The sequence below is a fragment of the Malania oleifera genome, chromosome 2 (assembly GCF_029873635.1).
Source record: "Malania oleifera isolate guangnan ecotype guangnan chromosome 2, ASM2987363v1, whole genome shotgun sequence".
NCBI lineage: Eukaryota > Viridiplantae > Streptophyta > Magnoliopsida > Santalales > Ximeniaceae > Malania > Malania oleifera.
The window spans coordinates 67,316,529-67,388,617 of NC_080418.1; the positions used below are offsets into that span (position 1 = coordinate 67,316,529).

The following is a 72,089-nucleotide window of genomic DNA, read 5'->3' on the forward strand; positions in this document are numbered from 1 at the left end:
ATCTTAGCCATAACTTGCTGAGTCACACTACGTAGCACAGCATCTGAATCCCCATCCGCAGTGCCAGAAGGACCAGCACTATCATTCCCACTAGCATAAGCGCTATTGCCTCCTGGGTCCATCCTGCAAACATATAAAACACCGTTTTCAGAATCCTATTTCCCTACAGACCCAACTTATTCAATTCAAACTCCAAATTCTCTATTAACCATCTCTCCTTATCCTAATCCCAAAATCCACTCCTGCAACCCAAACACATGATTCGTCGACAGTTTACTATGGTTTTCTTGAAATCGTCACCCTAGGAAAAACACAGAAACTACCATGAAATCCTGTATCAAGATCACAGAACAAAACCTCAAATCTTTTTCCTATATTCTAGTAATTTTTTCCACTGCACTCTAGAGTCTACAGAACCTAGCAACCTAGGCTCTGATACAAAAATGTAACGACCTCAAAATTCTTACCATTTATATATATATATATATATATATATATATATATATGTATATCTACATCCATACCTAAACATCGGGAACACATATCATACAACCATTCACATATATACTATACAATACCAGAATCCAGTATATACAGACCATAGCCATACAAAAATAACCCCTCCAGCATCATCTACCCAAAAATATACACAACTAAGGTAATCAAACTACTCTTTATCCGTGAGCCTGATCTGCTCGCCTAGCTGGCTCACCTGAAAAATGTTAAAATAATGGGGTGAGTCGACGCTCAGTAAGTGGAAATATGCTATTACTAGAGTATGGCAACTAAGTTAAGAATACTTTTAAATAGAAAATGAATAGTAGTACAATAATAAATCTGTGAAACATATCTTTCCTTTCACAATTTAAAATATAACTGTATCATCTGTATTTTCTACTTTTCATACTGCTATTATCATACTATACTCATCATATACTGTAAAACTATATACATATACATAACTGTGCTTTATCCCTGGGACTCTGTATGTCATGATTTGACCCCTCATGACAGGGTTGTGCGGCCCTGTAGGTCGAATTTCATCTGGTCGGCCCTCTAGATAAGTCAATATACTCTACACTACCTCAGTCTGGCCAAACTGCATCCGCTCCTAGGCTCGGGACTGACTACTACCTCGTCAAACCGGCCCCCTCCACCCAGTGAACTGGGGAGCTACATACTCTCCGAGAACGACTGATGGTACCCATACACTATCTGAGATATGTGGTTGCACTTTATCTGTATATAGCAACGGTTCCGTGCTCTATAATCTACATCTGTACTGTATCTATCTGTAATCTTTCCACAGGGATCTGATACTATATACATATATACATATATATATATATATATATTCTTTTACTGTTTTCATCATGTTTCCAAAATTACCATAACGCTATCTTTCTGTACTGTAAATACTGTAATCTCTGTATACTGTATCTGTAGCATCTTGACGCTACCTCTGTATATTTGTCTGTTTATTCTGTCTATATACTCTGTCTGTATACTTTGTATGTTATGGTAATAGGAAACATGGCATGCTATAACTTTGTATATATTGTTCTATATAAAGTTGTAATATATATATATACTGATCTGAATAAAACTGTATACATGTATATGTATATACATATCTGCTTCATGAAACTATTCGTATAAAAGTTGTATATACATGTAAATTTCTCTGTATAATCTCTGTGAATATATAGCTATATCTGTATACTCTATATAACTCCATATACTGGAAAAACTATATAAATTGTATATACTACTATATATGTGCATTCAGTATAGTATAATACATTATAAAAGCTGTATAAATTTCTTCATCACATGAAAATCTACTCAGGTCACACAAGCATTTAAACTCATATTCTGTAAATACTGTATAATAAACTGGTATAAATATGTGTCTATGAAATCTCTAATAGCATTATGAAAACTCCTAGCATAGCATATTTCCCTTACCTTAACTTTGGAAAGCCCCTATAAAATTCTGGTTCTATACCCACAGGATTCCTAGCTCAACATCCTGAAAACAAAATCCCCCAGAACAAAATATCAGTATTTCCTTACCTATAACATTTCTCATAACTGAGGGAAAGGCAAATACTGAATAAAATGTCTTACCCTGAGATTGGGACGAAATCCAAACCAACTTTTCCAACGATCAGCTCTAGCAAACTTGCAAAGAACTTCGCCAGGAGCGTTGTGGTAGCCTCAGATCTTCGATCCGATGAGAAACAGGCTCGGAAACGAAGAGAGAAGTGAGAGAGGGACGTAGAGAGAGAAAGGAGAGAGAGAAGGGCGCTAGAAAGGGATAAAAATCCAAGTTTTAGCTATTTATAGGACTGGATTCGTCAATGAGACACGTCACCTCGTTGACGAGTCCTTCAATAATTTCATCGACGAACTTCCTCCCTCGTCAATGAATTTCAGGTTGACCCAAAAACCCCTATCGATATTTTCTCGTCGACGAAATTCGTCTTCGTCGACAAAGTCCCTTATGCATTCATCGACAAATCCCTTGTATTCGTCGACGAACTTTGTGCAAAAAAAATTTGTGCTGTTACATACACCACACACAATTATTTATAAGAGAAAGTTCCCAAGGATAGGGGAGATTACACGCTCATACATGTAACTCCCCTCTGCTCTAATACGTTATGCAACCTGGTATGGCGACAACTGATACCTATCAGGGTACTCACCTTTCTCAGCAAGCCCTCAGGCGGAAAGTTTACTTCGCCATAAACATTCATGCATTTTAATTCATATACGAGTAATCACACCTTTACAGTTGAAAATTATGCATCTACTTCCTCAGTATAAACCAGTTCAATAAATAATAACACCATTTACATAAATTAGCATATATGCATACAAGACACTCCTTGGGACTAACGACATGCTTAAACCCTATGATGGGTTGTGCGGCCCGAAGGCTGGACTAAGCCCTGGGGGATCAACCCAGACAAAGTCAAAGTAACCATCTTCTAAATACGTCTGCAGGCATCCACAACCCAGTTGCATGTCCGATTGCCTTACCACTTCCTGATCCAGACCTCAATGAAGGTACAACCTCTACGTAGGCCAATCGGCTAAAACCACCTTATACCTCTCAGTACAGTGTGGGCGCACATGGCCAAATAGTAATTCCCTACCAATGGTACCGTGCTCACAATACAACTGCCTCAGGGTTTTTAAACCATATCATGCAATTTAAGTAATAAATACTGTAGTATTAACTCATTTCGTATAAAACCTGTCATTTAATAAAACCTGACTCCCGACCATCAAATAAAACTTGGCTCTCGGTCGTCAAATAAAAACCCGGCCCTCAACCGTCAAATCAAATCTCAGTATTTTGCAAAGGCAGTTCCAATATGTTTCACAAACAATTCAGTATTTTCACAACCATACCCAAATTCTATTACACAATAACCATACCGATTATTTACCTACTTCACGATTTTCAGTATTTTGAACATAGTCATTTAAACAACCAAGAAAACATAGTATATGAAGTTTGTACGATAAAACTAAACTTTCCACTGTTCATTTTATTCAAAATATCATATCATATATCCTATGTTTGTAAAGTTCATTTTTAACGGTTGGTTTTCAAAATAACCTTTGAAATCATAATTATACATATATATATATATATATATATATATATATATATATATATAAAGCAGTTTAATCAGTTCAAATTTAATCCTCTTACCTGTTCCTAAAAAAGAAACTGATTCCGTTTGAAAAACGGAAAACCCTAGCTTTTGGATCCTGTCGTCGAAAGCAAACCGACAAGCCGAGAGAGAAAGGAATGATGATCAAAGACTGAGCATGAGCTTTAGGTGAGCCTACAGGAGAGAGAGAGAGAGAGAGAGAGAGAGAGAGAGAGAGAGAGAGAGAGAGAGATGTTTGTTATGTTTTAAAAATACCTTGCTTACTACTTAAGTAAGCTTACTCGCAGGAAAACCGTCGATGGTTTTCCCTACCCTCACAAAACCGTCGACAGTTTGCCAGTTAACCCTCCCCTGTTGACTAAAATCGATGACAGTTTTTCCCAATCTCTATAAACCGTCAACGGTTTGGATCCTGTCAAACCAATTTCCTTCTTTTTCCTTTCTTTTCCTTTTTTTCTCTCTTCCTTATTTATTTTTTTTTTTTTCCGAGTTCGAATTTCTACAAGAGATGCAAACTTACATGAATATATAGAAGCAGATAAGATAACAATCAAGTATAGGAAAATATGAAATATATGGCTTGATTCTTAAAGTCCCCAATGAAGTCGCCAAGTTGTCACTACGTGTGCGATGCCCAACGACATTACATTGAAAAAATGAAAAAAAAAAAAAAAATATGAGTTGTCACCCTACTTTATTAAAGGAAAAATAAAGAAAAAATATTTTTTTCTAAAAATAAATTAGTTTTGAACCAAAAAAATACGTTTGAGAGTCATTTGTGTGCAAGGAAGGTAATTAATAATCAGCACCCTTGTCACCACTTGTTCAAAAGAACAATTACCACTAAATCATATTCACTTAAAATATTCTGAAATGAATGTCTGGTTGCTAACTTGAAAATTTTTTTTAAAAAAATAGAAAAAACATTTCACAAACATGTCCCTTTAGATCCAGACAATAACAATTAATAGAAATGAACTATCACATAAACAGTTAATTAGGAACACATAATAATTTCATTAAAAAAACTTGAAATATTATTACTACTTTATTTTATTTTATTTTTGTAGAGAAGAGAGAAAGAATAATAACAATAAAGGAGGACAATAACAATAAATGATTGAATGAATGATTAAATCTCAATGATGCTAACAACAATAATAATAAACATATAACAATGCATGAGAATAATAACCATAAATAAATATTTTAAATAAAATATTAAATCTCAATGATAATATAAAGAGAATAATAATGATAGTACATTTTAAGGATAAATTTCATTTACCGCATAACCTAGATGAGTTTTTTCTCAATATATCTTTTTGTAAAATATATATATATATTAAATAATACCTTTTTTGGGAAAATAATTCTCAGAATAATTCTCATGTAACTGTTCATAAATAAGGCAATTTTGGACAAGTGGCAAATCTTGCTGGTTCATCCAGCGAGATTTGCTTTGAAATGTGAAGGTTATATATATATATATATATATATTACTCTTTTGAGATATTAAAAAAAATGATAAATCAAAAAATAAATTCTTCTGTGTAATAAATTCTTCTGCGTAATAAATCGGGAAATCAATTTTTTTAATATATATATTTTTAAAATGATAAATCGGGAAATAAATTTTTCTGCGTAATAAATTGGGAAATAAATTTTTTTATGGTAGCGAGATTTGCCATGTGTCATTCCGGAAATTATTTTCTCAAAAAAATATTATTTAATATATATTTTTAAAAATAATAATAAATCAGGAAATAAATTTAATAAATATATACTATACAATATAATTTTTCTCTACAAGAATCATAGAATTAATTTTAATTAATTTTTAAAGTATTTGAAATAATAATTGCTTGTGTGGCTCGAATCAATTGAATCAGTTAGTCTAGCCAACCTAAAAATTGAGTGTTTGATTCACTTATAAATTCAATTTTCAAAATATACTGTACTTAACAGACCAATTTGTTCATCATAATATGTTAAATTAATATTATTTTCTTAGTTTATCTTATTACAATTAAATAAAAAAGATAAAATTATCATTTATCAAGGGCATTTCTTTAATTTTTTGACGTAAATTTAACTATTAACTAATTCTAATTTTGGAATAACAGAAGGGTTCTTTTTGTCCATAAAATTAAATCTCAGATGATTTTTTTAGATAATTTTCAAAAGTTTAACATATGTAGAGTCATATTTAATAAACTTAAAAGGTGCTATGAACTTTATCAAAAAATAATATTATCTACAAATGGCACATATTACCAAAGCTATTTTAATTTTATACAAATATTAATTTTTTTAAAAATATCATTCTATATTTTTTTAATTAAAATTTTAAAAATATTTATTATACTTAACTTAAATTTGTACATATTTAAATGTATAAAGTCAAACTATCAAGCTCCTAAACATGGTAAGAAACTAAGAATTCTGAAAGTTGTTCAATTAATAAATTTAGCATATATTTGAGTGTCTAATGTTTAAATTTTAGACTTTAATTTAAAAGTATATTTAGATAAATAATTTACAAAATTAGACTAAATTTTTTCAGTTGAAATAATATCTCAAAAGGGCAATATGTATATATATATATATATATATATATATATATATATATATATATATATTAATAGTTGCCAAAAAAAAAATCTTTTGATAGTAAACTCCAATTGAAAAAAAAAAATTAAATGGCATTCCTAAAATGTCCCACATGCAAACCCCTATGCATTTATTAATTCATAATCATTTTCGAAAAAGGTAATGTAAAATTATTTAATCATTTATAATCTTCATATTTCAAAGCAAATCTGGATGAACCGGGCGAGATTTACCACTGTCCAAAATTGTCATATTTATGCACAGTAAATCTTGAGGGTTATTTTGGGGATTATATTTTTTAAAAAGATATTATTTAATATTTTTTTTTTTTTTTGTAAAAAAAAGATATATAAGGAAAAAACTCTAAACCAGATGCTTTCAAAAAGTCACCCACTTTTAACACCCGCAGAAGCCCCACGGGCTTTGCATCTCTCCCTCTCTGCGCCGTCCCTGAGGGATTTGGCCCGACGGCAACATGTCGGCGAAGACCCGTGGTAGCAATTGCACGATAGTCAATCCTAGCGAGGGCAATTGCTATACGGCCAGGTTTGATTTCTGCTTCTTACCTTGGAATTTTGGTTCCTAAATCTACAGTAGAAGCAAAATATGCGAGAAGAAAAGTGAGAAAGGACAGAAGAAATTAGCTAACGCTGCTCTTCTTCTTCTTGTCTATATTTTGTTTTGGTATGTTGCACTTTTGTTTTGCTGGCAGTGGGCGGCGTGGATTACTTACTGTTACCGGAACCTGAATCGCTGGTGAGGACGCGCTCATTCACTCCTTCGCAGATCCAAGTTAATCAACTTGCAAAGAAATTAATTCCGGCATTAATTAAGCTTTTTATTTTTGAAAAATATTTTGCGTAAAAAAAATTTAGATGGTTGAAGGTGGAATCAACCCCTACACCGTATTCCAGCTGGGTCTCGGGTTTGAGTTCGGATTTGGAATTTGGATGGGTCCAAATTTGGATTTGGGAATGGGTATGGGTTCTGCAAAATTGGGTCTTAGCTGAAAATAAAATAATAAAGAAAGAAATTAAAATGAAAAGGACTAAAATATACGGATGAAGAAAGAACAAAATTATTTTCAAAATATCTTAAATTGTCGGGACAAAATGAGGTATCAACAACATGCATGCATATTAATTAGTTTAAAAAATTGAACTGAATAAAATGTATACGCAATTAATTATGTAAGTATATAAATATTTGAACTATGAATAAGTATGTTATCTGCAAGGAGATTTAAAGTATAAATATGAATTACTTAATCATAGTATTGTTTTAAATGTGATGTGCTAAATAGACCACTATTACAATTAGTGAGATTGAAAATTTAATTCCATTAATGGGTTAAGCGGCTACACCCATTTTATTTATTTCATTCATGACCTATGTACTTATATGTGTGTACTCTTATTTATTTATTCATTTATGGTAGGCTAATGGGTATGAGTTGTAATTGTCATCACTAAAAGTAAAGTAGGTGGCGATGAGTTTTTTCTTTTTTTAAAGAAAAAAAAAGAAACATAAAAGAGAGTAAGTGAGAGAAGAAAGTGATGATGAAAGAGTGAAAAAATGTAGCACTGCCAAAAATCAGAAAACATTTCATTTAAATTGATGGCTGTGGTTCAACTTCAAGTGTAACCATTGTCTTAAATGTTCACCAAATTATTCAAAATTTTTGCTTTTCTACATGACAATCAGTTTCCATCTTACAAACTTTTTGACAAAACTTCTGTGAATCTTCCAAATTTATCAAAATTTTTAACTAAAACTTGACAATAGATCAAAATTTCCTTGAAATTTGCATAATGGTTATTATATTCCAGTAATTGTGTTTTAGATACCACACAGCAGTCATTAGATATATTTTGTTCATAATATTTAAATTCCAAATCTTGCATTGATGCGTTTATCAAGAATTTCTGCAGTTCTACTAAAAATTCCAACAACGATGGAACTCCCCTTGTTTGAAAATGGCATCTGTTCTGATAAATTTTTAAAAAAAGAAATATCAAATAAGGAGAACAGCAAATTATTTGATTTTGTTTACTACCATCTCTTCTTTCCTCCCCTCTGTAAAAATCTTCAGAACCCTGATCTTGTGGACTTTCATCTTCAAGGGCATCAGTTTCATCAAAGCCATTGCTTTCAAAACCTCATAGCCATCCGCTGTTTAGCAGTTTTATCAACATCAAATGATAGGGAAAACATGAAATACAGACGAGAAGAGAGTGCCTTGAAGATGATACGTATTTAAGATATACAAACTGACATATACATATGGAAATGTGCATACACACTAATTTTGTGAGTTAAAGCCCCCATAGACAGGCATGAACTCACCTGTTTTTAGTTGGTTAAACCCTAGGATCCACCCCTACACTCCAGATACACTCAATGGAATTAAATAATCTTCAATATAAGAAGAAAATTGCCACATCCCAATAAACATTGAAGTTGTTCCATGGCTGCCTTTGAAATGCACATGCTGCTCCTCACCCAGGAAAGAACAAGAGGCCGCATTTCCCATGGACTGCAAATCCTAAGCCCATCATGAACTCGTCAATGTCTCCTTCAGCCGATATGCTAAAATCTGAAACAGCAAAAAATTGGTAGACATATGTAAAATTGGACCCATGATCATTGGTTGCTTGAACTACAAATGAAAATGCAATGATTTCCTTTTGTGTCTTGCAGCATTCTCAAGGCTTTTTCTTTTTACTTTTGGTGTGCACGCATGAGAAGATCATAAAATTACTACCAAGTCAGTAAGTCCTACTCTAATTTGTTCACTTGAACTTTAACTTGACATCAGCTAGGAAGTAGAGCTCATTGGGGCAGACATCAGTTTAACATGGGTCATCAGTGAGGCTGCTAATAGTACGACCCACTGAACTTCCCCAAGAAGTAAATAGTACTCCCCATCTAAGCCACTCAATGCACTTTCCAAGGGGATTGTGTCAACACCACGCATAGTGTGACGAAAAACGACTGCTAGGTCTTTTGGCAAAGCATTTACCATCTTCAAATAGGGGAATGATTCACCGCAAATCGCTGAGGGGTAAAAAGGCAGAAGGTTCTAACTTCTAAGGCCATGTTATGGTGGATGGAATAACTGAATGTCCATGCACTGTCTCAATTTCCAGCCACTTAAAAAGTCAGTCTGCATAAAGCCATTGATATGAGGGGTCACTCACCAAGTAATCCCTACTGGGAATACAACTAGCTTTAAGCCCAGCAAGAGTTTCTTGCCCATCCAAAATTCGCACCTCACTTTTGCATGGATCAACCACCTCTGGCATGGCATCCAAATAATTTAATGAGGTTGAAGGATTTGGTATTGGGCTGATGAGCTGGTTCTCGTTGATACATCCATTCACCACCAGTATCTCAACTTCTTCAGCTTGCAAAGGTGTATGAAGAGCTACATACTGTGTACACAATGAGTGTCACATCATATTAGAAGGGAATAAAAGAAAAAATAAATATTTGCAAAAACAAGGTTTCATTTGCTTTAACCAAAAAAATAAATAAATAAATAAAGGAAAAGATAAGAAATACAGGTAAATTGCATTAATGCCATCATTAGAGAAGCAGCACAAAACAAGAAAACGAAATGCAACAATACAGGCGCATAAAATGCATCTAATTCAGGTCAGATCGAAACTGGGGCGGAATTCAAATTCAACACGGCAACCCAGTTTTATTAAAAATAAATAACATTATATTCCACCAAGTAATAACACATTTAGAAATAAAACCAAAAAATATGTCATCAAATACTTCAAACTGTCACATATTCATGGCTAAGCAGGGATTCAGGCAACATGGAATAAAATGCCAAATCCGCCAAATCCATACCCGCATCGACAGAAAAGGGTGGCAAGATGAAATTCAATTTTGCCAACTCTATATTTTTCAAAATGCATGATTTAAGATATAGAAGGATTGTATAGTTTTGCCAAGAAAAAACATTTTAAAATAAAAGTAGGCCAGATTTCCTTTTTTAAAAAATTATTTTCTCATGGTTGATTACTTTTTTTAATAACAATTTTCTCATGGTGAGAAAAGTGTAAACCTTATCACATATTTACTTCCAAACTACAGGTTTGTTAACAGAGTCCATAGGAGAGAAATCTCACTTCACGTAAGCGTCTAACCGACAAACTTGGCCGGCAGCAAAGGTAAGGCTGCTGCAAACTGGGAGTACTTTGTTTATCCAAAGAAAGAAGCATGAGATGAACATCCAGCTGCAAACAAAGAATTACGAAACATTACAAAACAGATCTACAGAAAACATTACAAAACAAATCAGAGCACTTCAGTTTCAAGGAAATCAAAGTAGGAATTTGATAAATCACCTCTTCTTTTTTCAGTTAGAGATACATCAATCTCCCCTTGCCAAAGGTTACATATTTATAGGATGGAAATATAGTCAAAAAGCATTTTTTTTCATACCTCATCATCATTTCCATCCATGCTCCGAAGATAATCAATCAACTTGGATAATCGAGCGTTCCGGGCATTCCTATTATTGCAACCACTGCCACTGCCATGACGTGTGTGACTCCGAGTACCACCCCCACCCCAAGCAAGCATTTCTGCACTCCACACGAGCCCAGGAGAAATACCCCTGCTTTCTCTACTTACTTCCAAATCATTTTCAATGCATCCACCATCTGAACTAGCAGCTGACAAAGGAGTCTGATAATGCCGAATTCCTGCTCGTCTCCTACCCCTCCTCTGTTTTACCTCTGTATAACGGTCATCTGTAGAAGATGAATCTTTGCCTCCATCATTATCATTTTCATCATCATTGTCATCAGATCCTTGCAGTTCAGAGCTTCGGCCACTTCGCCGCCTCCTTGAACGAGCATTCCGATAATTGCGTTGTGATCTTGTTATGAATGAGTTAGTTGGATCCTTCACCATCGAACGTCTCTTAACCAGTGCTTCTTGTCTTTGAAAAACTTGGGCAATTGATGCTTGAATCTGCCCACCAAAACAACACCAGTACCGAAACCCCATGAGGAGAAAAGAAAAAATAAATTATTTTTTGCACCATTGAAGATGAAAAAATGGGGTCAATCAACTAGATGGGATCACTAAAATGTGAAAAATGCTAAATCAAGAACAATAACAAACAATAAATTATAAAATCTAAAAATTGCAGAAAAAATGGTGCAATCAACAGAATTTTTTTAAGCAAATTTGCTTCTTTGTTCCTAGAATCCTAATATGAAGTGTCAAAACTTCAAATTTCACTATAGACGCACATCTGAATTTATGATGGAGGGAAAATAGAATAGAGAGAAGGAACTGGCAGACCTTATACTGGTTTGTCCCACTTTAGTTATAACATGCCTAAAAAAAAATTGTCAAAATGCGCCTCAACACATGATAATACTGTAGCACTCCCCCTCAAGCTGGAGCACATATATTAGATGCTCCTAGCTTGATATAAATGAACATAACCCATGGAACCCCCACAAGAAATTAGCAAACAAATCAGCTCATTGATACTCAAATTTCACATGAATGACTTCGATAAATTTCTAAAAAAAAATTCCCCAATAAAATTTTACAATTATTGTGTTATTCCTCTAATGAAATTTGGGTTTGAAGCAATATGAAGAGCAGCTTGATTATCACATATCAACTCCATACACATTAAATGTTCAAATCCAAGTTCTTTCAACATATTCTTTAACCAATCAATTCATAGGTAGTACAAGCCATCACCCTATAGTCAAACTGACCTTTGGACTACAGTTTCTTTCTTACTCTTCCAAGAGACCTATCGACACAGTACAAACATAGTACCCAATCGTGAATCTTGTCAAAAAGAGAAGCATCAAGGTATCATTGAACAAGTGTGTAACCATGATCTGATATAGAAGTGATGCAATATGAACTTGAAGCCCTGCAATGCAAATTCATCACATTTGAAATTTTTAAGATTTTTGAACAACCTTGAAATTTATTATTTCAATTTTTCCTATTTCTACAGCATTATCATAGTAATGTTTACTAGTAATAAACCACTAAAATCTAAGGTTTTATTTATTAGGAAAGTATCCTAGTATTATTTAAGCTGCCTTACTTAATTTGCTCAATTCCTAAGTATATTCAGCATAGAAACATATGGCTGCGACTCGTGAGAACTTATTTGGAGTTGAATATTACAAATTATTTGGAGTATTAGGGTTTATCATTTGTGTGAGGGCGAAAGGCCCTACATCAAGACCTCTTTAAAGTGCACCTTATCTCAAAACGTAGATAACAGTACCCCAATGACTAGTTCAAGAAGAGTCCAGGAGCTGACTAACAACTCCAGTCGAAAAAGAAATATCTAGCCTGGAGGGGCAGTTCAACTTTTCATCTAATCTTTGCTATCATCTTAGTTCAGCCAAAAATTCATCCCCATCCAGAATTTATTTACAAATAGGATCATAAGCGTGTGAATAAGTTTCAATCCGAACTAACATGTCTTATCTAACAAATCAAGGACATATTTCCTCTATGAAAGAACAATCCCAAAAAAAAAAATCTAGTTACCTCAATCCCCAATAAGTACTTTAATGGTCCAAAATACTTAGTTTGGAACAACAGTACTTTAATGGTCCAAATACTTGGTTTGGAATAACAATCATTGCCTATGTTCAATTCCAAGTACTTGAATGGTCCCAAATCCTCCATTTGGAACTTTGGTCTGCAAGGATTGCTTTAGATGTTTTATGCCTTGAAAATCATCACTAGTGATTACAAATCTACACAAGCAATCAGAAAATTTTTTAAGCGTCAATATGAAGGTAGAATACAGAATGATCTATCTGACACTGTTAAAAGACCAAAATCAATCACAACTTCACTAAATCTCCTAAACCATGATCTGGGGAGCCTGCTTCAAGCCATTTAAAGACTTTTTGATACAAGACACCAACTCTAACTCTCTGTGTGCAACAAACTTTAAAAGGTTATTCCATATCAACTTCCTCCAAAACGTCACCACATAAGAAGGCACTATAACATCTAACTAGTTTAAGAGCCAACTGAAAAATAGCAGTAAGAGAGATAAACATATGCACATACGCAATTAGCCATTGGTGAGAATGTGTCAGAATAAATTGACCTTTAGACACTAATATAACCTTCAACTTGTTAACAGAACCATCCAGGTGTCACAGTATATACCCAACAAGAACCCAATAGAGTTATCATCAGGCGATGAGTTCCAAGTATCATTTGCTGGCAAAGCTGACATCGCTTCTTCATAGCAGCTCTCCACTCAAGTAAAACTTCAGATACAGAACAATAATAGAGAAGGATGATAATGAGGTAAAGAACAATAGAAGGCAGGAGAAAAACAATCGTAAGACACAAAGTTAGAGAGAGGATGCCGAGTATAAGTGCACTTATCGTGCACTTACCTTTCAAAGGTCAATAAGAAGGTCTGCATTGGGAAAGACAAGATTTGTAAACTAGGGAATTGGAGGTGAAGCACCAAATCTGGTGGATTTTACTACTTTATCTCGCTAACATGCATATTCCTACAAAATAGGATGATCCACAAGACCAAAAGGACTAAGCTGAGGCAGAGACTTGCAAGAACAAGGACCAGGTAAAGACAGCAAAACCTCAAATCAGGAAGTGGAACAGGATTAGGCAACGGAAATGAGTCATCAAGGCTGTGTGCGTTCAAAGATTTCCTAGTAGTGTGAAGTGGATTTGATGTGTTCAAAGAAGTCACAACTGCAGAGGCAAAGAAAAGATTCAAAAACAAGACAGCAACATCTACACCCTGTTCTAAGAATAAGAATATCCCAGAAAAGTACACTTGAGAGCTCAAAGAACCAACTTATCAGCACTAAGAATTAACTGATGAACAAAAGACACCCAAGAAAATATGTGAGAGTAAAGAAAATAGAAATTATGAGAAAAAATGACTCAATATGGTTTTTACCTTCAAGAACAGACGATGGAATTCTATTGATAAGATGGAAAGCTGTAAGGATAGCATCAAACCAAAACACTTTAGGCATACTCATTTGAAATAATGGGTAGGAGTGCATCCAAAATATGTTCGTCCAGCAGCTCCATATTGGTGGGAGTGGAAGCACAAGATTACTTATGGAGTATGCCTGAGTTAGCCATATAAGTAGTAAATTGGATACTAAAACAGAGGCACAAAGAGATACAACAGGAAGCAATACCTCTTAGAATATTCATATTGCAGAAATTTAGAATATCCATCCTCTTTTACAGGCAGAGTTGGTTGTTCTCCAACTGTTGAAGCAATGCAACCAGACTCAGTAGTTACAGCATTAGCCACACTGGGGGATTTACCATGCAGATCCCAACCTAATCAACAGTGTGGCCTAAACGTCCCCAATGAGTGCACTTTTGTGCTATACTTTACCACGCCCTTCTTTGCCACCACAATGTCCCTAACCAGCTTAAGAACCTCTACTATCATTGTAGACTGTATACTTGTATTGCTTTCTGTGAAAAAGGCAAATGCTCGATGCAAGGAGTGGCTAACGAAATAGTGCTAGAATAAGCCCAAAGTAGACAAAAAATAACTTCAGTAATGGAAGATGGTTCTGTACTAGCTAGAATGTGTTATCAAACTAGTTTAATTTCAGGCATCAAACTGGCCACAACTCAAAGAACTTTGCTTCTGCATCTCACAAACATCAGCATTTACAGGATCTACAACATTTAACCCGTGAATCTGCAAAATACTGAGTAACACTTGTATCTCCCCATTGCAATTGAAAATACTTAAAAATAAAGATCATACATGCAAAATTCATATTACTAGAAAACAGGGGTTTGAGATAATTCAATACCCTCCTTACAAGCATTAAGATGCATGCACATCCAAGCATTTTGAGGGTCCATGAAATTCCATAGCAATTAAACAATTAAGGCATCCTTCTGAACCCACATCTCCTTTCTCTTGTCATCACTAGGACCTAACCAAGTGAGATGTTCAAACATACCCAGGCCCATAATATGAATCTTGATCGCCTCAGACCACTGTAGACAGTTCTTACTATTCATTTTCTCAGCATTTACTTATGGTAAAGTTGAAAGAACTAAATTATTCAGATTCATGGATGGACTCCATTACGGAAAACTTAAATGTCAGAAAAATATTATAGAATTAAACTTCAACAATTAAGAACAACAACACGGCACCAACAGTCAAGAATCACCAAACAAATAAAATGAAGGCAAAAACTTATTTGTCAAAACTATACCTTTTGTTCACTGAACCCGAAGTTAAAGAAGCAAAACTTGTGAAACCTAACCCACAGACATGATGATATGAGAACTAACTTGATAACATCATGTATGGAGTGAATCAAAGTAGATTGGCAAGAAACAGGATGAAAACAGAGCTTAACAGAGCTCACATGGCAGCATATGGTATTGGCCTCACTGGTCGGTGATCAATGTGTTAGGGCGCAAGGATCAGCAGATGTTTATGAGCTTCTGGAGTCTGGATAGTTAGCAAGATCTGAGGTGGCCTACAGTGTTGATTCTTTGTAAAAGAAACTGGAGAGGTTCAAATCAGGATCACTGTGGTGTTAATGATTTTTAGGCAAGCAATGTAGCGAGGCTAGAGGCTCACTGTTGGGCATCGGGTTTGGTAATAGTGACAGGAAATCATAAGGGTGAGACCATTTAGGGTTTGGTTAGGCAGCATCTTGATGGTGACAACACTATAGGGTTTTAGGTCTCGAACCAATGTTCTGATGCCAAGTTAGAAAATAGAATAGAGCGAAGGAACTGGAGAACCTACAAATGATCAGGGCCCCACACAGAATGGAAAACAGGGTGCAGATAGAATGGAATAAAAATTGAATGAAGAGCATGCAGAAAAGTGACGAATTCGATTCCAGTCCATTCCTATGTATCAAATAAATAGTTAATTTAATGCAGGATTCAATGGGACAAGAAGTTATAATACTGGTTGCAGAAGCGTGTAGCATCTTATGGCTTCAATGAATTAATCAACACAGTCAGCATAGGTGCTACCAGGTAGAAGCCACATGACATGTCCTTAATCTTAGGCATAGTAAAGAAGCATCACAACAGTAGTGAGACATCATCACATCAGCCTGTGATTGAAGGCTTTCTGAAATTAAGCCCCACTGGCAGGCAAAATGGATGCATGCAAGCAAGAAGAGCACAAAAAAAAATGTGCACACATCCATAAACATGCAAACACAGTATCTGACCTGTTTATTGCGATTCTTCTCCTCTTCATGGAAAGCTAGTTCCTGATGCCACATTATTGAGCAAATCAGCACTTGATTTGAAAAGCACATTCATAAAAACAATTCAACCAGTCAACTTATACCTCTTCCTCGTACTTCTCAATATCTGGATACAAAGCTGCAATTAGAGCATCATAGTTTGGATCATCTCTCAAAGAACGTCGACTTGCACAGTGTGTACGGCAAGCAGGACACTCATTGTTCCTGTAATAAAGGTCCATAATCAAAGTGAGGAAATCAGAGCAGGATACAGTCTAAGAGATAACTTTAAGCCATTAAGAAGAAGATTAGCCTGAACCAGGTCAAAATGATGAAAAGAGGATGCCAGTATATTGCCAAAAATAAAAAAATAAAAAAAAAAAGAAGCTACTCAGTTCCATTACATACCCCAGCCGCATTGATTTGTCAATACATTCCCTGCAAAAGCGGTGCAGGCATTCCATCACAGTTCTTGTTTTCTTAATGATCCCTGTCATTTGAGCCATGTGTTAGCATCTTAATTTTTTTCTTTTTTTTTTTCTTTTTTTATTTTACCAAATTGATAAGAAATTATGAATGTGATGAAAAGGGAAAGAAGGCACAACTTGGAATGAAAAAGGGAACCAAGTATCACAGTTTCTATCTCAATTAAAGCCAACAAGGCCACAACCAAGTAGTCAACTGAAAAATACTATAGATTCAACACAAAATATAATAGTTGTTGTTGTCCAATTGGAGCATAATCATATATTTATGTCTTGTCGTGTTCCCCATTATATGACCGTCAAGCTGAGAAATACGACATTGATAACACTCTCACAAACCACTTATATAAGCCAAATTATGTTGAAAAGAGCCCCTGAACAAGTACAGACATTCTCTATGCCTTTGCCAGTGGAGCGACCGCAGGGAGTTGGTCCTTAAAACTTTTAAATATGAGCAAATGACATCAGCACTAACTGTTAAACATGAGCAAATGACAAAATTGGTGCTAGGCTTCCCAAAAAGGCTGTAGACTCGCAACCTTACGAGAAATTATTATTTCTATTTTTTTTTCTTTTTCTTGGTAGGGGGAGTAACCTAAAGAGCTTAGATTTAACAAGGATGAAAGCTCATAAAAAGTTGGACTGCATCAGGTTGTCACTTTGCAGCCAGCATTATAGGACATTCTGTTCCTACTGTTTAGGGGATTTTAACGAAAGAAGAAAAGGATTAACAAGGATGATCAGAATAATCCACAAAACTATAATTTTGCAATATCAGCATGCTCAGCAAGGGCAAGCTATTAAAATATCCACTCAGATTAAGATATGCTTCTAATTGAGTTTAAGATTGGTTTCTATTTCAAATGAAAGAACAACATTTGCAGCTGTTTCAAAATCAGTAAAAAGGGCATCATGCAAATGAGCCTTGTACACTTGACTTCCTTTGACTCAAGGGTTTATTTAGACACTGTTAGAATATCACTTTGCCTAAAGCTTAAGCTGTTAGGTTGTGGGCCAACAATGTATATCAAGCTTTAACACTCACCCGCACATGCAGCCTGACAGCTCATGGAGAGATAAACACATAAAAAATAACATCTATTATATGGAAAAAACAAATTTTAATACACCACACAATAATCGCAGGCAACAAGACAAGAATCCAGGACCTCCTGGTAACCAGCTCTGATACCACAGTAGATCACCACTTTTCCTAAAAGGTTAAGCTGTTAGGTTATGGGCCAACAAAGTATCACAAGCTTTAATAGCCACAAATTCTTAGAATATAAACCAGCATAGGACAACATGTCCTTTTTTTTTTTTTTTTTTTGTGGCAAAAGAAACTTCAATAATATGTAAATAATTTACAAGAAAGGAGGATGAGATATCTCCCTATAATACTCAGGGACAAACCAAACAAAATAATAATAAAGAACAACAAAAATAAAGAAACATCAAACAAGCAGGTTCCTCCAATCCCTTTGTAGATCCAGATAACGAACTCCCCTAAATATTCCAAACCACCATAAAGAAGCCATATACTGAATCTTTTCCCACACCAGTGCCCAAATTAACTTCTTCCCAGAAAATATCCATGCATAGTGCTCCATCCAAAGTCCCCATAAGACTGCAAAAATGCCACGCTTCCACAACACTGCCTATCCTTCCTTCTTTCAAAACCCACAAAGGATATAGCTAACAAATCTTCCACCGAAGAAGGACAAACCCAACTCTCTTCCAATACACCGAACAGTCTGTTTCAAAATTCTCCAAGCAAAATCATAATGTAAAAAAATATGGGATGCTGTCTCAGAATTCCTATAACAGAGCAGATAAAGTGCAGAGGCAGAGCCTTCATAGGTCTCCTGATCTGCAGCAAGTTATTGATACTAATTTTGTCAAGCACAACCAACCAGATAAAAACTTTGATTTTTGGGGAACCTTTGGCCTTCCAAATACTAGGATTGAGAGGGGAAGAAGAGTTGGACAAAGTCAAGAATTCAAAGAGTGATTGCAAGTAAACACCCCTGACTAATCCAAAGACCAACAACGAACATCCCTACCCAGAGACAGGTTGCAGTTATTCAATAAGGACAACAAGGATGACAACAACACCATCTCCCTATCGTTAAGAGGTCTCCTGATGTGAGATCCCAACAAATCAAAGAGCTACTCAAATTGTCAACAAAGAAAGAAATAGTTCTACTGGCTCAGAGCACAATCTAAAGAGACGAAGAAAAGAAATGGAAAATGAAGCATTCCCAAACCATGAGTCTTCCCAAAAGTGAATTCAGGAACTCCTCCCCACTTCAAATTTAGAGTGAAGAGTGAATAGAGAACAAATATGAGAAATAAACCTCCACGGACTCTCCAAAGAACATCTCAAACTAGCATTGGTATCCCCACTGTTCTCATCCAACCCAAACTTACTTCATATGACTCTATGCCACAAGGAAGTATCTTCTAAGGGGAAATTCCATAACCATTTAGCTAAAAGTGCAGAGTTTTTAGATACCAAATTACCAATACCCAGCACACCTGCCCCCCTCTTTTTTCAACCTACAAACCTCCACCCAGTTCACAAGGGGTGTAATTAGTTTTATTTGGTTCGGTTCTGGGCAAAAAAAAAAGATAACAAACTGATCTAATAGGTTTTAAAATTTTCAAACTGAAACCGAACTGCAAACCGATGGTTCAATTAAACCATAGACCAAAAATTTCCAGTTGGTTTTGGTTATATTCAGTTAATAAAACATAATCTTAAAAATACTTAGTCCAGCCCAAGTGATAAAGGCCAACTAAAAACTTTTAGAGCCCAACAAAAATATTAGACCAGCTTGGCCCACCATTGAGGCAAGATGTGAGAAGTGATACTTTGAATTGGAGGTGAGATGCATATTTATAGGAGGGGAAAGGGTCTTCCCTTCTTACTTTGGCCAATGTGGGACAATTTGTTCCCATTGGCAACGCCCAGAGCCCAGTGGCAACTCTTCACTCCTCTCTCAATCTCTTGTCCCACATTGAAAGGAAGGACTTGGGAGTGGCTCTGTTTCTGTATGAAAGCCCTCCCTTTCTTGTCCCTTTCCATCGAGTTTCTATATGCTCCACCAAGAAACCAAAACTAGTATAAAAATTAATTTAAAATAGTAATATAATGCACGTATATGTGTACATATATACTTTAAAAAAAATGTTTTTATATTAATTTGGTTTTTGTGGTTAGGTTCTTTTGTGAAACCCAAATCGAAACCAAAAATTGGTTTTTATAAAATTCAAAACCGAAATCAAAAATCAAACTGAAACAACAAAACAAAATGTCAAATGGTTCAGTTTTGTACACCCCTACAGTTCACTAAATGGTCCCTACGACTCCCCACACTAGACCACAAGAAATTACTTATGATTCTCTCAAGCTTACTAGCAATCCCCATTGGAATCTTAAAAACAGACAAAAGTTACAAGGGAATGCTAGAAAGGAAAGCCTGAATAAGCATTATCCTACCCCCCATGAGAGAACAAGGGTCCCTTCCAGCCATCTAATCTCTTCATCACCCTTCCACTACCAGATTCCAAAAAACCAAAGCTCTAGGATTCCCACCCAAAGGAAATCCTAAGTTAAGAACTAACCCAAGAGACCACACCCCACATCTGTCAATCAATCAATAGTTCACTCAACAGTTAAGGCAGCTAAACCACTTTTCCCAAATTAATTTTGAGCCTAGATACCCTATCAAAAACTTGAAGAGTACCCAAAATTCTAGAAAGACAAGCCTGAATAAGCATTATTCTACCCCCCAAGAGAGAACAAGGGTCCCTTCCAGCCATCTAATCTCTGTCACCCTTCCACTACTGGATTCCAAAAATCCACAGCTCTAGGATTCCCACCCAAAGAAACCCCTAAGTTAAGGGCTAACCCAAGAAACCACACCCCACATCTGTCAATCAATCACTAGTTCACCCAACAGTTAAGGTAGCTAGACCACTTTTCCCCAAATTGATTTTGAGCCAAGATACCCTATCAAAAACTTGAAGAATACCCAAAATTTTTCTATATGAAGGCCAATGATCATCGAGAAAGATAATGAAATCGTCAAATTGAAGATGAGAGACCACCACTCCCTCTCTCCATACACCTAACCCTCTCACCAGACCCCTCTCTACTGCCCTATCCATCATCCTACTCAAAACATCAGCTAGAAGGCAAACAAAAAGGGAGGTAATGGGTCAGCTGGTCTAATGCCCCTCAAAGCAGTAAACTAAGTTCTCCATTCACAATCAACAAAAACCACACATTAGACAAAACGACCCCTAATCCATCTATGCCAACACTCACCAAAGCCCTTTCTCACAAAAACATTATCTAGGAAGCTCTAACTCACTCTATCATAAGATATCTCAAAATCTAAAATGAAAATGAATCCCCTCTTTTTATTCCTACAAACATACTCCACTACCTCATTGGCCACCAAAACAGCATCCACTACTACCCTATCAAAAACTTGAAGAATACCCAAAATTCTTCTATATGAAGGCCAATGATCATCGAGAAGGAAAATGACATCGTCAAAGTGAAGATGAGAGACACCACTCCCTCTCTCCCTATACCTAAGCCTCTCACCAGACCCCTCTCTACTGCCCTATCCATCATCCTACTCAAAACATCAGCTAGAAGGCAAACAAAAAGGGAGGTAATGGATCAACTGGTCTAATGCCCCTCCAAGCAGTAAACTACGATTTGGGTTCACCATTCACAATCACCAAAAACCACACACTAGACTGAACAACCCCTAATCCACCTACACCAACACTCACCAAAGCCCTTTCTCACAAAAACCTTATCTAGGAAGCTCCAACTCACTATCATAAGATATCTCAAAATCTAAAATGAAAACGAACCCCCTCTTCTTATGCCTACGAACAAACTCCACTACCTCATGCCCACTGTAAAATTATAATTTAAATGTTTTTTCCTCACACAACTCATTTCAAATGCTTGCCACTTTACCCTGATCATTGTGTAGTCTGAAGCATATTATTTCTTCCTCAAATATGCTGTAGTTTCCCATTTACTCCTAAGTATCTCAGTTGCATTAGAGGCTTTCCAGCCATAACTTTTAGCCCGCCATACCTGATCTGTTAGAGACCAATTCAATACAACAAATGGCTTGACCATAGGCCCCACCAGTATGATATACATATATATATATATATGGGAAGCACCACATACTTTCTGAAGGGTACTTTATGCACAAATTGCTTGCCTTAGTGTTTTCCCATACAGCCCCAAGCTAAGGATATTCAAACATGTGCAAGCAGACCTAGTATAAACATTTTCACTTAAAAAAATAAATATCCACCCAAGCCAAAAAATTTAATCAATTTTATTTTTCCTCAAAAAAATAAGCCAAATAACATTTCACAAGTTGTTCAGTACATTGCAGTAGCCCTTTAGTTTATACATACACTAGCTTTCAAAATACGGAAAGCAAACTACTCTATACATATATATATTAATTACAAATTTACAAAACCTACGTATACCTTGTTGCAAAAATTCACTCAAATATTCTGACCAATAAACTTTTTTAAAAATTGTTTATTGAAGTACAACTTCTTGGTTCAAACTTATGTAATTAGTAAACAATATTGCACAAAGACCAACTTTTTTTGGCTGTGGATCACATAAGATCAATTAACAATCCTAAGCAGCAGCATAAAACTGTCATCTGATACCTTGATCTACTGCTAAACAATATGTAAAAAAATATGCAGCGCTAGGCTTTTGCTTCTTCAGTTTTTCCAAATTTCCTAAAGACAACTTCATATAAGTAATACAATTGTCTGATTTATAAACCATGTATAGTAAATGCATAAGCTTAATATGTGTTTAAAATTGTATTATCCCATCAAAAGATTCAGAGAAATGTACCTAGGCATATTGGACATTGTACATCTTTACGGATGTTTGGCAATTCCACATAAACAAATCTGCATAAGGTATCAAAATGTGTCGTGTTAGTGCATTGTTGCATCATCAGTAAAAATAACTGCAGTATGAATTTCAAAACAGATTAACTAGAAAATACACAAGCTCTAGGAAAAAAAAAAAAAACTCATACCTCTTACTTATGACCAATAAATACGGAAGAAACCATCTATTTTTTGAACAATTCAACTTTCATGGTACAACTAAAGATGTAAGCATCAGGCAGGGGTTGTGAGCACATTTTTAAGTCTCAAAACACAAAGATTTAAAGAATGATACCCAGAGTTTGCTTAACAATGGAGTATTGGAAGCTGTCTATGCTTACCAACTCCTTATCCCTTCCTAAACAGTCATTATTTTCACCTCATTGATAATCCCACATTTTTACAGGAAGCAACGAGCTACCTTCCTTTCTTGACTATGAAATTGTGGAACTTTAATGCCTTCTCCAACATCCTTTGGTTTTACCAAGTACCATAGCATTTAATATTTCAACCTCCAATGGTGGTAAACTGAAAAAGTTTCTCCAGTCTAGAGCTTAAAGCTGTGCTCCATGCAGCCATTCCTGATCCAAGTAATGTACTTATATGGTTACATTTTGAGGAAGATTGTCAACAGTTGTGGTCTAAGAAACTAAGTAACTGTGCAAAATGAAAGACAAAGATCACCAATGACTCCATGAGATTTGTGAAATTTATTTCCAAGTTCAGTAAATTTAGGTGGAGTGGAATCGTAAACACCAGCACAAGTTTTCTAACTTCTGCTTCAAATTCATTTTTGTGCAGCACACTTGCCTTCCTCAAGACTCAGATTATTAGAAAAACGAAGTTATACAGACAGAATTACCCATAGCGCCCTTGTCTAGACCAAAGGTTTTTCTTCATGCTTGGCTACCTAGAATCCAGACCATTTCACATTTTACTTATTTAGTAACACATAGTTCTTCAAGGTTTCAGACTAAAGTGAAAAGTAAATAAATAAATGTCTACAAGAATCCATAAAAATGCAACCAGCGGCAAAGGATCTAGACAAATGGCATTATACCCCCCAATCGAGATCAATCTAAAATAATATGGAGGTCAGAACTACTGCAGACTTTTGAAGTCAGCTGACCAAGCAATTCAGCGAATTCTTTCTAATTACTTTGGCTAGTAGAATGAAAATCATAATCAAACTAATAATGAAAATGAATGAAACTGTACAATAGGGGAGAAAGCATCATTTTTTTTATATAATGTTGGTTCATGAAAGTTTAATGAACATCCCGTCATCCAACTGGCCATGAGATTCAATGCAACCATACCAGATGTTTTACCTACAAAAGATTGTAACAATGGTGTTTTGGCTTAACAAAATTTTCAGTGGATGACCCATCTAAAAAAATATATATGAATAGTCCAAGTAAATTGTTTGCTAAACAAGGAGTTGTAAATTAATAATAGAACTAGCACTACTGTAAGGCATTCTTGAATTTCTTGTGCATGACCTATCAAAGCATAAAAGGTCAGTTACATGCATGGGTAAACTATATAATCTATTTGCACCTAATCCATGGCTGATTGATCGAAGAATTGTGAATATAAAGAAAGAGTCCAATAGAATATAGGGTGAGACACTATTTTCGGAAAGAATACCCATGCTTTTAGGAAACACGAGGCTAAATTCTTTCAATACGTGAAGATGGAGAATCAGGTAACAAGCATCAGCCAGACCCAGATCACAACATGCAATGACTTGGGCATTAAAGCAAACAGAACCAAGCATGTCTAATGCCAAAATCAACATAAAAAAAATAAAATAAAAAATATAACGACGATCATGTTTATCGAATCACAGTTTTCCCTATCCAGAACAGAGCAGCCAACCCAGAAGCAAATATTGTCAGAAGTGTTCTGGCACTTCGTAAACACTTAAAATAGCAGAATTAAACAGTAGAAAGTGAAGCACGAATCCCGGAGATATTAACATTACAGGGAACATGTTAATGAATAAGCTTTAAAGAAAACGAGAGAGAGAGAGAGAGAGAGAGAGGGAGGGAGAGAGAGAGATGAAGAGAAATGCGGGAGAAGAGAGAAAGGGAGAGAGTACTCTGGCTGTTCTTCACTGCTAGACGAGGGGCTTCCATCAGAATCTGAGAAAACAACAAAAACGCCGATCCATCGTCAACGAAAACGCAAGCCAAACAACAAAAAAATCAATCGCAGAAAACCAGCTGCAAGAGAGAGAGAGAGAGAGAGAGAGAGAGAGAGAGAGAGAAAATAGAATAAAAGACGCAACCCTCTTCTTTCTGTGCATCACAATCGCCATAATCCTCACCATCATCATCCTGTTCTTCTTCTTCTGCTTCTTCTTCCTTAGCTTCAGCTTCTTCCTCTCCTTCCTCCTCTTCTTGCTCTTCTTCTTCTTCTTCTTCTCCTTCTTCTTCTTCTTCTTCTTCTTCGTCTTCTCCTTCTTCTTCTTCCTCATCGGTTAATTCTCGTTCATGGCGAGGTTGCTTGCGATGGAACTGGTGGTGGCGCGAGGGAGAATCCTCCTCGTCGTCAGCGTGGAGATTCTCCGACCAAGCACGCTTCTGCGCAGGCATTGCCCAACTGCTCTCCGCTTCCTCCTCTGCTTTCCTTCCTGCGTTCTGGGCTTCAACAATTGTCAGCTAAATCAAACACAAAAACAAGAAGAAAGAACCATTGGCTTTCTGGTGCTTCTCGCTTCTGATCGATGCGAAGCGGTAGAGAGAAAAGCACGAATAAGCAGTGACCGGAGATTTTAGCTGCCCTCTATAATTTATATATATAAGAATATATGTATAATTTACGTATTTTGTATATGTAATTATGTATGTATTGATAATGTAGAAAATATGGAAGTGTATTTACAAATGGGTATTTTTCAAAAAAAGTTGTGATTTTGATTTTCGGATTGTTGCAGGAATCGGATGTTGCGGGGAGGAGCACATGTTGGCTTGGTGGGCGGCCTTCTGTCCCTCGAGGGTGTTTTCGTCCTCTTCCCCAAATTCTAATAAACATTAATTGCTATATACTAATAGCAACTCTCTTTTAGGTTACTATTTATCTTTACAATTTAGAAAGTTGACACATGACTTACTTCATATACTCATTCAAACTTAAATTATATATTCAAATATTAACAATGATTTTTTTATGAAAAATGTTATACCGGTTACCTATTAGTCTTTTAAATTTCATTCAATTTATAAAGTATTTTTCATATACAAAACGAGTTTTTTTTTTTTTTGTTATGATGTGTTAAAACTATGTTGAAGATATAGTGTGATATTAATAAAGAAAATGAGACAAAAAAAAAACGTGATGTTTCAACACCATATGCCATAAAATGAATAAAAGCACCTAGAACATGCCTACATAATGGTGATGAGGAGCCTAAAAATATCTCTAACTCTATTTTTTCATTGACTAAAAGTGAGAAAGATTGAAAGAATATAGAGGAGTAGGGAGGATTAGGGTACTATACAGCTAAGTGTAAATTGATACGTGTAAGTCAAAATTGACTTATGTGAAACTATTACTTTCTCGTCTCCAAGTTCAAAATCTTAAATATAAATAGAACACGACTTAGGAAAAAATGATAAAGAGAACGTAAAGAAAACATGAAATTTATAATATAAAAAATAAAGTTACATAGACATCAATACATCACACTAGCATATCTCTACAATTAGAAAGGAGATTCCTCTTTCTTAGTCTAATTTTTAACTTTTCCAAATGTTGTGATATGTAGTTCATATACTTAATGAGATGCATGTACAAGGAGAAGACATAGTGAAAATCATAGTGCTGAGGAGTAGCAAGTAAACCGTCAACAGTTTAGCTAGGATCGTCGACGATTTGGAACCAGAATTCAGATAATTTACATTCTATCTAAAACTGTTGAAATCGTCAATGGTTTAGCCCAATTCGTCGACGATTTGACTCGGGAACCTAGTGCAAATTTTTGAATTTTGAACAATAAACATTAAGTTGGTTGGAGTTGGGTAGGACACCTTCTAGGAACTTTATATATACACTATGATGGGTGTATTTGTAATGTAAGAAGATCATTGTAAGTGTCTTTTGATACCAGATAGTAAATTTTTTTGTCGATTGCTCCCGTGGATGTAGGCATTATCGAACCACATAATTTCCTGTTTTGTTTCCATTGCTTTCAGATATACTATGTGGCTATGTTTTGTATGTGTTCTTTCATTGATTGCTGCATTGATATTCCGCTGTGCAAATATAATTAATACAACAAATTGGTATCAAAGCATTGTTGTAATGGCTTCGGGTACTTCATCTGCTAAATTTGACATTGTCAAGTTTGATGGAATTAGGAACTTCGGTTTATGGCAGAGAAGGGTGAAATATTTACTTGTGCAGTAAGGGATGGTGAAAGCCTTGTATGGTATTCAAACAGAAGGCATGGATGAGGCAAATTGGAAGGAATTGGAGGCAAAGACGATGGCTACTATCAGATTGTGTCTAGCGGATGATGTATCGTATCATGTCATAGAAGAGGATTCTCCTGCGGCTACATAATAAAAGCTTGAAAATCGGTACATGTCTAAGTCTCTTATGAATAAACTCTTTCTTAAGAAAAGGTTATAATGGCTTAAGATGGTTCGGATTTAAACCAACACATCAACACATTCCATCAAATCATAAGTGATTTAACGCGGGTTGATGTGAAATTCGAGAAAGATGACAGGGCGTTGATGCTACTGAATTCCCTGCCAGCGTCTCACATGTATGAAAACTTGGTTATGAATCTTACATGAGGTAAAGAGACCCTGAATTTGGAAGAGATAACAAGCGTGTTGTTGGACTTCATCAAAGAAAGAAAGTAAGTAACGAAATTTCACACGATGAAGAGCTTATGGTGACGGTAACCATGAATGTGGGAGAGGAAAATTCAGAAATGGATTGAGTCAAAACAAATCCCAATCTCAGCTCAAGAAGAAAATGGATATCCGGTGTTTTAAGTACGATAAAAAAGGGGCACATAAAGTCGAAGTGTCTGGATTGGAAGAAAGGGAATGTTGAAAAGTAAAAAGGCACTTAAAAATCAGTGAATATAGTTGAAGAAGGAAATCCAGAATGTAATGATGGTGACATACTTTCATTTTCATCGGGGTCGTATCGCCTCACGGACTCTTGGATCCTAGATTCAGCATGTTCTTACCACATGACTCCAAATAAGGAGTGGTTCAACACTTACAAGTTTATTAATTCAGGTTCAATCTTTATGGGCAATGATGTTTCATGTAAAATCAGTGGAATAGGAAATGTAAAAATTAAAATGTTTGATGGTGCTGTAAGAACTCTATGTGATGTAAGACATATTCCATAAATTCGGAAGAGTCTAATTTCATTAAGCACTTTGGATTGTGATGGATTTAGTTACAAGTCCAAAAGTGGAGCTATGAAGGTGTGCAAAGGAAATCTAACAATGATGAAAGGGTAAAAGTTAGATGGAAAATTTACCCATTGTTGGGCACTGCAATTGTAGGTGGAGCTGCAGCCGTGGATTTTGAATTTGATGACACTATCTTATGGCATATGCGGCTTGGGCATATGGGTGAAAATGGTATGAAAGAACTTCACAAAAGGAAACTCTTGAAGGGTATGAAAACATGTAAGCTGAACTTCTGCAAAATTTGTGTTCTTATAAAGCAGAATAGGACAAGATGAAAGGTATTCTTGATTACATACATTCTAATATTTGGGGGCCGATGAGAGTAGCATCATGGGGAAGACATATGTATTTTGTGAGTTTTATTAACGATTACTCACGTAAGGTCTAAGTATACTTCATGCGGCACAAGTCAGGTACGTTTGCCAAGTATAAGTTGTGGAAAGTTGAAGTGGAAAATCATACCAGAAGGAGAATTAAATGCCTCAAATCAGACAATGGGACCAAGTACGCTAATTTTAGGTTCATGGAGTTTTGTGAGTAGTAGGGCATTAGGAGATATTTCACTGTTCATCGGACACCTCAACAAAATGGTGTGGCTGCAAGGATGAACCCGACTCTGGTTGAGAGAGCTCGATGTCTCAAGCTTAATGCATGGCTATTGAAGAACTTCTAGGGTGAGGTAGTTAGTATGACTTGTTTCTTGGTAAACTGATGGCCAAGGGCATCACTAGAGGGGAAAGTGGTAGAGGAGGTATGGACAGGAAATGCGGTAGACTACTTCGTGTTAGCTTTGGTGTATTCCCAAGAGGGGGGTGAATTGGGTATTTAGAAACTTTTGCCTAGGTTAAACCAAATCAACAATAGTATTTCACAACTTAGGGTCTTTCTATATACACAAACCCATATGCACAGATAATATGCGAAAATTAAATCATACGCTATAACATTCACATGCAGAAATGTAAAGTGTTGAGAATATAAAGTACACGCATGATATGTTATTGGGGTTCGCCCAACTGTGTCTACATCCCCACCTCTAGTTCGTAAGCCCGAGGATTCCACTAATAGCTCACTTAATGAGTGGAGCGACACCTAATACAACTAGGTCAATTAGCACAGGGTTGACCTCAACCTTTACAAATTCTCCTCGCGGGACGGTGAAGGCCCTAGGTCAAATTCATAGGGCTAACCCCAACCTAATCCTTCCGGGCTAGATCAAACCCCCTCAGACCACGTTTGGAAATACAACAGCATTTTTCTCAATTAAACTGGTATAGTGATTATGCTTTCATGTAAAGCAAATATGTACCCCAATACGCGCAGTATATTTAATCAATCACATACACATCAACAATGTAGGTAAATGTAAGTTTAGTGATGTGTATTTTTGTGCAAGCTCCACTCAACAAGATATGATCACTAATATGCTCAAGAGTGTTTTAATCAAGCTATTTCTTTGAAACAAGTCATATCAAATCTCAATAGCAGATCAGGATTTCAAAGATATTACTCAAATATTCAAACTTAACTCAAAAGATTTGCCTTCAATGTAATCAGCACAAAAGTAGTTTGAAAATATTTTAGCTTGTAGAAAATTATTTTGCACACCAAAATCAAGCTATAGGAATCTTTGCAATAACAATGCAAAGATCCTTAAGATACTAGGTTTTTCCCAACATAAGATTTATTAAATAAAATCGGTGGAAAAACCTTACTTAACTCCCCAAAATCAATACCAATCAACCAAGAAAAGTAATGGGAGTATGAGCAATAATACTAAGCAATAACCCAAGCAAGAACTCTCACAAAGCTAAGATTAATCAATGGAATGAAGGTATGAGAGTGTTTGGAAGTATTACAAGAAAAAAGGGATTTTGGGTTTGAGAGAATTTTGGCTAATGATTTTTCTTAATCCCTACTTAATCCTCACAAATGAACTCATATTTATAGACCAAGGCAAATGTATAACCGTTTAGGACCTATTGGGTATTTTTAGAAAAGTCTAGAATGCTTAGGAAATATTAACCCAAATTAACTCAATTTACAGCAATTAAATTATTTTTAACCCAGAGAGGTTCGAGTGGTTGAATCATGGTTCGGTTGCCCGAGCAAACATAGTTATAAATGTCCTTTAAATTAATTCAATAGCCTGAGTGTAGGTTTGGTAGCCCAAACAAAAGTCAGAAACATTTGTTCTTAGGTTCGGGTGCCCGATTCTAGGTTTGGTTAACCGAACCAGCTAATTTGGTCGCCCGAGCCCTATTTTGAATGTGATCGTTCAGGCACCCGGGTAGTTGAAAAGGAACCTAACACAGGTTCGGGTGCCCGAGGGAGATACGCTCAAAATATATTCAGTTGCTCGAGGCATGGTCAAACTGTGGACTTCTCAATAGTTCGGGCGCCCGAGGTTATTTGTTCACTTAGGATTCGGTCGCCTGAGCTCTCTCATACTTTCCCTATTTTGTCCAATTTTATTTCAATTCTTTCTCCTGATAATGTAAGTGATTATGGGGACTTTGTGCACAATGTGTAGGAACCTAGGGTCTTTTCAAGTACACCCAAAAACCTGGCATCGGTCGACCTTAGGTCGACTGAAGGGTGGCCTAAAGTCATTCGATCCCTATAGTCAAACTACGATCTTTTTGAGCTTACAAAAACTACATGCATGACATGCAGAGATTATTACAGACCTTTGAAATGAAATTATTACAGACCCTTATTGAATTAAAATGAATTGCAACATGAAAGAAGTCTTCAGGGTCTTTAAACTTTGAGTCTTCATGTGCCATTAGTTGATCTGCTAATTATATACATGCACACAAACTTGAAAGTCATCAAATACAAAGAATATTTATCATTATCAAAATTGGGTGTGACCTATCAGGTCAACACTTCAGATTGAAGGTATTCGGTTGTCCAGCCTATGTACACGTATCTAGTGAGGAGAGATCAAAGCTTGATGCAAAGTCTAAACGCTGCATTTTTTTTAGGTATCAGAAAGGTGTGAAGGGGATCTGTTGACCTAATTGGTCACACCCAGTTTTGATCATGACAAATACTCTTGGTACTGATGGTTGTACTAAGACTTGCATGCAGGTTCACCTTATGTACGCTTACGAACTAAAATACATACCATAATAGTGTACGGTGTTCGTGTCAAAGAATGAAGAAACTTTGTGTTGTACTTGTATTTAATCTTTCATTTCTTCATTATAGGATGTAATTATTATGGACTGTGCACCTTGCGGCTTGTAATAATTTGCATCATGCATGATAGGTAGGTATGCTCATAACAGACCCTAGTTGGACTTTAGGTACCTACATTTAGTACACAAGTCCCCAACATCACTTATCATATCAAGGGAATCAATTCAGGCTAAAAATGAACTTAATAGAAAACATTGAGAGGGTTCGAGTGACCAAACCTATGCTTTGTAAAATGGCTCGGGCAACCGAACAAGTCAATATGTTGACTTGGTGTTCGGGCACCCGAACCACTTTTAAGCATATCTCCCTCGAGCACCCAATCCTATGTAAGTTTCCTTTTCAACAACCTGGGCGCCCAAACGATCACGTTCAAAATGGGCTCGGGTGACCAAATTGGTCAGTTCGGTTAACTGAACTTGGAACCGGGCACCCGAACTAACGAACAAATGCTAATGACTTTTGTTCAGCCGACAGACTCACTCTTCGGGCACCGGAACCATTAAAAATTGAATTTTTGACTGAGTCTATTCGAATACCCGAACCTCAGGCTGGCCACCCAAACCTCGCGGGTTAAAATATTTTTTTACCAATTTTTTAATAGGGTAAATTGGATTAATTTTCTTAATGGCTTTTGAAACAAATTTAATTATTCTCATTATGTCCTTAACGTTCAAAAAATCCTTCGTGCCTATTGTGATACCCCATGGATGAAAGACTTAAAAAGATTAGATATTACTACCGATATCAACAAGGTGCACCTTTCTTTTCAGAAGCTTTCCCATAAGAACTTCATAGTTAAGTGTGCTTGGCTTGGAGCAATCTTGGAATGGGCGACCACCTAGGAAGTTTTCTCAGGAAGTGTGTAAGTGAGGACAAAACACACTGAAAAGGACACGTGTTGGTTTGTGGAGCCAGTCATTAGTCCGATAAGGCCCGCCCCCCCTGTTGTCTGGTCCAGGTGGACGAGGAGAGACGCAGTACTCTTTGGCAGACCCAGGTTGGGGCATTACACCTATAAATACCTGTTCATTTGTCATAATTAGCAAGGATTAGCATTTTGATTAACGCAAAAATTATCTCAACTTCCAAAACCCTATTTTAGCCTATACTACTCCAAAACCCTCAAACACTCCATATTTCTTGATCTTTCAAGTGTTGTGAGTATTTTTAAACTGATTGTGCTTAATTTTACTAACTAGAACTCTTATTTGGTATATTGTTTGATTGATTTTATTTGAGAGTATAGACTTAAGTTCTTCCACCAATTTTACTTGATAAATCTTATGTGGGAAGACTTAGAAGGTTGTGGTTCTTGCATTGTCATTGCAAGACACCTAAACCTATATTTTTGTGTGCAAAATCCTTTTCAAAAGCTAGTTTTTTAAACACTCCATTATGCTTTGTATATTGAAATATCTTGTTGAGTTTGTTTGAATCAACTTGCTTAAGCATATTTGAAACCTTGATATGATCTTGTGTTATTCACATATTATGTTTCAAAATTTTCTTTGATATACACTCTAAATCTAGACTGATAATTTATACTTGATTGAGTGTTTAGCACACGTTAGAGCACTAAGCATATTTACATATATTTCATACTTACAATATTGATTGAGTTGTACTGGTACACATATTTGCTTGTGTAGAAGCGTATTTTCGTGTACAAATTTTATACACATTGGTTGTATTCCAGGCACGGGTCTGAAGAAGGAGACTAACCCTGTTGAATAATCCCAGACTAGCTTTGACTCGGTTAGGAAAGCTAGGTGCGCTATCTTGGTAAGGCGTGTTAGTTGAGGTCAGCTCCTTGAATTGACCTGGTTGTAATGGGTGCTGCTCCACCCGTTAAGTGAGCTTTAGTGGAATCCTTATGCTGGTGTAGCCAAGGTGGGGACGTAGGCAATTTGGTTGAACCTCGATAACATATTGTGTGTATTGTTTATTTCTCACACCTTACTTTTACTGCACGTGTATGTTTATTTGTTGATTGCGTAAACTGACCCAAGGCTATATTACACTGTTGATAAAACCAGTTAACCTTGGCGATAAATTTTAAATACCCAATTCACCCCCCCTCTTGGGGTTGCACCAAAGCTAACAATTGGTATCAGAGCCTCGTAACTTAGACTTAGACATTATTTAGGCAAAGATCATGATGGCTCGTGTTAGTGTATCCCTTTCATGTGAGGGAAGATTGGTCACACACCCACTAGTATTCTGTGGTGATAACTATGTTGTATGGAAATTCAAAATGACTATGTATGTGAAAGCCTTAAATTGAAAATTTTGGAAAGTCATTGATTAGGATGATTGTGTGCCTATGAAATCTACTGGATGTACTAATGTTCCTAAACTTGAGTGTGGATTGAATGATCATAATAGGAACTTAGTGTAGGTAAATTTTGATTACATGAATACCTTACTGTATGCTTTAGATTCTAATGTTTTATGTGAGGTTATGACTTATAGTAATGCTAAGCTGATCTGGGATGAACTTGAGAGGAGATATGGTGCATCCACACAAAAGGAAGTCATCTCTCTATGCGACTTAAGCTCCACTGATCTTGAGGGAGGTAACTAGTGTTTTGTTACTTTAACTGATGATGAGGTTATCTCTATTCCTTCTACTTTAGTAGACAAATCTGAAAACGATTCATATGCTGATTTGAATGATGTATCTAATTGTGAATCATATGATAGTAGTGATAGTGAGAGTATGCCTACTTATGAAGAACTGCAAATTGAATATATTAGGACTCATAAGTTACTTGTTAAATCAAATAAGAAATATTCTATGCTGAAAAACAAGTATGATGCATGCATTAAAGAATGTGACTCAAAGGTTATTGCTGAAAGAGAAAACAATTTGAAAATTAAAAGACTAGAAAGCATGAATGAGTCATTAGAAAAGGAATTGACTGTTTTGAAATCTCAAGTTTCTAATGATAATAAAAAGGACCACTTGATTGCCAAACTTGAACGCAAAGCAAACAATATGACTAAAAAATTTATGAAACTTCAGAATGTTTGCAAAGGTCTAGAGAACTTGAAAATTCAAGATCTAGAAAAGAAAATAGAAGACCAGTCTAAAATCATCTATACATTCACTAGAGGTAAAGAAAATTTTGACAAACTCTTAGGTTCACAAAAGATGACCTTAGACAAAGAAGGTGTAGGTTATGATGTGATTGAAAATAAGAAAAGAAAGAACCTATACATGGAGTACTTTGTAAGAACATCAAAACACTATACTAGTACCTCCTCTGATCCATATACTCACACCACATGCATCTTATGTAAAAAGAAGGGGCACATAAAATTTGATTGCCTCTTTAAAAAAAAAGGTGTGAAACCCAAACGAGTATGAAAAGTCAAAGTACCACCTAGTCCTAACCCATCAAGAATCAAAGATAGAAAAATGGTGTGGTTATTAAGAAAGAAAACCCATTGAAATTCAAGGAAGAATTTACTCAAACAGGAATTACATGATCACATAATTCTTCCTTAGCATTTAGGATTAGCTATAGGGGGTAGTGTTGACTAAAGGCCTAGGAAGTGGTTCGGGTTGAAAATGTAAAATCTTAGCATCTGTCCACTATTTAAAATTTTACATACTAAGTATTTTGAAAAATCAAGTCAATCTACAAATCCAAGTATATAACCAATCTGAACTTAATACATATATTCATTGGTTAAAATATGTGTTGGCCTTACAAGGCTTAACATCCTGTTTTGATGCTAACAAACAAGTAGAACTTAACATGCTTTGTTTAGTGATGTATTTTCAGGACTCAATGATGAATGCAAAGTTAAAGGATTCATGAAAACTTGTACTTCAAATAAGGATGATTATATCAAGCTTGAGGCATGAATTCGAACTTGAAGATCATGAGAGCATTGATATAAAAGAAAAAGCTGCAAGAATAAAAGCTCAAGTGATCAATATGGAAAGCTCAAAGATCAATGAAGCTCAAAGCTTGAATTAGTGATGAAAGATCAAGAGAGATAAAGAATTGAAAGCTCACATCAAATTCAGTATCATTGAAGCTCAGCAAAGAAGATCATGAAAACTGAAAGTAAAGAGAAGTCACCTCAGTTTTTAGAACAAGCTTTGTAAGTACTTCAAGTTGATTCAAGTATGAATTTTCATTTTGAAGCTCAATTAGGAAAAGAGACTAAGAGATCTTAGTTTTAAGACTTGAAACTTATTTTTCAAAGGAAAACCAAATTGAGATAAGTCAAAATAAACAAAAGAGAGAGAAATCAAAAATATCTTGAAATAAGAAAATCTGGTTGACAAACAACTATCTGTCTATGGATAGACGACATTTTAAAAGATATTAAACAAAGAGACAAAAGCATGACAAACGACTATTAAGCACTTGACAGACATCTGTCAGTGCAAAATGAGACGTCTGCGTGGGTTTTGTCAGCCAACTGCCACTCTTCTATATGTTTTAAAAATTGAGTTGTTCAGTGACAGATGACTGCCACCCTGAGGACAGGCCACTACCACCTTTCTGTTTGTGAAAATTGTATATGAAATACATGGACAAACGATTGCCAGAGAGCACACAATCGTCTGGCTCGCGGCAGATTTCAAAATACTCAACGAACATATTTTTGAAATTTAAATTACTTGAGGCCCAAATTAATATAAAACTTGGACCCTACTCCAAGTAAACTTAGGAAACAAGTTAGAAACCTTTCTACATCTATAAATACCCTCAAGTAACATTGATTTGTACACCAAGAATTCAATTCGGCAATCAAATTTCTCTCAAGTATTCTGAAATTCTAAAGGCTCTCTATTGCTCACATCTTGCATGAAATATACTGAAGTCTTGCTAGTTTTCTCACTGAGATTGTGCTTCAAATACTAAATTCTTTCATCTATTGAAAGAATCCTACGGTGAAAAATTTCTAGTGCTTCAATCTGAATTTTGTATTGTGAATTTACTTTGAAGTATATGAGTTTCTGAATTATTGTACTAATCAGCTCTTTGAGGAGAAAATTCTTTGTACACAAATATTTGATTTGTATCTTGTAGATTGAGGATTCCAAGGATTGTTTGGATCGTTGTCTAAGCAAGGGGATATTGTTTAGAGAAGCGGACTCTAGCCTAATTGAAGGACTGACCGAACGAGGGTACATCGTTTGGAGAGGCGGGTTCTAGCCTATTGAAGGAGTGTTTAAAGGTTTGTCCCACTCGGTAAAGGAACAAGTTTAGTGAATCCTTTGGATGTTTGCCAAAGGCGAGGACGTAGGCTGGGTATAAGCCGAACCTCGTAAAAATCCTTGTCTCATTCTTTCTTCCCTACTCTACATTTTTTAGCAAAGTTTATAAATTGCGTGGATGCTGTATTAAATTATGAATTCTAAGTGTTTGGTTGTTAAATAGATCGAAAGATAATTTGTTTTGGTTTGATCAACATTGATTTCGGAAACCGAAAAGGACTACGTTGGTTGATCATCCTTAACTTATTAAACTGAAAGTTTATTTTAAAAGCTGAACATTAGGAAGAAGTGTGTTTGTGAATGGTTTGTTGAAAATCATATTGAAGAATCAAATCCATATCAGCAAGCATAAATTATCATTCACTACAGGGCTTGGTTCAAATTTATAGTCACAGGGCTTATATAAACAAACAACCATCTTAAGTTTTTACATTACATAAGTGATGTATATTTTCATCTTGGTTTGGTTGTTTGCTTTCAAATTGTGGATGATTGGTTTGGTTACTTGGATGTTTACATAGTTGTGTTGTTGATTGTATAAAAGAAATTAAGTTCTTGTGTGATTGACAAACTAAAACAAATAAGTCAAGAATTGGTTAAAAGAAATAAAAGATGTTTAAGGGTTCTCAAGAGGAATTAAAAGAAATTTTTATAATCCAATTCACCCCCCCCCTCTTGGGACTACACCTTGCTTTTCAATTGGTATCAGAGTGGGGTTATAAAAAAATCCTAATAAGTAGTTATAAAAAGATCTAATGACACACATAGGAGTAGCTCCCTTCAGAGAGGGTCAATCCTCAACCTGGTCACTCATCTTTTGTGGTTTGAACTATACTTTTTGGAAACAGAAAATGCATATCTATCTTCAAACTATGAATTGGAAAACTTGGGAGGTTGTCACAGATGGTGACCTAATTCCCCTTAAGCTAATAGATGGAAAACAAGTTCCTAAAGGGAAAAATGATATGACAGGCTTAGATCATAAGATGCTGCAAGTTAATTCTAGTGCTATGAATGCTTTGTATTGTGCTTTAGATGCCAATGAATTTAATAGAGTAATGACTTACAAATCAGCTAAGGAAATATGGGACAAGTTAGAAGTTACTTACCAAGGCACTATAGATGTTAGGGATAATAGGATTGATATGCTTACAAGTGAATATGAAGCTTTTAAGAAGAAAAACAAAAAGGCCATGAAAGCCACTACTTGGGACAACATGAGTACAAGTTGTTCGGAAAATGAATCAAGTGACCAAGAGGTTGCTTTTTACGTGCTTTATGGCTTAGGACGATGAGGAAAGCTCCTCATCTAAATCTTTAAATAATTCTTGCAGTGATGAATCCAATGATGAGTATATGTCATCTTATGATGAATTACAAAATGATTTATTCAAAGTTCATAAGATGCTAATTAAAGTAACAAAACAAAACACAACATTGAAAAATAAGAATGAAGGTATAATGAAAGAGTTAGAATACCTTAGAAAGGCTAAAAGAGAAAAGGATTCAAGAATTAAGAAAAGAGAAAGTAAGAATGAAGCTATGGCAAAGGAGCTAGAATCTAAAATCTTGCTGAAAATGAAAAAAGATTTAAAAATTAAAGAATTAGAATGCAAGAATGAAAAAATGATAGAAGACCTTCGATCCCTATCCTTTACGGTATATGAGAAAGATATATATATTTCTGAATTAGAGGATAAAATAAGAAAATTATCTCTAGAGTTAGAGAAATCACAAAAGAAGGTTGATGACAAGAAAGAGATAGAGATAAATGATCTCAAGAATCAAATTGAAGATAAAGAAAGGATCATTTATAACTTTACAAAAGGAAAAACAAATTTTGACAAAATGATAGGCTCACAAAGAACGTCTCTAAATAAAGAAGGCATTGGTTTTAATGGAATTGAAAATAAAAAGAAAAAGAATCAGAATCTTTACATGGGTTATTTTTCGAAAACATCCAAAAATTATACTAGCACATCCACTAATGCCTACACTAACACAATATGCTATCAATGTAAGAAAAATGGGCATATAAAGTTTGAATATCCATTCAAGAGAAAGGGTGTGAAAACTAAACAAGTATGGAGAATTAATGAAACATCCTTTATTAAACCAACCGGACCCAAGAAAGTATGGGTACCAAGATGAAAGACTAGTTCATAAACAAAAAAAACTCCATGGATTAAGTCATTCCCCTTTAAAATTGAGAAAGTAACTTAATCCATGATCAACAAATGAACTAGATGAAATAGAAAAACTTAAAGATAAGTTTAAAAGTTTATTATAACAAATTCAAAATGACATTGTTGGCCAAAATCATACGATGATTTTTACAAGGCTTAACTTAAGAAAATATTAAGAAATTATTAAATTGAGCTTATTACATAAGTACCTTGATTAAGAAAAAGATATTTGAGAATGAAAACCTATATGCTACATGTTTACATGCCTATATGACATGCTATATACTTCATGTGTATGACTTGACTTAACTTGACTTATATTGATAATTTATGGCTTACTATGTTGAAAATTTGAGCATGAGATTATTGAGCATAAGCATAAATTTTGATATGAGATGAATTCTTGACCATGCATGCTATTGATGAATTACATGGATAAACTTACTTCTCTTTTGATATCTATGAGCTATGAAAGATATAATAATTATATTGGTATCAATGAACTATGCATGATGTGATAATATCTTTAGTATCTATAAATTACTTTGGTATCCATGAATATTTTTGGTATCACATTTTAAAAATTTTTAATTGGTATCTATAATGGCTTTGGTATCAATATTTTTGGTATCGCAATTTAAAAAAAAAAAAAACTCACTTGGTATCATAATCTAAAAGTTAAATTTGTTTTTGAGCTTGACAAGTATGATTATATCAATGAGCATGGTATGACATTGATGATATTAGAATGATATTGATATTTGATACATGATGTGAATCAATGTTTTGAAACATGGGATGATATAAGCATAATTGGTGACAAAACTAAATGTATTGAATTCAATGGGAGTGTTATGACTTATTGCTTATATTATGATCATTTCCCTATTAATCAATCCTCAATAGATATCATAAATTAATAAAAATTTTAAATTGATATCATGAATTCAATTTTAAATTGATATCATAAATCAACAATTGAAATCTTGAATATTAGGAAAAAATTGTTAGTAATGATGTTAAAACTCATATAAATGACTATTAAATCACACTACACGTGCTATTTTTGAAAAAATAATATATAAAGTGTGTTCATATGTTTGATATGCATGTTTGATGATATGCTCAAATTGGTATTTTATTTGAACTTAATAATTTTTTTCCTCTTTTTGATTGACGTCAAAAGGGGGAGAAGTTTTAGCAAAAACTGAGCAAGGTAATGCAAAAATTAAGCATGAACATAATATATCAAAAGAAGGAGAAGTACTCGATATTGATTGTAAAATGAAGTAATAAGCATGATTAAAAAGGAGTTTTTGAAATTAATATTGATTTTGTGAATATTGTTAAGATGATGCTTATTGAAAGGTGGAGTCCTTTTAAAGTTCATGCCAATTTTTTATCTTATTTGTCATCATAAAAAAAGGGGAGATTATTGACCTTACAAGGCTTAACATCCTGTTTTGATGCTAACAAACAAGTAGAACTTAACATGCTTTGTTTAGTGATGTATTTTCAGGATTCAATGATGAATGCAAAGTTAAAGGATTCATGAAAGCTTGTACTTCAAATAAGGATGTTTATATCAAGCTTGAGGCATGAATTTGAACTTGAAGATCATGAGAGCATTGATATTAAAGAAAAAGCTGCAAGAATAAAAGTTCAAGTGATCAATATGGAAAGCTCAAAGATCAATGAAGCTCAAAGTCTGAATTAGTGATGAAAGATCAAGAGAGATAAAGGATTGAAAGCTCACATCAAATTCAGGATCATTGAAGCTCAGCAAAGAAGATCAAAAAAACTGAAAGCAAAGAGGAGTCACCTCAGTTTTTAGAACAAGCTTTGTAAGTACTTCAAATTGATTCAAGTATGAATTTTCATTTTGAAGCTCAATTAGGCAAAGAGAATAATAGACCTTAGTTTTAAGACTTGGAACTTATTTTTCAAAGGAAAACCAAATTGAGATTCTAAGTCAAAATAAACAAAAGAGAGAGAAATCAAAAATATCTTGAAATAAGAAAGTATGGTTGACAAATGACTGTCTGTCTATGGACAGACGACTGACATTTTAAAAGATATTAAACAAAGAGATAGAAGCATGACAAATGACTGTCAGTGCAAAATGAGACGTCTACGTGAGTTTTGTCAGTCGACTGCCACTCTTCTGTATGTTTTAAAAAATCGAGTTGTTCAGTGACAGATGATTGCCACCCTGAGGACAAGCGACTGCCACCTTTCTTCTTGTGAAAATTGTATTTGAAATACATGGACAGACGACTGCTAGAGAGCACATAGTCGTCTGGCTCGTGGCAGATTTCAAAATACTCAATGGACATATTTTTAAAATTTAAATTACTTTGAGGCCCAAATTAGTATAAAACTTGGACCCTACTCCAAGTAAACTAGGGGAACAAGTTAGAAACCTTTCTACATCTATAAATACCCTCAAGTAACATTGATTTGTACACCAAGAATTCAATTCAGCAATCAAATTTCTCTCAAGTATTCTGAGATTCTAAAGGCTCTCTATTGCTCACATCTTGCATGAAATATACTAAAGTCTTGCTGGTTTTCTCACTGGGATTGTGCTTCAAATACTAAATTCTTTCATCTATTGAAAGAATCCTACGAGGAAAAATTTCTAGACCTTCAATCTGAATTTTGTATTGTGAATTTACTTTGTTGTATATTAGTTTCTGAATTATTGTACTAATCAGCTCTTTGAGGAGAAAATTCTTTATACACAAATATTTGATTTGTATCTTGTAGATTGACAATTCCAAGGATTGTTTGGATCATTGGCTAAGAAAGGGGATATTGTTTAGAGAGGCGGACTCTAGCCTAATTGAAGGACTGACCGAACGAGGGTATATTGTTTGGAGAGGCAGGTTCTAGCCTATTGAAGGAGTGTGTAAAGGTTTGTTCCACTCGGTAAGGAAAAAGTTTAGTGAATCCTTTGGTGGTTTGCCAAAGGCGAGGACGTAGGCTGGGTATAAGACGAACCTCATAAAAACCCTTGTCTCACTTTTTCTTCCTTACTCTTTATTTTTCAGCAAAGTTTATAAATTGTGTGGATGCTTTTTTAAATTCTGAATTCTAAGTGTTTGGTTGCTAAATAGATCGAAAGATAATTTGTTTTGATTTGATCAACACTGATTGCGGAAACCGAAAAGGACTACGCTGGTTGATCATCCTTAACTTATTAAACTGAAAGTTTATTTAAAAGCTGAACATTGGGAAGAAGTGTGTTTGTGAATGGTTTGTTGAAAATCATATTGAAGAATCAAATCCATATCAGCAAGCATAAATTATCATTCACTACAGGGCTTGGTTCAAATTTATATTCACAGGGCTTATATAAACGAACAACCATCTTAAGTTTTTACATTACATAAGTGTTGTATATTTTCATCTTGGTTTGGTTGTTTGCTTTCAAATTGTGGATGATTGGTTTGGTTACTTGGATGCTTACATAGTTGTGTTGTTGATTGTATAAAAGAAATTAAGTTCTTGTGTGATTGACAAACTAAAACAAATAAGTCAAGAATTGGTTAAAAGAAATAAAATAAGTTTAAGGATTCTCAAGAGGAATTAAAAGAAATTTTTATAATCCAATTCATCCCCACTCTTGGGACTACACCTTGCTTTTCAATATGGAATTTTATGCAGTTTTTTAGTATTTCAAATTATACAGATATAGTTAGATATTTGCAGATTTTATACAGAAAGAATATGTGTACATATACAGTTTTTTTCAGATGATTACACAGACAGATATATATAATAGTATATAGATATTTATTTAGAACTGTATATACAGTGTATATAGATAGCTATGTTTTTCTAAATGTCATAACACTCAGAGTTTACAAATAGATTATACAGATAAAAGATATAGACAAATTATACAGTTATAGCATCAAGATGCTACAGATATTATAGTACAGAAAAATAGTGTTATGGTTAATTTGGAAACATAATGAAAACAGTATAAAGAGTATAGTATGTATATATATAGTATCAGATCCCTGTGGAAAGGTTACAGACAAATATAGTACAGATACAGAATATAGAGCACAGTACCATTGCTATATACAAAATAGAGTGTAACCATATATCTTAGATAGTGTGTGGGTACCGTCAACCGTGCTCAGAAAGTATGCAGTTCCCCAGTTCGCTAGGTTGAAGGGACCGATTTGACGAGGTAGCAGCCAGTCCCAAGCCTAGGAGAGTATGCAGTTTGGCCGGGCTGAGGTAGTATAGAGTATATTGACTTATGTGGAGGGCCAACCAGATTAAGTCCCGCCTACGGGCCGCACAACCTTGTCATGAAGGGTCAAATCATGACATACAGAGTTCCAGGGATAAAGCATAATTATGTATATGTATACAGTGTTACAGCTTTGTTGTATATAGTATGATATTAGCAATATGAATGATAGAAGTTTAGATGATGCATATATTTTAAGCTACTATACAGATGATATATGTGTTTTTGCAGATTTACCAGATCATGCAGTTTTACATACTATTATTATAGTTTTACGACTTGGTCGCCACACACTAGTAATAGCATATTTCTACTTATTGAGCGTCGACTCACCCTATGACTCTTGCATTTTTCAGGTGAGGAAACTGAGCGAGCAGATCAGGCTTGCAGATAGAGAGTTTATTTGATTACCCTGGATTAGAGGGTAAGTTTGTGCAAGGTTTTGTATTTTGGGACAAATATTTCTGGAGAGAGATGTATTATATAGTTATGGTTTAGAAATACAGATTTCTGGTATTATAAGATGTGTATGGATGTATGGATTACGTTTCCGCCACATAGGTATGATTTTATATTTAGATTTACCCCGATGCCATCCAAGGCTCGAGTTTTATAGCATGGGGTATCAGAGTAGTTCTCAAAAAAAAAAAAAAAAATAGTGAAAATTTTGAGGATGTTACATGCGTACGGTGTTCGTGCCAAAGAATGAAGAAACTTTGTGTTGTACTTGTATTTAATCTTTTATTTCTTCATTCTGGGATGTAATTAATATGAACTGTATATCCTCCGGCTTGTAATAATTTCTATCATGCATGGTAGGTAGGTATGCTCATAACTGACCCTAGTTGGACTTTAGGTACCTACATTTAGTACACAAGTCCCCAACATCACTTATCATATCAGGGGAATCAATTCAGGCTAAAAATGAACTTAATAGAAAATATTGAGAGGGTTCGGGTGACCGAACCTATGCCATGTAAAACGGCTCAGGCGAATGAACAAGTCAATATGTTGACTTGGTGTTCGAGCACCCAAACCACTTTTGATTGTATCTCCCTCAGGCACCCAAATATGTGTAAGGTTTCTTTTCAATAACCTGGGTGCCTGAATGATCACGTTCAAAATGGGATCGGGCGATTGAATTGGTTAGTTTGGTTAACCGAACTTGGAACCGGGCACCCGAACTAAAGAACAAAAGCTACAAACTTTTGTTCAGCCGGCCGACTCACTCTTTGGGCACCCAAACCATTAAAAATTGGATTTTTGACTGAGTCTATTTGGGCACTCGAACCTCAGGCCGAGCACCCAAACCTTACGGGTTAAAATATATTTTTACTAATTTTTTAATGGGGTAAACTGGATTAATTTTATGAATGGTTTTTGAAATAAATTTAATTATTCCCATTGTGTCCCCAACGGTCAAAAAATCCTTGCCTATAAATACCTGTTCATTTGTCATAATTAGCAAGGATTAGCATTTTGATTAAGGCAAAAATTATCTCAACTTCCAAAACCCTATTTTAGCCTATACTACGCCAAAACACTCATTTTCAAGTGTTGTGAGTATTTCTAAACTGATTGTGCTTAATCTTACTAACTAGAACTCTCATTTAGTATATTATTTGATTGATTTTATTTGAGAGTATAGCCTTAAGTTCTTCCACCAATTTTAATTGATAAATCTTGTGTGGGAAGACTTAGAAGGTTGTGGTTCTTGCATTGTCATTGCAAGACACCTAAACCTATATTTTTGTGTGCAAAATCCTTTTCAAAAGCTAGTTTTTCAAACACTCCATTGTGCTTTGTATATTAAAATATTTTGTTGAGTTTATTTGAATCAACTTGCTTAAGCATATTGAAACCTTGATCTAATCTTGTGTTATTCACATATTATGTTTCAAATCTTGCTTTGATATACACTGAAGATCTGGACTGATAATCTATACTTGATTGAGTGTTTAGCACATGTTAGAGCACTGAACATATTTACATATCATTCGTGCTTGCAATATTGATTGATCATCTATACTCGTGCACATATCTACTTGTGTACAAGTGTATTTCCGTGTACAAATTCTATACACGAGCCTGAAGAGGGAGATTAGCCCTGTTGAATAATCCCGCACTAGCTTAGACCCGATTAGGAAAGTTAGGTGCGCCATCCTAGTAAGGCGTGTTGGTTGAGGTCAGCTCCTTGAATTGACCTAGTTGTAACCGGTGCCACTCCACCCGTTAAGTGAGCTTTAGTGGAATCCTTATGCTGGTGTAGGCAAGGCGGGGACGTAGGCAATTTGGCTGAACCTCGATAACATATTGCGTGTATTGTTTATTTCTTACACCTTACTTTTACTACACGTGTATGTTTATTTGTTGATTGTGTAGACTGACCCTAGGATGTATTATACTAGTTGATAAAACCAGTTAACCTAGGCGATAAATTTTAAATACCCAATTCACCCCCCTCTTGGGGTTGCACCAAAGCTAACAGGTTCAAGCTATGGGATCTAATGGCAAACAAGGTGGTGATTAGTAGAGATGTAGTTTTCAATGATAAAGTTATGCTAAAGAGTACTTAAAAAGATGATGAAGAGAAACAAGAGCCAAAAAACTAGATTCATGTTGTGCAGGTAGAGTTAGGAATTCAGGGCAATGATTTTGGTCACTCGGTTATAAGGAGTTCTAACTCGAGAAACCAGCAAGTTGACAGTGTTCCTATATAGAGATCTAGACGCACTATCAGACCACCACTCAAGTTTGAATTTGATAAACTGGTATCTTATGCTTTCATTATCAGCTGCAATGATCTAACTACTTTTTAAAAGGCAGTGCACGACAATGAGAAAAGTAGGTGGATGGGTGTTATAATTAAGTAAATGGAGTCGTTGCATAAGAATCAAACTTGGGATTTGGTGGAGCTTTCAAATGGGAAGAGGGCAATAGGCTGCAAATGGGAATATAAATAAAAAATAAAAAAGCCATTTTAGAAAAGGAAAGAGAGAATCTCAAGGCACGGTTAGTGGCAAAGGGGTACTCATAGAAGAAAGGGAGTAGATTATGATGAAATCTTCTCACTAATGATCTGATTCACTTCCATCAGGGTAGTGCTGGGATTGGTGGCTTATTATGACCAATATTTGGAACAAATGTATGTGAAGACAACATTTCTCCAGGGTGACTTGGAGGAGCATATCGATATTTTACAACTAGAGAGATTCTGTCACGTCTTGAAGCCGCGGATGGGTCCCAAGTGTGATTTTAGTATCCTAACCTATCTCTATATCATTTAAAACATACATGATACTATACTAAATGAGGGTTTTCCCCATGGGGTACACGTAAACCCTATACACAATTACATACATGTCCATACACCTCAAATATGCAGCGGAAATGTTCTTTCTATAGATACATCATACCATACCAGAGTTTATACATAACTGAAAATATACATACCAAAATACAATACATACTCTGAGTGTCTACAAAAAAAAACCCAATACTGACAATCTAGTTACAAAACCCGTACCTACACAGGTACTAAACGTAGCTAACCGACACCCATGCTTCTAGACGCTAGGATGCTAGTTTCGGCTACCTGAAGGACCTGAAAAAATATTTGTATATTCGGGGTGAGACACCTCTCAGTAAGGAAGAAAGCAGGTTATATCAGTGTGTGGCATACGAGTGTTATTTTGGCATAAAACATAACACAATACAATATAGTACAATACAGTTCAATGTAGTTCCGGTATTTTTCATAAATCCGTTCTAGTACATATGATACTAAACATACGGTCAGTGTCGTCAAACTCAAGCACCCAATACCCTGCAATAACTGAAGCCTCATAGAGATATCGTTGCCAGTACAGTGTAGCTCACACTCATCGGTGACCAGCCAAAAAGAATAGGCAATATTTCACACCCTCGGATATAGAATCAAACACTCTCGCCCACGGTAATTAGCCGAGACATGGCGTCAGCATACGATAATTAGCTGCCCCTAGCTGATTTACAAAATCTCGAACAATTTTGGAACTTATGTCCTTATACTTATCGGTGACTCACTCGAAAAATGAGCAATTCAGAAGCTATCCTAAGTATAGGAGTTACGTCATGTAATATTTAGCCCAAGGGCTAGATTGTCTCCTTAGGGAATGCGTTTTAATATCAAGTTTTACATTCTCCCAATCAAAAAATAAAAGTTACTGAACTCAGTCCAGATTCGGGATTTTCAAGATTGGTTAAGATTTCCTTCGACAAATTAAACGAACATGTAATTTAAAACCCTAATCCTAGTATGCACTGAACCAAATAGCAAGAATAGAAACCCAACGTTAAAAACTGAACAAGAATTGAAACACACGTTAACTAAAGACGGTAACTTTAAACACGTAATTAAAACACGCACTAATGAAAACTCAATCAAACTCATACGTAGACAAAATAAATAAATAAAAAATGAACCTTTTAAGCAACTCAAATAACAGAACACAATAAAAACGAAAACTTTAATAAAGCTAACCCTAAACTAAATCAAGCTTCAATAAAAAAAAAATTAAATTTTAAAAGGACAATTGATTTAATTTTCTGATGTGGTCGGCAGCTGCAGGAGCTGGAGGTGTGCTCGGGTGCTGGAGAAAATGGAGCTTCTAGAGGAGCCTTGGATTGTTGTTGACAGCTGCATGGTTCGTAAGGTGATGTGTGGGCTTCTCTGCAGGAGCTAGGTTGCTAGTGGCTGCCGAAGTAGGAGAGTTGCAAAGGGAAGGAGGATGGGGCAGCTAGGAGAAGGAAAAAAAGACTGAGGGAGAGAGACGGAGAGAAACCAAGAGAGAGAGAGAGAGTGAGGAAGATAGAATGAGAGAAAGAGTGTGGAGAAGCATGGGAAGAGAGGGAGATTGAAATAAAGGGAGAGATTAAGGGCCGAGAGAGGGAGATAGTGTAATTCCTCACTACTCTTCCTTTCTTTTCTTTTCTTTTTTCAAATTAATATATAAAGCCCAGCAAGTATACGCGCACAGTGTCATAAGCAAATGCTCACCCCCGAACTAAAGTGGAAGATTGTCCTCAATGTGAAAGCATAGGGGAAATAGAAAAACTGTGCACGGGTGAAAAACTAATAGAGAATCATTACTGGCTAATGTGACAAAAAAAGAAAGGAAAGATGCAAATAAAAAAAATAAAACAAAAAGAAAAAAAATGAAAAAGAAAGTAGTAAAATAGAAAGTTCAGAGGACTCTGTTGGCCTAGCTAGGCTTACAACTCTTGATTTTGATGATAACAAAGTAAGGCTATCTAATTTGTTTTCAAGTGATACTATTTCATGTAAAGATGATTGCAGTAATAAAAAGGAAAATTTCGAAAGCTCAAACTTCAAATGCCATATCTTGAAAGCTCACAAGGATCAAGGAACATTTAAGGCCTTACATAAATGCAAGTGATCCATAATGAAAGCTCAAAGAAGTCTGAAAGATCAAATATCAACGACAAAAAGAACTCAAAGTAAAGAAGTTTCATTTCAGTTTTTAGAACAAGCTTTGTAAGTAATTCAAATATGATTCAAGTATGATTTTCATATTGAAGCTCATTAGGCAAAGACATACTTAGAAACCTGAAGTTTTAAAGTCTTGGAACATATTTTTCAAAGTTAAACAAGTTAATTTCAAGATTAATTAAGCAAATATGATAAAGATAAAATTTTTTTTAAAGAAGGAAAATCTAATTGACAGACGACTGACTGTCTATAACAGTCAATTGGTATATTAAAGAACCTTAACTAAGTAGACAGAAGCATGACAGATGATTGTCAAGTACTTGACAGACGACTGTCAGTGAAAAATGAGACGACTGCGTAGGTTCTGTCAGACGACTGCTACCCTTTTGAATGTTTTAAAAAAAACTGAGTTGTTTAGTGACAGACGACTGCCACCCTAATGACAGGCCACCGCCACCTTACTATTTGTGAAATTTGTATTTGAAATGCATGGACAGCCGACTACCAGAGACCACACAGTCGTTTGGCTCGCGGCAAATTTCAAAATACTCAACGGATATATTTTTGAAATTTCAATTACTTGAGGTCCAAATTAATATAAAACTTGGACCCTACTCCAAGTAAACTTGGGGAACAAGCTAGATACCTTTCTACATCTATAAATACCCTCATGTTACATTGATTTGTACACCAAGAAATCAATTCAGCAATCAAACTCTTTCTCAAGCATTCTGAAAATATCAAAGCTCTTTGTTGCTCACAAACTTCCACAAAGTTACTGAAGTCTTGCTGATTTTCTCACTGATATTGAGCCACAATTGTTAATTCTTTCATCCATTGAAAGAATTCCACGGTGAAAAATCTCTAGAGCTTCAGTCTAAATTTCGTATTGTGAATTTTATTGAAGTACATAATTTTTTATCTGTACTAATCAGCTCTTTGAGGAGCAAATTCTTGTACGTCTTATTTCAAATATTTATAGCAGATTGATACACGGTTCGAGTGTTGAATCATTGGACCAAACAAGGGAATATTGTTTGGAGAAGGCGGGCTCTGGCCTTAACCAAGGAGTGTTGTAATCGGAATTGTTCCGCCTGGTAAAGGAACGGTGATAGTGAACCTTTGGTGATTTTACCAAGGGTGAGGACATAGGCTATGTTGAAGCCGAACCTCGTAAAATCTTATGTTCTTCTCTTTTCAACAAAGATTATAAATTGTGTGGATGTTTTATCAAACTCTGAATTCTAAGTGTTTGGTTGTTAAGTAGACTAGAGGATAATTTTTTTGGTATTGATCAGCATCGATTGCAAAAATCGAAAGGGACTACGTTGGTTGATCATCCTTAACTTATTAAACTAAAAGTTTATTTAAAAGCTGAACATTGGGAAGAAGTGTGTTTGTGAATTTTGACACAAGGCTTATACATGTTCAGCAAGCTTTACATATTGATAGAGGTCTATTGTTACAAGAATTAAGTGGTTGATTATTTTGTTTTAGTTGTGATTACTTTGAATCAATTTTGTGATTTTGTTTGAGCATTGATTATTGTTATATCACAAAAGTATTAAAAAAGGGAGAATAAAATTTTTAAATCCCAATTCACCCCCCCCCCTCTTGGGAAAGCTATTCCAATTTTAATTGGTATCAGAGAAAGGTTATAGTGACTCTTAACAAGAAACTATAAAAAAGATCTAATGACACATATAAGAGTAGCTCCCTTCAGTGAGAGCCAATCCTCAACTCATCCACCAATCTTCTGTGGACATAACTATACATTTTGGAAAAAGAGAATACAAATCTATCTCCAACACATGGATTGGAAAGCTTGGGAAGTAGTTATGGATGGAGACCTAATCCCTACTACGATAGTAGATGGAAAACAAGTTCATAAAGAGAAAAAAGATATGACCAATATAGACTATAGGATGTTCCAAATAATTTCAAGTGCTATAAATGCCTTATACTGTGCTTTAGATGCTAATGAGTCCAATAGGGTCATGGCCTGCAAAACGGCTAAAGAAATATGAGACAAATTAGAAGTAACATACGAAGGAACAGTAGATGTTAGGGACAACAGGATAGATATGTTAACAAGTGAGTATGAAGCATTCAAAATGAATTCAGATGAAACAATCTCTAGTATGTATACCAGATTTACCCACATAATAAATTCCTTAAGTGCCTTAGGAAAGACTTACACTACCTATGAAATGATTAGAAAATTTTTAAGAGGCCTTCCCTCCACATGGGAACCAAAGGCTAAAACTATCATAGAAGGTAAAAATCTTAGGACCACCTCACTAGATGAACTCATAGGTTCACTACTTACCTATGAAATGGCTTTAAAGGAAAGAAATCCTCAACCCAAGCATAAAGGTCAATTGCATTAAAAGCTTCTAGTAACAGCTTAAGTGAGGAGGAAAGTGAACGAAGCGACTTAGATCAAGATGAATTAGCATTCATCACTAAAAGATTAGGCAAGTTCTATAGGAAAAATAAAAGTTTTCCTAGAAAGTTTAATAAAAAAAAAATTTGAAAAAGGAGAGACAAGTAGAAAAGAAAATAAAAGTAAAAATGATCCTCCTATATGCTATCATTGCAAGAAACCAGGGGACATCAAGCCGGACTGGCCGTTACTCAAGAAAGACAAGAAGAAAAAGAAGGAAGCTATGAAGGAAACTTGGGATGATTCAGGCACCAGTGAGATGGAAAACGAGTCAAGTGGACAAGAGATGGAAAATATATGCTTCATGGCGAATGACGAAGAGGTAAATTCCTACTACTCCTCAACAGAATCTTACAATGAGTCTTATGATGAGTCTTGCGATAGCATGCCCTCTTATAAGGAATTACAAGCTGAGTTGTTTCTTTTTATAAAAGATTTATAAAAATTTCCAAAAGAAACATAACATTGAAAGAACAAAATAAAGAATTAATAAAGCAACTTGAATCCTCCAAAACCATTGAAAAAGAAAAAGATTCTTGTATTAAAAAGTTAGAAGAGGAAATAAAAGAAATAACTCAAGTGATAGAAAAAACTCAAGTAGATGTTTTAAATAAAAAAGGATTTAGAGATAATTGAACTTAAGAAATCAATAAAGGATAAAGAGAAAACAATTTATAACTTTACCAAAGGAAAAGAAAATTTTGAAAAAATGATTGGACAACAAAGATTATATGGAAATAGAGAAGGGATAGGTTATAATGGTAAAACAAATAAAAAGAGTAAGAAACTATACATGGGATATTTTGTCAAAGAAGCAAAGCACTATGCTAGTACTTCTTCAACCAACAAACATAAACACACCACTTGCTACATGTGCAAGAATAAAGGTCATGTAATGTTCAATTGCCACTAAAAAGAAAATATGTTAAAGTGCAAAGAGAATGGAAAAATAATGGAACTAAAAACAATTCAAAGAAAGTTAAGAGAATTTGGGTTTCAAAGACTAACACTATGAATCCTTCATTGTAGGTGTGCTTCAGGACAACACCATCAACGGATAAGTGATACTTGGATAGCGGGTGTTCAAGACACATGACCAGTGATAGAATCAAGTTCACCACATTAAAACAAAAGGATGGGAGATACATGACCTTCGGCGACAATGCCTAAGGAAAAATTATTGGCATAAAAAAAATAGGTAAAGAATGTTCTCTTACTATTAATAATGTGCTATTGGTAGAAGGTTAAAAACATAATCTTTTAAGCATTAGCCAATTAAGTGACAAAGGTTTTGAAATAACTTTTAAGAAAAAAAAAAGTGTTTTTCAAAACCCTAAGAACAATAAAATCTTATTTATAACTCATAGAATAAATAATGTATATTGTATAAACCTTGAGAACTTAGTAAATCAAACATAACTTGTTTGGCTGCAATGAATGAAATAAGTTGGCTATGACATAGAAAACTAGGACATGCTAACATGAACCTATTATCTAAACTATCAAAGAAAAATCTCGTAAAAGGGTTACCAAATACAAAATTCATAAAAGACAAGATGTGTGATTCATGCCAAAAAAGAAAGGAAGTCAAAACAAGTTTCAAAAAGAAAAAATACATATCAACTAAAAGACCTGTAGAACTTTTGCACCTAGACCTATTTGGTTCCACTAGAACCCTAAGCCTAGGAGGCAAACAGTATACTTTTGTAATTGTAGATGACTATTCAAGATTTACTTGGGTATTATTCTTAGAAAACAAAGATGAAACCTGTGACATGCTAATCACCTTATGCAAGAAATTACAAAATGAAAAAGGCTATAATGTAACTAATTTTAGAAGTGATCAAGGTAGGGAGTTTAAAAACAAAGATATTGATAAATTCTGTAATGAACATAGAATAAACCATAATATTTCAACACCTAGGACTCCACAACAAAATGGAGTTGTAGAAAGAAAAAATAGAACCCTCCAAGAAATGGCAAGAACCATGATAAACGAAAATAATCTACCTAAATACTTTTGGGTGGAAGTTGTGAATACAGCTTGTTATATTATAGATAGGGTGTCTATTAGATCAAGTATAGACAAAACACAGTGTGAACTATGGAAAGGTAGAAAACCCAACATTTTCCACTTTCATGTATTTGGGTGCAAATGCTTTATTCTTAATACTAAAGATGATTTAGGAAAGTTCGATGTAAAATCTAATGCAGGTATCTTCTTAGGTTATTCCACAAATAGTAAAGCATGTAAGGTGTATAATAAAAGGACTCTTACTATTGTTGAATCCATTCACCCAACTTTTGATGAATTAAATAATTATGACAAAGAAGTTAAGAATGATGAAAAAGAAGATATCTCACAAAAAGAAGAAGATATTGAAACAAAAGAAGAAAACAATGATGAAACCACAAATGAAAACATCATGGAAAATCTAGAACTACCTAAAGAATGGAGATATGCCAAGATTCCCCAAAAGATCAAATTCTTGGTGAACCATCAAAAGGAATAACCACTAGAGCCTCATTAAAAAATATTTGCAACCATTATGCCTTTTTGTCTCAAAATGAACCCAAAAATATTGAAGAAACCTTAAAAGATAATTCTTGGATTATAGCTATACAGGAGAAACTAAATTAATTTGAAAGAAGTCAAGTATGGGAACTTATACCTAAACCCAAAGACAAATCAATCATAGGAACCAAATGGGTGTTTAGAAATAAAAAGGATGAAAATGGGGTAGTCGTAAGAAATAAAGCTAGGCTAGTACCACAAGGCTATAATCAAGAAGAAGGTATCGATTACGAAGAAACCTTTGCTCCCGTAGCAAGAATGGAAGCTATAAGGATGCTTATTGCCTATGCAACTCATAAAGACTTTAAATTATACCAAATGGATATAAAAAGTGCATTCTTAAACGGATATATAAATGAAGAAATTTATGTTAAACAACCTCTAGGATTCGAAGACTCTAAAAATTCAAATCATGTATTCAAGTTAACAAAAGCCTTATATGGTTTGAAACAAGCTCCTAGAGCTTGGTGTGAAAGGCTAAGCAAATTTTTATTCAAAAACAATTTTTCAAGAGGAAAGATAGGTAACACTCTATTCATAAAAACCAAAAATAACAATATGCTTATAGTACAAATTTATGTTGATGATATCATATTTGGAGCAACTCATGAAGATTTGTGTAATGAATTTGCTACAACTATGCAAAAAGAGTTTGAAATGAGCATGATGGGAGAGTTAAATTGCTTCCTAGGGTAACAAATTAAACAAGCTAAAAATGGAACATTCATAAATCAAACTAAATATATTAAAGATATGTTGAAAAAGTTTGATATGGAAGAAAGCAAACCCATAGGAACTCCCATGAGCACTTCAACAAGTCTTGACAAAGATAAAATAGGAAAACAAGTAGACACCAAACATTACCGAGGAATGATAGGAAGCCTACATTATTTAACAGCAAGTAGACCTGATATCATGTTTAGTGTATGTATGTGTGCTAGGTTTCAATCTGCTCCTAAGGAATCACATCAAATTGCAGTTAAACAAATACTTAGATATTTGTTTGGCACACTCGATCTAAGTTTATGGTATCCAAAGGGAACTGATTTTGAAATGATAAGTTATTCAGATGCGGATTATGCAGGATGCAAAATAGATAGAAATAGCACTAGTGGGACTTGTCACTTTCTAGGACACTCACTAGTTTCTTGGTTTTCAAATAAACAAAATTTCGTAACATTATCTACAATTGAAGCAGAATATATAGCAGCTGGGAGCTATTGTGCTCAAATGTTGTATATGAAACAACAATTAAGGGACTTCAAAATTCAATATCAAACAATTCCTACAAAGTGTGACAACACAAGTGCAATAAATATTTCAAAAAATCCAATATCACACTCAAGAAAAAAACATATTGATATACGTCATCACTAATTAAGAGATAATGTAGATAAGAAAGAAATAGTTCTTGAATTTGTCAACACACACCATCAATTAGTTGATATATTTACAAAACCACTAGCAAAAGATCAATTTGTATTTATCCGACGGGAATTGGGAATGTTACATATGCGAGAAGTTAACTGAAAAAGAAAAGAGTTTTCCTACAGGGCAGAAGACTACCAGATACCAGGCAGGCTCCTGACAAGCTATTGATATGGAAAGGCAACCGACAGCCGACTGCCACTTTGATGACAGACGACTATCTTGCAGTAGTTCAAGGGTACTTAACATGAAAAACACTCTTTTTAAAGCCCCAGACGTCTGTCCATTTGTCTAACCTTCACTAAACCAGCCTCTCTTCATCTCTTCTCTAAGATTCTCTTCTCCAAACCTCTTCCCAACTTCACTCCAATCAAACCCTAAATTCACCTAGTGTTCTTCAAATTTCTACTTCATCAACATACGAAGAACCAAAACAGTTGAGAAAAAGGACAAAGCATCCTCTTCTTCAAGGCAAGATAACAACAACAAAATCGAAAAATGGTTGGTCTCAACTCACGCAAAAACTTTGTACCAAAATCACATCTCCACTATCGATCCAATATTTCGTAAGGTACTCGATGTTTCTTTCTTTGAAGAAAATTTCCCTAAAATTCTTGAGTTATTCAAAGAAATAGGATAGGACAAGTTTATTCTTCACCAAGTTCAAAGGATATTACTCTAATCAGATCAAAATTTTTTACTTTAACTTGGTAAAGAAAGATGTTGGTTTTTCCTCCGAAGTATTAGGCCAAAAGATTACCCTTACTCCACATTCGCTAAGGAAAATACTTCGTATAAAGCATGGTGATTTTGAGTGCAATCCCATTGAAAAACTATGGATAATGGAGCAAGGTTTTTCTCCACAAGAATTTCTACCTCTTGTGATGAACGATCAACCTATCTATTTTGGAAATCCTCCATAATACAAGTAGCTAAATTTGCAAGCACAAATTCTTCACAAAATTATTGCTTAAAATATAATTCCTAGAGCAAGATCCTTTGATCATATTTCCTTCTTTGATTGCTTCGTCATGTGGTGCATACTAAAAGGAAAGAAATTGGATTTAGCAAGCCTTATACTTAAATGGATGGTCATGAAGTTAGAATCTCCTAGAAGTGGACTTCCATATGGTGGCGTGCTTTCTTTGGTCTTTGCTCACTTCCAAGTTCTCACTCCATCCTCCAAAATAGTGAAGCAAACCCATTATAATATATTCTCCTCTACTACTCTAAAAGGAATGGATTATAAGAAGTACACTGAGGGATGGATGTTTAGGGGAAATAAGCTTGCACAACTTTCACTAGAAGAACCTAATCCAGTTCTTGAAGTTGATATGCTTGCATGGTTTCTTCCATTCTATCAGCATTATTCCAGCTTCAGTTCTGACATGAGGGCTGACTTTACCTCTCTTCAAGACAAGATCTCAAATATTGATGATAAGCACTTTACTGGATAAACATCTTGAAAAAATAGAGCAACGTGTCACTAGCTCAGCACCTTATGATTCTGATTCTGATAAAAAGAGTGATGAAAATGATAATGGCTCACAAAAATCATCATATGAAGGTTCTCAAGCCAAATTAGATGAGGACTCTGTTGAAGATGAAGAAGAAGAAAAGGATCACAGAGATCTAAAGGGAAAGTAGTTGTTGTAGATAGTGATACGGCTTTTGATGCTTGACTGAAGTTTTTTTTATGATGTTTGAACTTTTTGCTGTTTTGAATATTACATATGCTCCGCTTATGGTTGTATTATGCCTTTTTTTTTTTTATGTCAAAAGGGGGTAGTATGTGTGTGCACAAAGTATTATGTTTCTAGTTTGTTGAAACAATGTTTATATATATTTCTATGCTTCTATGTTAAATATGAAATTGAGCTTTAATGTAATAATACTTTTTGAAATTATGCTTATCAAAAGGGGGGGTATTTTCAAAATTATGCTTATTGAAAGGGGAAGTATTTTTGTATCTTTGCTCCTTATTTGTCACCATAAAAAAGGGAGAGATTGTTGGCCTAACTAGGCTTACAACTCTTGATTTTGATGATAACAAAGTAAAACTATCTAATTTGTTTCCAAGTGATACTATTTTAAGAAAAGATGATTTCAGTAATAAAAAGGAAAATTCTGAAAGCTCAAACTTCAAATGTCATATCTTGAAAGCTCACAAGGATCAAGGAACATGGAAGGCCTTACATAAATGCAAGTGATCCATAATGAAAGCTCAAAGAAGTCTGAGAGATCAAAGATCAGCGACAAAAAGAACTCAAAGCAAAGAAGTTTCATTTCAGTTTTTAGAACAAGCTTTGTAAGTACTTCAAATATGATTCAAGTATGATTTTTTATTTTGAAGCTCATTAGGCAAAGACATACTTAGAAACATGAAGTTTTAAAGTCTTGGAACATATTTTTCAAAGTTAAACAAGTTAATATTCCAAGATTAATTAAGCAAAGATGAGAGAGATAAAAATTTTTTAAAGAAGGAAAATCTGATTGACAGACGACTGCCTGTCTATGACAGTCAATTGGCATATTAAAGAATCTTAACTAAGTAGACAAAAGCATGACAGATGACTGTCAAGTACTTGACAGACAACTGTTAGTGACAAATGAGACGACTGCGTAGGTTCTGTTTGACGACTGCCACCCTTCTGAATGTTTTAAAAAAAACTGAGTTATTCAATGACAGACGACTACCACCCTGATGACAGGCGACTGCCACCTTACTGTTTGTGAAATTTGTATTTGAAATGCATGGACAGCTGACTGCCATAGACCACACAGTCGTCTGGCTCGCGGCAAATTTCAAAATACTCAACGGATATATTTTTTAAATTTCAATTACTTGAGGCCCAAATTAATATAAAACTTGGACTCTACTCCAAGTAAACTTAGGGAACAAGCTAGATACCTTTCTACATCTATAAATACCTTTAAGTTACATTGATTTGTACATCAAGAAATGAATTCAACAATCAAACTCTCTCTCAAGCATTCTAAAAATATCAAAGCTCTTTGTTGCACACAAACTTCCACGAAGTTACTGAAGTCTTGCTGATTTTCTCATTGATATTGAGCAACAATTGTTAATTCTTTCATTCATTGAAAGAATCCCATGGTGAAAAATCTCTAGAGCTTCAATTTGAATTTCATATTGTGAATTTAATTGAAGTACATAGTTTTTGATCTGTTCTAGTCAGCTCTTTGAGGAGCAAATTCTTGTACGTCTTATTTCAAATCTTTGTAGCAGATTGATAGACGGTTTGAGTGTTGAATCATTGGGCCAAACAAGGGAATATTGTTTTGAGAAGGCGGGCTCTAACCTTAACTAAAGAGTGTTGTAATTGGTATTGTTCCGCCTGGTAAGGGAATGGTGATAGTGAATCCTTTGGTGGTTTTGCCAAGGGCGAGGACGTAGGCTGTGTTGAAGCCGAACCTCGTAAAATCTTGTGTTCTTCTCTCTTCCCTACTCTTTACTTTTCAGCAAAGATTATAAATTGCATGGATGTTTTATCAAACTCTGAATTCTATGTGTTTGGTTGTTAAATAGACTGAAAGATAATTTTTTTTGGTATTGATCAGCATTGATTGCGGAAACCGAAAGGGACTACGTTGGTTGATCATCCTTAACTTATGAAACTAAAAGTTTATTTAAAAGCTTAACATTGGGAAGAAGTGTGTTTGTGAATTTTGACACAGGGCTTATACACGTTCAACAAGCTTTACATATTGAGACATGACTATTTACAAGAATTAAGTGGTTGATTATTTTGTTTCGGTTGTGATTACTATGAATCAATTTTGTGATTGTGTTTGAGCATTGATTATTGTTATAACACAAAAGTATTAAAAAAGGGGGAATAAAGTTTTTAAATCCCAATTCACCCCCCTTTTGGGAAAGCTATTCCAGTTTCAGGCTCCCCTGCAAGACCTCTTTATTGGGATCGAATGGGATCATGGGAGGCTTGAGCTACTGTTCCTTGACCATGACGATGTTATCATTCATTGAATCCACCAGTTCCACTGTGTCATGGGAATGAGCATGTTTAACAATATACCAGCCACATCGAGATCTTAGCTTCCAAGGAAACAGACAGTATCTAGAGTTGCAGAGAGGGTCTTGCTGATTTGAGAGGGTTTGTTTATCTTTGAGTTTATGCAGCACCTTTATCTGCTTCTTCTCTAAGCGGTCCTTGTCATAGACTATCCCCTTGGATTCTTTGAGCGCATGCACCTACAATTTTCTCAACCCTATGGCATTATCAAGTAAAAATTCAATCTATTTTATGATCCAAAATACATAATGCTGAATTTTAACAGGTACATAACATGCCTTACCGTAAATTAACCTGTACAGAGTCATCCCTGAAATTCTCTTGATCGTAACTCTGTAAGCCCAACGTGCATCAACCAAATTCTAGAGTCTAGCTTTGCTATTAGGACAACCCGTCTTCTCAAATATGATCTTGACTTCTGAAAAGAACTATCGCTTATCTTGCATTGGTGTTTGGTTGGTGGTAAAGTAGTTCACAATATCATCAACTCGAGGGCCGTATGACATGTTGGTGATTGGATGGATGATGTCTAACGTTGTTAACTCTGTCAGTCTCCATCGCACATCACGGATTGGTATTGCATCTATCTCTATGGACTGCCCCTCGGATTCAAGTAACGCGCTAATAAATGGAACTTGCTCATCAATTACCTCTGGTTGTTCAGGAGCTTCATTCTCACATGCACCATCAGAACCAAATGCTAAAAATAGCTCCAGCACATCCAAGTCATCCACCATATCTAATGTATGTACTTCCGAATCATCACGCCCAATTGGCGTCTTATTAAACACGTTCATCTCCAGTGTCATATTTCCGAACATGAGCTTAAGTACTCCACTTTAATAGTTAATCAAGGCATTAGAAGTGGCAAGGAATGGTCGGCCAAGAATATCGAGGGCCTGATATATGGTGGAAACAGGTTGCTGCATTTCCATAACAACGAAATCCACTAGGTAGTAAAATTTGTCGACTTGAATCAGTATATCCTCAACGACACCTTGTGGAGCTTTTATAGATCTATTTGCTAAATATAGCATCATAGTGGCCTTCTTCAGCTCACCTAAACCTAGCTATTCATATATCAAGAAAGGGAGCAGGTTCACACTACTCCCCAAATTGAGTTGAGCTTTCTCGATATGAGATTCACCAATCATGATTGAAATTGTGGGAGACCCAGGGTCTCTAAGTTTCTGCGGAATCTGACTTAGTACCAACGTGCTAACCTTCTAAGTCAAGAAAGCCTTTTTCGTCACGTTCAATTTCCTTTTTATTATGCATAAGTCTTTTAGAAATTTTGCATATGCAGGGATTTGCTGTATGACCTCTAGAAGTGGAATGTCGGTCTTCACCTGTTTGAATTTTTCTTGTTAGTGTGATACTTATTCTTTTGACCAGATGTCAACCGCTGAGGATGGGTACCACAGGTTGATACTCCTTGACTGGCTCATCGTACTTATTATTTGACTTTGTTAAACTTAAGTTGGCCTCATCTGATTTTTCTTTTCCGTCATCTTGCTCAGCTATCACTTTAGGTGCGGAGGCAACTGTTTGTTGATCAGTGGGCATTTCAGGACGGGCAACTTCTTTTCTACTTCGCAAGGTAATAACTGCCTTAGCTGACTAAAAAACATCCCCTAAAACATTGTGCACTGATTGTTGTGGCTGTCTATACACTTGGGGATTATGCTGAGGCTGGGTGGGGAATTTCCCTTTCTCCACAGTGTTCAACTGTGTACTTATCTTATTCACTACATCTTTCAATTCTCCGTTGGTCGTAACCTGAAGCTGCATGAATTGCTGGAGCATGTTTGCCATCTGCGCCATGCTATCGTCAAGAGATTTCTTAGTTGGAATAGGAGCTAGAGTTGGTTGGAATCCTGATGGTGCATAGCTTTGAGACATCTATTGCGGCTGATACTGCGTTTGAGGAGCTACAACTAGCTGATATGTCGGTTGCGGAGGAGATGCATAAGATTGAGGAACTTGCTGATACCGCGAGGATAATGGACAAATTGTTTACACACAGGGGTTAGAGCAGTATAAAAGTATTTCACTAACCTCCAAGATTCGAATCTGTGGTGTGAACATATTTTCATCAGGTCCTTGAATCTCTCCCAGCAATCCTAGAATGTCTCACCATCTTTTTGCATGAACTGACTGATATGCTCCGGCAGGTATTGAGTTCTTTGAAAAGGAAAGAACTTATGTAAAAACACGCTGCATTTCAGCCCAGTTAGTAATAGAGTTAGGTTGTAGAGAATTAAATCAGATTTTCGCCTTATCTTTCAAAGAAAAGGGAAACAAGCGCAGTTTGATATATTCGTCAGTTCTAGTCCTATTAATAAAAGTGGTGCAGACCATCTAAAAATTTGTCAAGTGTTGGTATGGACTCTTAAAATCTATCCCGTAAAACTGAGGTATCATAGATAACATGCCTTGCTTAAGATTGAAGTTTGGTGCATCTTGTGGCAACATAATGCATAAAGGTCAAGATGTGCGTGTGGGCTGTAGAAAATCCTCAAGTATACGTGGTGCAGGTGCAGCCATGACTTCCTCAAAAAAGTGGTCAAACAGATTGCTCAAATCAATTTCAGAATCACTATCAAAACTAATAAAAGAACAAGTAGATTCTGCGCTTTGTGTATCCTTACTGGTGCTAGGTGGAATTCTACACAGTCTATTCAAACTATCTTGAACCCAGGGCATCAAACATCAATGCAGGCAGTAGAAATCCACTAACACATTAGCGGACAAGCATGATCAATTTTTTTCGAATTTTTCAATTTTTTTGATTATTTTTTTGTTTTTTTTTTGTTTTTTTATTTCTTATTTAATGAAAAAAAATCAGAAATAATTGGAAAACACACAAAATTTGAAATTAAAACGAGCACTCCCCGGCAACGGTGCCAAAAACTTGACTCACTCGAAAAATGAGCAGCTCGGAAGCTATCCTAAGTATAGGAGTTACGTTGTGTAATATTCAACCCAAGGGCTAGATTGTCTCCTCAGGGATTGCGTTTTAATCTCAAGTTTTACGTTCTCCCAATTGAAAAATAAAAGTTACTGAACTCAGTTTAGATTCGGGATTTTCAAGATTGGTTGAGATTTCCTTCGACAAATTAAACGAACATGCAATTTAAAACCCTAATCCTAGCATGCACTAAACTAAATAGCAAGAATAGAAACCCTATGTTAACAACCGAACAAGAATTGAAACACGCGTCAACTAAAGACGGTAACTTTAAACACGTAATTAAAACACGCACTAATGAAAACTCAATCAAACATATACGCAAAAAAAAAAAAAAAAAAAGAAACCAAACCTTTTAAGCAACTCAAATAACAAAACACAATAAAAACGAAAACTTTAATAAAGCTAACCCTAAACTAAATCAAGCTTCAATAAAAAAATCAAATTTTAAAAGGACAACTAATTTAATTTTCTAAAAACAAAAAATAATTTTTTTCTTTTTGTATTTTTTTCTTTTTTTTATTTATTTTAGAACCAAACCGAACTTTACTAGACTAATTTAATAAACCAAGTATTAAGTAAATCTATTGCGAATTAAATTAAAAGAAAGTAAATAAAAATCCTAAATAAATACTTCAACAATAAAAAAAAAATCCTAACTAATATTCAAGTCTAAAATCTTTAATAAGTTTCAATACAAATTCAGCAGTATTTCAACTAAGTAATAAATAAATAAAAAAAACACACAAAGGAAAGGATGGGAGAAAAAGAGAGGGAGAGAGAGAGAGAGAGAGAGAGAGAATGAGTCATGGCTTTGCTGGTGGCCTCGGGTGGTGACTGTGGTGCTCGGCTACTGCTGTGGTCTGGTGCTCGGCTGCTGTTGTGGAGAGCCTGGAGCTAGTGCTTGAGTTGTGGCTGGTGTGGTTGGCTGTTGCAGGAGCTAGAGTTGTGCCTGGCCGCTAGAGAAGATGGAGCTTCTGGAAGAGCCTTCAGCTGTTGCTGGCTAATACAAGGTTCGCGCGGTGATGCATGGGCTTCTCTGCAAGTGCTGGGTTGCGGGTGGCTACTGGAGCAAGAGAGTTGCAGAGGGAAGGAGGATGGAGCAGGGGGGAGAAGGAAAAAAAGATTGAGGGAGAGAAACTGAGAGAGAGAGAGAGAGAGAGACAGAGTGAGGAAGAGAGAATGAGAGAAAGAGTGTAGAGAAGCAGGAAAATAGAGGGAGACAGAAATAGGGGGAGTGATTGAAGGCCGAGAGAGGAAGACAGGGAAGAGGGGTAGGTCAAAGAGAAGGGTGTGGGGGCTTTTCTGTTGAATAGGGGAAAGAAAAAGAAATTAAATAGAAAAGGGGGTATGCTACCCTATGCGAGACCCTCTGGAGGAGCCGACCTAGGAGATCCGACCTAGCCAGCATGGCCGGGCCACATCATGCTATTTTTTTTTTCATTTTCTCTCCGCCAACATGGCCCGTTTTGACTCTTCTAGAGTTCATTTGTCTCAAATCTCAAAAAAAAAAAAGTAGTTGTAGATAATCTTCTCGTCTTTCTCTAAAAATTTGAATCGTCTCAATCGGAGCTTGGATGAGAAAGTTATGTGTGAATTATAAATTGATGCCAGTTTTAGCTCCCGAGAATTTTCTTGTAATAAAAAAAATGCCAAAAATTCATAAATTGCTCAATAAAACTCAAAAATTATAAATAGGGCACTTTGTTAAAATATTGAGAGTAATTAGGTATTTAATTAAAATTATAAACCCTAATATCCAGATTAAAATGAATAATTATGCAGTTTAAGCGCATTATCAATCAGCGTACGCTAATTAGCCGCCCCTAGCTGTTTTTACAAAACCTGGAACATTGACATGCGACATTTCATTCCACACTTATTTGAGTATACAACAAATCATATCGTTTTCAGTTCAAGAATACTGTTTAATACAAATATGGGTACGGTCATCTCAATACTACAGTTTTAATACAACATATGGTTTTTCCAACAAAAATAGAGATGATACCCGAAAGCCCCAAATTTTCCCAAAAAATGTAACCCAAAAATCCCACATTTTCACCTGATATATTTTTCAAAATAAGTAATCAAAATATACATATGATTGTAACCTACAGTTTTACCGATCCCGTTTTAAAAAATAACTAATATTAATAGAATCCCCTTACCTTTCCCAAATACCAAAATACGAATTCTATAACTCCAAAACTACGAACCGAGACACTAAAACCTAAAAATCCAAGAATTATACTTCACTACAGTTCATACTACTAAATATATTCCAAAACAAAACTAAAATCGGACCCTTACCTCGGTTTTGGGTCAAACCTCGAAGATCCTCAAAATGACTTTTTGATCCACTAAAAACGTAGAGCTTCTCCTTCTAACCTATGTGGTAACGTCGGATCGACGAATCAGGCGACAAACAATGAAGAATCAAAGAGAGAGAGAGAGAGAGAGAGAGAGAGAGAGAGAGAGAGAGAAAATTTGAGGTTTCTTAGCACCTAAGCAATGAAATAGGATATTTATAGCCCCTTTGACTTGGAAAACCTGATCGATGAGATGACAGCTTCGTTGACGAATCATCCATACATTTCATCGACGAACCAGCTCCTTCGGCGACGAACCCTAGTCCGATATTTTACAACACGTTCGGGTATCTCTTCGTTAACGAGACTCTGAATTTCAGCGACGAAGAGTACAAGGGCCTTCGTCGACGAGAACAATGGCTTCATCAATGAAGCCTACAAAATTTACCTTTTTACCCTTTCATTATTTAGTCAATCTACATATCTCGGGTTGAGTTCTTACAACCTCCCCTCCTTACAAAAATTTCGTCCTCAAAATTTGTAATCTCTCATTTACCAACTCACTACATAGAGAAACCGATACTCGACTCTAGGAAGAGTCGGCGGCCACCCACATAGCAGCCCCATCCTAAATACATACATACCCTCACTTATGGCGGAGGAAAATCGTGGTTACATACATGCACTGTCTTAGAAGCTCACCATATCACATACTCTCGCAGAGACTAACCACACAATACTACTACGCTAACATAGTATTACATACATACATACATATATACACACATATCCATACCAATCCTACTATCGAAACTACTACTCAGAACAACTGCGGATATTTCTGGCGTATTTCCATCTCTAACTCCCAAGAAGCTTCCTCAACTGCGTGATTCCGCCACAGTACCTTCACTAACAGTATCTCCTTGGTATGCAGCTTTTGAACTTTATAGTCCAGAATCTGAACGGGTTTCTCTTCATATGCCAAAACATCACCAATCTCTAAGGACTCATAACTAATCACATGTGACGGATCTGACACGTACCTTCTCAACTAGGATATGTGAAATACATCATGGATCCTCAAGAGTGCAGGGGGTAGTGCAATCGTATAGGCTACTGGACCCACTCTTTCCAATACCTCGAATGGTCCAATATACCTCGGGCTCGGCTTGCCCTTCTTCTCGAATCTCATCACTCCTTTCATCGGAGCGATTCTCAGAAATATCTTACCCCCAACCTCAATTTCCAACTCACGACGGTGAACATCTGTGTAACTATTCTACCAACTCTAAGCTGATTTAATCCTATCCCTGATCAATCTGACCTTCTCAAAATCCCGCTGTATGAGTTCAGGACCGAACATCTGCCATTCACCGACCTCATCCCAATACAAAGGAGACGGACACCTTCAACCATATAATGCCTCGAATGGTGCCATCCCGATACTAGCTTGGAAGCTGTTGTTATAGGGAAACTCCACTAATGGTAGAAACTGAATCCAACTACCACCAAAGTCTAATACACAAGCCCATAACATATCCTTAAAGATCTGTATCGTCCTCTCCGACTGTTCATCAGTCTGGAGGTGGAACTTTGTTCTGAAAGTAAGCTTCATCCCCAGTGCTTCCTGTAAACTCTTCCAGAATCGAGAAGTGAACCTCGGGTCTCGATTTGAAACAATGGACACTGGTACCCCATGCATTTTAACTATCTCCTGCATGTATAAACTTGTTAGCCTACTCAAAGAGTAACTAACCTTCATTGATATAAAGTGAGCAGATTCGGTCAACCTATCCACAATTACCCAAATGGCATTTTGCTCGTATAGTGCTAGTGGTAACCCGGTAACGAAGTCCATGGAAATATGCTCCCATTTCCACTCTAGAATACTCATTGGCTGTAACGGCCATGTCAGCCTCTAATGTTCAGCCTTTACCTACTAACACATCAGACATTGCTCCACAAACTGAGCAATCTCCCTTTTCATGCCACTCTACCAGAAAGATTCATGCAAATCCCGATACATCTTCGTACTAACTGGATGTACCATATACAAAGAACAATGCGCCTCCTCTAGGATCGTCCTTTTTATCCCCTCCTCATTTGGAATACACAGCTTAGTCCCAAACCTTAGCACACCTCCCTTAAAGATATTAAAGTCTGTAGCCAACCCTTGCTGCACTTTCTCTACAATCTAGACTAACTTTGCATCATTAGCCTACACGGCTTTAATCCTCTCAAATAATGTCGGCTAGATCACCAAGCTAGCAACGAAAGCCTGATGATTACCATCCATCAACTCCACGCCAAGACTTTCTAGATCCCGTCTGATATGATGCTGACCTACTACTGTAAATACTGACGCATGCTCTAACTTCCAACTCAACGCATCAGCTACCATGTTAGCATTTCTCGAGTGATAGCTAATTGTGTAATCGTAGTCCTTGATCAGTTCCAGCCACCTCCTCTACCTCATGTTTAACTCCTTCTTTGTGAAAAAGTATCTGATGCCTTGGTGGTTCGTGAACATCTCACAATGTACACTGAATAAGTAGTGTCTCTAGATGTTCAACGCTTATACTACTGCCACCAACTCCAAATCGTGCGTGGGGTAATTCTTCTTGTACTCTTTGAGTTGTCAAGAAACATAAGCAATTACTTTCCCCTCTCGCATCAGCATACATCCTAACCCTTTCAGCGATGCATTGCTGTAAATCACAAATCCACCATCCCCAGATGGAATGGTTAAAACTAGAGCAATGACTAATCAGTGTTTCAACTCCTGCAAACTTTGCCCGCATTTGTTGTTCCAGACAAATTTCACACCCTTCCTCATCAACTATTTCAGAGGGTCAGATAACTTATAGAATCCCTCCACGAACCTCCGGTAATACCCAGCCAGTCCTAGGAAACTTCGAACATCCTGCACGCTCTTCGATTCCACCCAGTCAACCACTACTTCTATCTTACCATGATCAACTGAGATACCACCCTTCGACAAGACATGGACTAGAAACGTGACCTGATTTAGCCAGAACTCACATTTCTTCAGCTTAACATACAACTTCTTTTCTTATAGTACCTGAAGTACGAACCTCAGATAGTTTTCATGCTCTTTCGAACTCCTAGAGTATACTAGAATATCGTCAATGAATACCACTACAAAATGATCTAGATATTCATGAAAAACCGTGTTCATTAGGTCCATAAATATCGTCGGAGCATTAGTCAAACCAAAAGGCCTGATTAGAAACTCGTAGTGACCGTATCTGGATCAGAAAGCTATCTTCGCAACATCCTCAATCCTAACCTGATACCTTAACCGTAGATCGATCTTTGAAAGGACCTACGTTCCCTACAGTTGGTCAAATAGATCATCTATACAAGGTAACAGGTATTGGTTCTTCACTGTTACCTTGTTGATCTCGCGATAATCAATGCACATTCGCATCAACCCGTCCTTCTTTTTCACAAACAATACTGGAGCACCCCATAGCGAAACACTAGGTCAGATAAATCCCTTGTCCAGTAGTTCTTGCAACTGCTCCTTCAACTCTCTAAGTTCAGCTGGAGCCATATGGTATGGAGCTTTAGAAATCAGTGCCTTTCCTGGTAGCAATTCAATAGCGAACTCCACCTCCTAATCAGGAGGTAAACTGGGTAAGTCTTCTGGGAATACATCCGAAAATTTGTTAGCCACTCGGATATCTTCAAGTTTCAAATCATCCCAAGGTGGTTCCTTCACATAAGCTAAGTACCTCTGCCAACCCTCTAAGAGTAACCTTCTCGCCTATATAGCTGATAGAATCTGTGGCATCGAATGCACATATAATCCCGTGAACTCATACTCTTGCACCCCAGGAGGTCTGAACATTACTACCTTCTTATGAAAATCAATCACCGCATAATGGGAGAATAGCCAATCCATCCCTAGTATGACATCGAACCCACACATGTTGTACACTACCAGGTTTCCCGGTAGCAGCCTTCCCTAAATAACCACTGGGTAGTTTCCTAACATTTTACTACAAATCGTTATACACCCAGTTGGTGTAGTCACAAACAACCACTCATCTATCCCTTGGGTTTCAACCCCACACAGTTCCACAAAGCTAGTAGATATAAAGGAATGGGTTGCTCCCAAATCAAATAAAACAACAGCTCTATTCGGAATCAATAACATGGTACCTGTCACCACGTTCCCAGTGTGTTCCGCATCTGCTGGAGTAAGAGAGCACACTGTCACCGGAGCCTTGTTTGCCTGATATTTTCCCCAAAGCATCTGATTACTCCCACTGTTTTGGCTTTATGCAGGCATATCACTCCTCTGTGCTTGACAGTTTTGGGATATGTGGCCCGATTTACCACTATTGTAGCAGTTACCTCAAAACGGTTGGCATTCCCCATCATGCCATTTATGGCACTTGGTGGATAGAGCGGAGGATGGATCCCCCTAAGAACTCTATCAATCGGTATTCTGGTGATAACCCGAACTATATTTCTTTTTCTTCTTGCACTATCCCTGTCGAGGACCAGTCTGAGAACCAGAGGATACTGGCCTCTTCCTATGTTCCTGTACTACCTCATCCCCCTAGAGGTCAGCCTCGACTATGGTGGCTTTATCCACCAGAACAAAAAACTCTCGGATTTGTAGCATCCCTATAAGCTTGAGGATGTCCTTCCTCAGACCCTTCTCGAACCTCCGAGCCTTCTCATACTCGTTCAAGACCAGGTACGGCGTAAGATGAGATAACTCGATGTATCTGGTGGCATATCTCTGCACCATCAGGGTTCCTTACGTCAGGCTTGAGAACTCATCAGCCTTTGTGTCACAAGTGGAAGCTGAGAAGTATCTCTCAAAGAATACCTCCTTTAAATGGCTCCAAGTCATATTAGATGGACTAGTTCTCTACTTCTTAAGCAGACTCACAGTCGTCCACCATGTTTCAGCCTCTCCTACCAACTAAAAAGTAGAATAGAGAACTTTCTGCTGGTTGGTGTAGTGCAGAACTACCAATATCTTCTCGGTCTTCTGCACTCAGTTCTCTGCCACTATCAGATCGGATCCTCCTATAAACGTCGGAGGGTGCATGCAGGTGAACCTATCTATAGTACAACTCGTAGCCTTCAGAGAGTGCTCATGTCTCCTAACACTCCGTCCAATCCCCCGCATAACCTGCCTTGTCAAACCTCAAGGCACGGAAGGAGACTTATCACTCGCAGTCCCCTTGAAACCACTATCCAAGTTGTTATCCTTGGGATCTATTCTGAAAATAAGATAGGAATAGGTTAGAATTCCTATATCCCACACAGTTAACACAATCATTGAAAAATATTCTTGTCAACTACTACTCTCACAGGTCCATGTCTGTCCTACCACATCGACATAAAACCATCAATGGTTTACCATGGTTTTACTGAAATCGTCACTCCAGGAAAAACACAGAACACTGCCAATGAGTCCTTGTCTAGTAACAAAACAACCCTCGACCTACTCTACCCATTTCCTACATCCTATACTCTGGTATGTACACAAAGCTACGCCTAACCAAGTCTACAAGACCTAACAATCTAGTTTTGCTCTGATACCAAGCTGTCACGCACCGAACCCGCGGATGGGTCCCAAGTGTGATTTTAGTAACCTAACCTATCTCTGTATCATTTAAAACATACATAACACTATACTAAATGAGGGTTCAACCCCGTGGGGTACATGTAAACCCTATACACAAATTATATACATGTCCATACACCTCAAATACGTAGTAGAAATGTTCTTTCTATATATACATCATACCATACCAGAGTCTATACATAACTAGAAATATACATCCCAAAATACAATACACACTCTGGGTGTCTACAAAAAAACTCAATACTGATAACCTAGTTACAAAACCCGTACCTACACAGGTACTAACATAGCTAACCGACACCCACACTTTTGGATGCTAGGATGCTAGTTTTGGCTACCCGAAGGACCTGAAAAAATATTTGTATATTTGGGGTGAGACACCTCTCAGTAAGGAAGAAAGTAGGTTATATCAATGTGTGGCATACGAGTGTTTTTTCGGCGTAAAACATAACACTATACAATACAGTACACTATAGTTCAATACAGTTCTAGTATTTTTCACAAATCTGTTCTAGTACATATGATACCAAACATATGGCTAGTATTGTCACACTCAAACACCCGATACCCTGCAATAACTGAAGCCTCACAGTGATATCGTTGCCAGTACAATGTAGCTTACACCCATCGGTGACCAACTGGAAAGAATAGGCAATATTTCAAACCCTTGGATATAGAGTCGGACACTCTCGCCTATGGTAATTAGCTGAGACACATGGCTTTAGTGTACAATAATTAGCCGCCCCTAGTTGATTCAGCATACGGTAATTAGCTGCCCCTAACTGATTTACAAAACCTAGAACAATTTTGGAACTCATGTCTCTATACTCATCAGCGTACGATTATTAGCCACCCCTAGCTGTTTTTACAAAACCTGGAACATTACATATGACATTTCATTCCACACTTATTTGAGTATACAACAAATCATATTATTTTTTAGTTCAGGAATATAGTTCAATACAAACATGGGTATGGTAATCTCAATACTACAGTTTCAATACAACATACGGTTTTTCCAACAAAAATAGAGATGATACCCTAAACCCCCAAATTTTCCCAAAAACTGTAACCCAAAAATCCTACATTTTCACCGGATAGAATTTCCTAAATAAGTAATCAAAACATACATACAATCATAACCTATAGGTTGACCGATCCCAATTTCAAAAATTGCTAATATAAACAGAATCGCCTTACCTTTCCCGAATACCAAAATACAAACTTTACGGCTCCAAAACTACAAACCAAGACACCAAAACCTAAACATCCAAGAACTATACTTCACTACAATTTGTACTACTACATATATTCCAAAACGAAACTGAAATCAGACCCTTACCTCGGTTTTGGGTCAAAACCTGAAAATCCTTAAAACGACTTTGTGATCTACTAAAAATGTAGAGCTTCTCCTTCTGATCTATGTGGTAACGTCGGATCGACGAATCAAGCGACAAACAACAAAGAATCGAAGAGAGAGAAAGAGAAAAAGAAAGAAAGAGAGAGAGAGAGAGAGAGATATATATATATATATATATATATATAGAAAGAGAGAATTTAAGGTTTCTTAGCACCTAAGCAATGAAATAGGATATTTCTAGCCCCTTTGATGTGGCCAACCTCGTCGACAAGATGGAACCTTCGTCGATGAATCATCCATACATTTCATCGACGAATCGGCTCCTTCGGCAAAAAACCCTATTCTGATATTTTACAACACGTTCGGTATCTCTTCATCGATGAGACTCTGAATTTCAGCAACGAAGAGTACGAGGGCATTCGTCGTTAAGAACA

At 35.9% G+C, this 72,089-nt stretch overlaps 1 protein-coding gene and 1 long non-coding RNA gene across 3 annotated transcripts; one reads left to right on the forward strand and one right to left on the reverse strand.

The window, feature by feature from the left end:
* The first annotated feature begins 6,701 nt into the window (after positions 1 to 6,701).
* Positions 6,702 to 7,350, forward strand: LOC131148606 (uncharacterized). The gene is made up of 2 exons (XR_009135014.1): positions 6,702 to 6,851; positions 7,018 to 7,350. It is a non-coding gene; the product is annotated as an uncharacterized LOC131148606 (long non-coding RNA).
* Positions 7,351 to 8,523: 1,173 nt separating this feature from the next.
* LOC131148607 (putative E3 ubiquitin-protein ligase RING1a) lies at positions 8,524 to 25,801 on the reverse strand. 2 transcript variants are annotated; one of them, XM_058098438.1, is made up of 10 exons: positions 25,364 to 25,801; positions 25,136 to 25,178; positions 22,991 to 23,049; positions 16,985 to 17,066; positions 16,681 to 16,801; positions 16,559 to 16,600; positions 10,767 to 11,300; positions 10,451 to 10,558; positions 9,506 to 9,739; positions 8,524 to 8,901 (listed from the first exon to the last, which is right to left on the reverse strand). In XM_058098438.1, exons 1-10 carry the CDS (start codon positions 25,629 to 25,631, stop codon positions 8,860 to 8,862), a joined length of 1,533 nt encoding a protein of 510 aa, XP_057954421.1. In that variant the 5' UTR covers positions 25,632 to 25,801; the 3' UTR covers positions 8,524 to 8,859. The 2 variants fall into 2 exon arrangements, with proteins under 2 accessions (XP_057954421.1, XP_057954420.1); XM_058098437.1 differs by having other exon boundaries at positions 25,325 to 25,801.
* Between the last annotated feature and the right edge of the window lie 46,288 nt (positions 25,802 to 72,089).

Bases quoted from the DNA above. Each gene is read 5' to 3' on its own strand.
- LOC131148607 (XM_058098437.1), bottom strand. From the start codon at position 25,631: ATGCCTGCGCAGAAGCGTGCTTGGTCGGAGAATCTCCACGCTGACGAC. The intron at 10,559-10,766 runs GTATGAAAAAAA...CTTTGTTTGCAG, and splicing joins TGGATGGAAATGATGATGAG to CTGGATGTTCATCTCATGCT. The intron at 8,902-9,505 runs GTGAGTGACCCC...TTGCTGTTTCAG, and splicing joins TTCCCAGTAGGGATTACTTG to ATTTTAGCATATCGGCTGAA.